The sequence below is a fragment of the Mesoplodon mirus genome, assembly GCF_964341445.2.
Source record: "Mesoplodon mirus genome assembly, chromosome: 1".
NCBI classification, from domain to species: Eukaryota; Metazoa; Chordata; class Mammalia; order Artiodactyla; family Ziphiidae; genus Mesoplodon; species Mesoplodon mirus.
In genome coordinates this window covers 39,133,281-39,205,369 of record NC_138976.1, presented here as the reverse complement: position 1 = coordinate 39,205,369, position 72,089 = coordinate 39,133,281, and the positions used below count along the sequence as shown (strand labels likewise).

General features: G+C 40.5%; 1 protein-coding gene across 1 annotated transcript; it reads left to right on the top strand.

The window, feature by feature from the left end:
* Window positions 1-26,972: 26,972 nt before the first annotated feature.
* Window positions 26,973-69,470, top strand: HABP4 (hyaluronan binding protein 4). The gene is made up of 8 exons (XM_082611158.1): window positions 26,973-27,443; window positions 31,930-32,092; window positions 37,638-37,799; window positions 38,002-38,070; window positions 42,182-42,265; window positions 63,607-63,778; window positions 66,860-67,045; window positions 68,887-69,470. The coding sequence occupies exons 1-8, from the start codon at window positions 27,083-27,085 to the stop codon at window positions 68,941-68,943; spliced, it is 1,254 nt and encodes a 417-aa protein (XP_082467284.1). The 5' UTR covers window positions 26,973-27,082; the 3' UTR covers window positions 68,944-69,470.
* Window positions 69,471-72,089: the final 2,619 nt, after the last annotated feature.

Here is a 72,089-nt window from a genome sequence, read left to right as displayed (position 1 = left end):
TGTCCCCCCTACCTCACTGCAGATGCCAATCCAAAGTCCAGGGTGCCACCTGTTCTTCTGACCAACTGGCTATAAATCAGAGGTTCCCACATCACCCCCCACCTTGGGTTCAGTTAATTAGCCAGAGTGGCTCACAGAACTCAGGAAAATAGTTCACTAACTGTTTACCAGTTTACTGTAAAAAGATATGATAAAAGATACAGACGAACATCCAGATGAAGGGATATGTAGGGCAAGGTATGTGAAAAGGGGCACAGAGCTTCCATGCCCTCTCTGGGCCTGCCACTCTTCCAGTACTTCCACACGTACACAAGCCTGGAAAATTCCTGAACCCCGTATTATTGGAATTTTAATGGAAGCTTCATCATGCACGCATAATCAATTACTAACTCCATTTTCGGCCCTCTGCACTCTTTGAAGAATGGGTGGTGGGGCTGAAAATTCCAAGCTTATAATCATAGTGTGGTCTTGCTGGTGACCAGCCCCCATCCAGGAGCCCACCAAAAGTCACTTCATTAGAACAAATGACACTGCTATTACCCAGGAAATTCCAAGGGATTTGAGAATGCTGTGTAGGTGCAGACAAATACTGTTTTATTCCATTTATACAAGATCCGTAGAATAGTCAAATTCATAGAGTCAGAAAATACATTGGTAGATGCCAGGGGCGGGGGGGGTGGGGGGGTGGGGAGGGGAAATGGGGAGTTAGTGTTTATGGGGACAGGGTTTCAGTTTAGGAAGGTGAAAAATTAGAGAGATGGATGATGGTGAGAGTTGCACAACAATGTGAATGTACTTAGTGCCACTGAACTGTATAGTTAAATATGGTTAAAATAGTATGTTTTATATTATGTGACTTTTACCACAATAAAAAAAAAACATTAAAAAAAAGAACCAGGTGCGCGAGGAGAGGGGATTAAGAGCGCTGCTTAAAGGGGCTCCACAGACGGGCGCGAGTCGCGACTGAAAGCGCGGAGCCCAGTGACGGGCGTGGGACGCTGGGGCTGCTGCTGCTGCCGCCAAGAAGCCTGTGTGCGAGCGCAGGTCACTGCCCACACCGCCCTTCCGGTAGCCTGTGCAGCCCGCCACTGCCGGGGTCCCGGGATCCAGGGGCGGCTTCCCTGGGAGAACGCACGGCGCGCCTCGGGCTGGTGCAACGTCACGCCGAACTCTGCCGCTGCAGGCTCGCCCCGCACTCCATGCCCCTCCCTCCCACCCGGCCTGAGTGAGCCAGAGTCCCCGAAGAGGCTGCTCCTTTAACCCTGTCCTGTCTGAGCGAAGAACAGACGCCCTCCGGCGACCTACACGCAGAGGCGGGGCCAAATCCAAAGCTGAGACCCAGGAGCTGTGAGAACAAAGAAGAGAAAGGGAAACCTCTCCCAGCAGCCTCAGAAGCAGCGGATTAAAGCTCCACAATCAACTTGATGTACCCTGCATCTGTGGAATACATGAATAGACAACACATCATCCCAAATTGAGGAGCCAGGAGTCAGTGCTGTGCCTCTGAGGTGGGAGAGCCAACTTCAGGACACTGGTCCACAAGAGACCTCCCAGCTCCACATAATATCAAACGGCGAAAATCTTCCAGAGATCTCCATCTCAACACCAGCACCCAGCTTCACCCAACAACCAGCAAGCTACAGTGCTGGATACCCTATGCCAAACAACTAGCAAGACAGGAACACAACGCCACCCATTAGCAGAGAGGTGGCCTAAAATCATAAAAATTCCGCAGACACCCCAAAACACACCACCAGACGTGGACCTGCCCACCAGAAAGACAAGATCCAGCCTCATCCACCAGAACACAGGCACTAGTCCCCTCCACCAGGAAGCCTACACAACCCACTAAACCAACCTTAGCCACTGGGGACAGACACCAAAAACAACGGGAACTACGGACCGGCAGCCTGCAAAAAGGAGACCCCAAACACAGTAACATAAGCAAAATGAGAAGACAGAAAAACACACAGCAGGAGAAGGAGCAAGATAAAAACCCACCAGATCTAACAAATGAAGAGGTAATAGGCAGTCTACCTGAAAAAGAATTCAGAATAATGATGGTAAAGATGATCCAAGATTCTATTTCCCAGATCCAAAATCTTGGAAATAGAATAGACAAAATGCAAGAAACAGTTAACAAGGACCTAGAAGAACTAAAGATGAATCAAGCATCGATTAAAAACACAATACATGAAATAAAAAATACTCTAGATGGGATCAATAGCAGAAGAACGGATAAGTGAGGTGGAAGATAAAATAGTGGAAATAACTGATGCAGAGCAAAATAAAGAAAAAAGAATGAAAAGAACAGAGGACAGTCTCAGAGACCTCTGGGACAACATTAAACGCACCAACATTCGAATTATAGGGGTTCCAGAAGAAGAAGACAAAAAGAAAGGGACTGAGAAAATATTTGAAGAGATTATAGTTGAAAACTTCCCTAATATGGGAAAGGAAATAGTTCATCAAGTCCAGGAGGCACAGAGAGTCCCATACAGAATAAATCCAAGGAGAAATACGCCAAGACACATATTAATCAAACTGTCAAAAATTAAACACAAAGAAATCATATTAAAAGCAGCAAGGCAAAAACAACAAATAACACACAAGGGAATCCCCATCAGGATAACAGCTGATCTCTCAGCAGAAACTCTACAAGCCAGAAGGGAGTGGCAGGACATAATTAAAGTGATGAAGGAGAAAAACCTGCAACCAAGATTACTCTACCCAGCAAGGATCTCATTCAGATTTGATGGAGAAATTAAAACGTTTACAGACAAGCAAAAGCTGAGAGAGTTCAGCACCACCAAACCAGCTTTACAACAAATGCTAAAGGAACTTCTCTAGGCAAGAAACACAACAAAAGGAAAAGATCTACAATAACGAACCCAAAACAATTAAGAAAATGGGAATAGGAACATACATATCAATAATTACCTTAAATGTAAATGGACTAAATGCTCCCACCAAAAGACACAGATTGGCTGAATGGATACAAAAACAAGACCCATATATATGCTGTCTACAAGAGACCCACTTCAGACCTAGAGACACTTACAGACTGAAAGTAAGGGGATGGAAAAAGATATTCCATGCAAATGGAAACCAAAAGAAAGCTGGAGTAGCAATTCTCATATCAGACAAAATAGACTTTAAAGTAAAGACTATTACAAGAGACAAAGAAGGACACTACCTAATGATCAAGGGATCGATCCAAGAAGAAGATATAACAATTGTAAATATTTACGCACCCAACATAGGAGCACCTCAGTACACAAGGCAAATACTAACAGCCATAAAAGAGGAAATCGACAGTAACACAATCATAGTAGGGGACTTTAACACCCCACTTTCACCAATGGACAGATCATCCAAAATGAAAATAAATAAGGAAACACAAGCTTTAAATGATACATTAAACAAGATGGACTTAATTGATATTTATAGGCCATTCCATCCAAAAACAACAGAATACACATTTTTCTCAAGTGCTCATGGAACATTCTCCAGGATAGATCATATCTTGGGTCACAAATCAAGCCTTGGTAAATTTAAGAAAATTGAAATTGTATCAAGTATCTTTTCCGACCACAATGCTATGCGACTAGATATCAATTACAGGAAAAGAGCTGTAAAAAATACAAACACATGGAGGCTAAACAATACACTACTTAATAACGAAGTGATCACTGAAGAAATCAAAGAGGAAATTAAAAAATACCTAGAAACAAATGACAATGGAGACACGACGACCCAAAACCTATGGGATGCAGCAAAAGCAGTTCTAAGAGGGAAGTTTATAGCAATACAATCCCACCTTAAGGAACAGGAAACATCTCGAATAAACAACCTAACCTTGCACCTAAAGCAATTAGAGAAAGAAGAACAAAAACATCCCAAAGTTAGCAGAAGGAAAGAAATCATAAAAATCAGATCAGAAATAAATGAAAAAGAAATGAAGGAAACGATAGCAAAGATCAATAAAACTAAAAGCTGGTTCTTTGAGAAGATAAACAAAATTGATAAACCATTAGCCAGACTCATCAAGAAAAAAAGCGAGAAGACTCAAATCAATAGAATTAGAAATGAAAAAGGAGAAGTAACAACTGACACTGCAGAAATACAAAAGATCATGAGAGATTACTATAAGCAACTCTATGCCAATAAAATGGACAACCTGGAAGAAATGGACAAATTCTTAGAAATGCACAACCTGCCGAGACTGAACCAGGAAGAAATAGAAAATATGAACAGACCAATCACAAGCACTGAAATTGAAACTGTGATAAAAAATCTTCCAACAAACAAAAGCCCAGGACCAGATGGCTTCACAGGCGAATTCTATCAAGCATTTAGAGAAGAGCTAACACCTATCCTTCTGAAACTCTTCCAAAATATAGCAGAGGGAGGAACACTCCCAAACTCATTCTACGAGGCCACCATCACCTTGATACCAAAACCAGACAAGGATGTCACAAAGAAAGAAAACTACAGGCCAATATCACTGATGAACATAGATGCAAAAATCCTCAACAAACTACTAGCAAACAGAATCCAACAGCACATTAAAAGGATCATACACCATGATCAAGTGGGGTTTATTCCAGGAATGCAAGGATTCTTCAATATACGCAAATCAATCAACGTGATACACCACATTAACATATTGAAGGAGAAAAACCATATGATCATCTCAATAGATGCAGAGAAAGCTTTCGACAAAATTCAACACCCATTTATGATAAAAACCCTGCAGAAAGTAGGCATAGAGGGAACTTTCCTCAACATAATAAAGGCCATATATGACAAACCCACAGCCAGCATCGTCCTCAATGGTGAAAAACTGAAACCATTTCCTCTAAGATCAGGAACAAGACAAGGTTGCCCACTCTCACCACTCTTATTCAACCTAGTTTTGGAAGTTTTAGCCACAGCAATCAGAGAAGAAAAGGAAATAAAAGGAATCCAAATTGGAAAAGAAGAAGTAAAGCTGTCACTGTTTGCAGATGACATGATACTATACATAGAGAATCCTAAAGATGCTACCAGAAAACTACTAGAGCTAATCAATGAATTTGGTAAAGTTGCAGGATACAAGATTAATGCACAGAAATCTCTGGCATTCCTATATACTAATGATGAAAAATCTGAAAGTGAAATCAAGGAAACACTCCCATTTACCATTGCAACAAAAAGAATAAAATATCTAGGAATAAACCTACCTAAGGAGACAAAAGACCTGTATGCAGAAAATTATAAGACACTGATGAAAGAAATTAAAGATGATACAAATAGATGGAGAGATGTACCATGTTCTTGGATTGGAAGAATCAACATTGTGAAAATGACTCTACTACCCAAAGCAATCTACAGATTCAATGCAATCCCTATCAAACTACCACTGGCATTTTTCACAGAACTAGAACAAAAAATTTCACAATTTGTATGGAAACACAAAAGACCCCGAATAGCCAAAGCAATCTTGAGAACGAAAAATGGAGCTGGAGGAATCAGGCTCCCTGACTTCAGACTCTACTACAAAGCTACAGTAATCAAGACAGTATGGTACTGGCACAAAAACAGAAAGATAGATCAATGGAACAGGATAGAAAGCCCAGAGATAAACCCACGGACATATGGTCACCTTATCTTTGATAAAGGAGGCAGGAATGTACAGTGGAGAAAGGACAGTCTCTTCAATAAGTGGTGCTGGGAAAACTGGATAGGGACATGTAAAAGTATGAGATTAGATCACTCCCTAACACCATACACAAAAATAAGCTCAAAATGGATTAAAGACCTAAATGTAAGGCCAGACACTATCAAACTCTTAGAGGAAAACATAGGCAGAACACTCTATGACATAAATCACAGCAAGATCCTTTTTGACCCACCTCCTAGAGAAATGGAAATAAAGACAAAAATAAACACATGGGACCTAATGAAACTTCAAAGCTTTTGCACAGCAAAGGAAACCATAAACAAGACAAAAAGACAACCCTCAGAATGGGAGAAAATATTTGCAAATGAAGCAACTGACAAAGGATTAGTCTCCAAAACATACAAGCAACTCATGCAGCTCAATAGCAAAAAAACAAGCAACCCAACCCAAAAATGGGCAGAAGACCTAAACAGACATTTCTTCAAGGAAGATATACAGATTGCCAACAAACACATGAAAAAAGTTCAACATCATTAATCATTAGAGAAATGCAAATCAAAACTACAATCAGATATCATCTCACACCAGTCAGAATGGCCATTATCAAAAAATCTTCAAACAGTAAATGCTGGAGAGGGTGTGGAGAAAAGGGAACCCTTTTGTGCTGTTGGTGGGAATGTAAATTGATACAGCCAGTATGGAGAGCAGTATGGAGGTTCCTTAAAAAACTAAAAATAGAACTACCATACAACCCAGCAATCCCACTACTGGGCATATACCCTGAGAAAACCATAATTCAAAAAGAGTCATGTACCAAAATGTTCATTGCAGCTCTTTTTACAATAGCCAGGACATGGAAGCAACCTAAGTGTCCATCAACAGATGAATGGATAAAGAAGATGTGGCACATATATACAATGGAATATTACTCAGCCATAAAAAAGGAACGAAACTGAGTTATTTGTAGTGAGGTGGATGGACCTAGAGACTGTCATACAGAGTGAAGTAAGTCAGAAAGAGAAAAACAAATACTATATGCTAACACATATATGTGGAATCTAAAAAAAGAAAAAAAGGAAAGAAAATGATCAGAAGAACCTAGGGGCAAGATGGGAATAAAGATGCAGTCCTACTAGAGAATGGGCTTGAGGATATGGGGAGGGGGAAGGGTAAGCTGTGACAAAGTGAGAGAGTGGCATGGACATATATACACTACCAAACGTAAAATAGATAGCTAGTGGGAAGCAGCCGCATAGCACAGGGAGATCAGCTCGGTGCTTTGTGACCACCTAGAGGGGTGGGATAGGGAGGGTGTGAGGGAGTGAGATGCAAGAGGGAAGAGATATGGGGCCATATGTATATGTATGACTGATTCACTTTGTTATAAAGCAGAAACTAACACACCATTGTAAAGCAATTATACTCCAATAAAGATGTTAAAAAAAAAAAGTAAAAAGAAAAGACCCCATGCTCCCAATGCAGGGGGCCCTGGTTCAATCTCTGGTCAGGGAACTAGATCCCACATTGCCGCAACTAAGGATCCCATGTGCCACAACTAAGACCCAGCACAGCCAAATAAATAAATATTTTTTAAAAAGATTTCTCTGATTATTGTCCCTTGTTGGTATTCAATTAAAATGTGTCTTAAGAGAAACCTAATATGGTGGGTGAAGAAATGAAAGGAGACTTTCTTGGTATGTTTTTATATTCCTTTTCTTTTTCAGTGGAAATATTCATGTATTCCTTATATAATTTTTTAAAAAGCAATATGGACAAAAGAATGAAGCCTAAAAAGGACATAGACACACATGCATGCATGTATGCACACAGAGGGGTGATCTCTAACTGGTAAGTGTCTACTATGTGGAGTCTATGGCTCCATCATCCTCCTTGATACAAATTAACATGTCAAGATACAATCTGAGACAGCCAATTCTTTTAAAATTATATTTGTATCCAAGGCACATTTTGGAAATGATTGCATTATTAGTTGAGCACATTTTCAATGTGCCTACAGCCCCTCATCTCTCCAACTCAATGGAAAGCCTGTCTGTGAACTTACATGCAGATTTCTCCCATAATATAGGCAGAGTCTCCTGGTTATGTCCAGTGCCAAAAGTTGATGACTGATTATTACTTTGACATAATGATAATACCTTACATTTTCATGATGCTTTTCTGGCATTCAAAGCACTTCTACATATTTTCTTATTTGACCCTCAAATACCTCTCTGAGGTAGACTTGGCAGGGTGTCTTCATTTTACAGTCAAAGAAAAAGTCCCAAAGAGATTAAATGGCTTTGCTAAGGCCATCTGGCTGACAAGGGTAGGGGGTAGGACTGGCACCAATTTCACTCCTCTTCTCTTTATGCTGCAGTACTCATCACAACCTGACTTCTCCTACGCTGTGTTTTAATGGTATGCCCCATCACAGTGCTTGCTAAATGATGTCAAAAACAGCAATGTTATATTGGCAAAACAATTTAGCAATTGTGTGTGCATTTTTAAATGCTCACTCAGACTTAAGAGGGTAATTATATAATGACTTAGGAAACCCAGCCATTTTAAAAGACTTTCTACAATGGCAGCAATAATCTTTGATGTTAAGCAAAGGAATCAAGTACACTGTATTGCTTAGCATTTCTATTTAGCTGAAAGTACGTTTTTAGACATTCCACCCCAATTCATTCAACAAATATTTATTGAGTGCCAATTATGTGCCAATCCCAGTTCTCAGCAATGAGGATATGCAATGGAGAAAACAAAGTCTCTGTTCTCAGAGCTCACACTCTGTTGGAGGGAGAAGGACAACAAGCAAATGAATGTACTGTGGAAGATGCTATGGAGGAATATACAGTGGGAAATGAGGCTTAAAATGGGCTGGTCAGGGAAAGTGTCTCTGATAAGAAGACATCTGAGCAGGGATGTAAAAGAATTTATGGAGTGAGTCTTACTGGAGAAACAGATCCAAACAGAAAGGCCCTAGAGCAGGAGAGGAAACTCTGTCATTCTTTTCTATTTCAATTTTTAATTGAAATATAGTTAATGTACAATATTTCATAAGTTACAGGTGTGTAACATAGTGATTCACTATTTTTAGAGGCTATATTCCATTTATAGTTGTTATAAAATACTGGCTATATTCCTTGTGCTGTACAATACCTCCTTGCAGCTTATTTATTTTATACATAAATTAATCCCCTACCCATATCTTGCCCCTCCCTCCTTTCCTGTCCCCACTGGTAACCACTAGTTTGTTCTCTATATCTGTGAGTCTATTTCTTTTTTCTATATTCACTAATTTGTTTTATTTTTTAGATTCCACATGTAAATGATACCATACAGTATAGGTATTTGTCTGTCTGACATTTCACTTAGCATGGACCCTCCAAGTCCATCCATGTTGTTGCAAATGGCAAAATTTTATCCCTTTTTATGACTGAGTAGTATTCCATCATGTATTTGTATATACCACATCTTCTTTATCCATTCTTCTGTTGATGGATACAGGCTGCTTCTATGTCTTGTCAGTTATAAACAATGCTGCATGAACATTGGGATGTATGTATCTTTTTGAATTAGTGTTTTCTTTTTTTTCAGATATATATATATAGCCAGGAGTGGAATTTGCTGGATTATGTGGTACTTTTATTTTTAGTTTTTTGGGAAACTTCCATACTGTTTTCAATAGTGGCTACACTATTTTACATTCCCACCAACAGTGTACAAAAGTTCCCTTTTCTCCACATCTTCACCAACATTTGTTATTTGTTTTCTTTTTGATGATAGCCATTCTGACAGGTGTAAGGTTCTCTGTCATTCTTAAACATGTAGAAGAGAGAACTAATTCTCTCCTCCCTAAATGATCCATAGAGGGCCTTCAGAGCTCAAATTTTTCCCCATGATTGGAGAATTAGTACAAAGAGTGTTTTGTATTTAAAATAAAAAATTAATAAATAGTAAAACCTAAGCCTCTGTTGCCTAAACAATGTCAAGTATTTTAAAAAAGAAAATACTGATCATTTAATTTATTCATCTATTTTTATCTTCCTCTCTTCACCACATAGACACCATTTTTAGTCTTTGTTTCCTAAAAAATTGCATTTTTACCTAAAGAGTTTATGTAAGCTACACATCATGAGGCGCTTGAAAATTTTAGTTGACCTGGGAAAGCAACCAGAAGAGGTGTCTTTTTACGTGGACATTTGTTGTGCTGAACTGCCCTTTGTGTTACAAAAACCACACTTCTTGCTCAGGATGCTTATGTACCTTCCTCTTATATTTTTCTCTATGCTAGGGAAATATCTAGGATATTTGGTATCTTTGTGTTACTGAACTCACAGTCTAATGATTTCCAAGCTCAAAACTCAATGACTTAAAACAACAACCTTGTTATTATCTTATGATTCTGTGGGTTGACTGAACTCAGTTGGGCAGTTCTGCTGGTCTTGTCTGATGTATCTCAGGCAGTTGCAGTCACATAGTAGGTGGGGTTAAAGTCATCTGGAAGCTTGCTGGTGATGCAGGAATGGCTGAGTTTTCCTCCTTCTCCATCTGGTCTTAGGGCTTCTCCTCTCCATGTGGCTTTTCCACATGGTTGCTTGGGCTTCCTCACACCGTGGCAGCTAGATTCCAAGAAGGAGAGTTCCAAGAAGGAAATGGAAGCTGCCATCCTTCTTAATGGCTAGACCCAGAATTGGCACAGCATTATTTCTACTTTATTCTGTTACCTAATAGTCACAGCAAGTCCAGATTCAATGAGGGAGGTGGCTGTGCAAGTGCGTGAATACTGGCAAGTGATGTTCATTGAGAGCCATCTTTGGAGACCAGTTATAACACCTTCTCATCCTGCATTATCATTCTGTGTGTTTACTTTTGTTAGATAACCAAATAGAAAGGCTATAAGACATGGCAGTACAAAGTGTTATACAATCACAGAAAAAGGAGTGACCAGCACTTTCTGGTAGGGAATAAACAACCTTGAAAGAAAGGAGACTTCAAAGCTAAATGTTGAATGATAAATGGTCTCCTTGGGCAGCTCAGGTAGGGCAGATTAGGCAGAGGAAATAGCACGTGTGAGGTCACTGATGCATGAAGAAGCCAGGGATGTTTGGGGAACAAAATACGTTAAGGAGCATATGAGAAGGTACAGGAAGTGGCAGGAAAAAAATGGAGAGGAAAGCAGGGGTTTGATCAAGAAAGTATAGGTTCTACCTGCAAATGAGTTAGCCAAGTTTTAAGGAGTTTAAGGGCATCTCCAGACTGCCAAGTCTGCCCATCTCTGACACCAACTGCAATGAGTTTGCCAAAGTGCCAAGTCAGAGGAAACAGTCCCCACAAGATTGCCTTCACTTCAGACACCAGCCACAAGTTTGGAGGTCTTCAGGGCCATCCTCCTTTCAGACTACCTGACTACAAATTTGGGGGTTCTCACAACCACAGGCTTGATAACTCACTAGAATGACTCACTGAGCTCAGGAAAATGCCTTATTTATCATTAGAGTTTTATTATAGTGAAAGGATACAAATTAGAACCAGTCAAAGGAAGAGACTCGTAGAACAGAATCTGCGGAGAAGGGGGATCAAAACGTGAAGCTTCCATATCCTCAGGAACATGTTACCCTCCTGGCATCACCGTGTGGCAATACACATGGAATACTGTCAACCCAGGAAGCTCACCTGAGCCTTGGTGTCCAGAGTTTTACAAGGGCTTGATCACGTACTACTTGTGTGGCTGACCTGTAGTCTCCAACTCCTCTGGAGGTCAGAACTGATATGGCCTGTCCAAAACACCTCACCATTTATCACATTATTAGATTGTCTGATGGGCAAAGCTCACAGGCAAACAAAGACACTTATCAGGCAGGACATTCCAGGGAGCACCTCCAAGCAAGTCAGAGGCCAGACCTCTCTTCGGGTAAAGTTAATTCCTCAGCACACACTACACTATCTGTATTTTGGAATACATGTTAGGAGTATAGGCTTCAGAGTTTGCCAAGGTTTGTCTGGCCCATGTGGTTGTCGTTGTCATGCACTATTTATAAATATATTGGTTCTCTTCTCTTTCTGGGCACAATGTGGGATTGTGCTTCCTTACCCCATTTGAAGATAGGTATGGGCTTATGACTTGCCTTAGTTGAAGAAATGCAAGTGGAAGTGATGAGCAGGCAGAAGCTTTAGAAGTCAATGTGAGATTCATCACATACCCCTTCTCCCACCTCAGGAACTGTGGAAACACGTGTTGAGATGGAGGCTCCATCTGCCTGGGCCCCTGAGTACCTATGAAGAACAAGTGCTTTGCCCCCAAACCTTGTTGGACGTGAAGTGTGAGTGAGAAGTAAATCTTTGTTGTGTTACACTGCTGAGATTTGGGGATTATTTGTCACCACAATACATCTTGCTCTCTCCTGATATTATACCATGGGTGATCTTGGGCAATTTATTAACTTCCCTGTGCCTTAGTTTCTTCCTATAAATGAGGATAATAATACCTACCTCTCTGGGTTATGAAGAGAATAAGTGAGCTACACATTGTATTACTTTGCTAGAGCTGCCATAACAAAGTACCACAGTCTGAGTAAACTTACACAACACAAATTTCTTTTCTCACACTTCTGAAGGCTGGAAGTCCAAGATCAAGGTGTGGGCAGGATTAGTTCCTTCCAAGGCCTGTCTCCTTGGCTTGTGATGGCTGTCTGCTCCCTCTGTCTTCACAAGGTCTTCCCTCTATGCATGTCTATGTCCTAATCTCTTCTTCTTACAAGGACAACAGTCATATTGGATTAGGGCCAACCCTAATGACCTCATTTTAACTTAATTATCCCTTAAGGAACCTATCTCCAAATACAGTAACATTCTGAGGTCTTAGGACTTCAAGAAATGAATTTGGGGGGGACACAATTCAGCCCATAATACAGATGGAAACATTTACAGTGGAGCAATACATAGCACATAGTTAATATTCAATAAACAGCTATTATTGTTACTACTATCATTATCTTTTATATACACTGATAATAAAATATATTGAAGGCACAGTGTTACCTGAAGAAAGTTGCTAAATGATAAACAATATGTTATTATCCTTATTTAATTAATTAATAAGTAAGCAAGCAAATAATATTGTGTACTTAGGGAGAACAATCTAAAAAAATATGTCAATTTGAAAAGGCTACATACTGTATGATTCCAACTATCTGACATTCTGAAAAGAAGACAGTAAAAAGATTAGTAGTTGCCATGGGTTGGGGAGAAGGAGGGATGAATAGGTGGAGAACAGAGGATTTTTAGAGCAGTGAAACTATTCAGTATGATGATGTCATTATACATTTGTGTGAATACATAAAATTTACACCATCAAGAGTGAACCTAATGTAAACTATGGACTTTGGGTGATAATGATGTGTCAATGTAGGTTCACTGATTCATAGACTACATTTTGTGCACTGCATTTATAGTGTAACAAATAAAACACTCTAATGGGGGATCTTGACAGTAGTGGAGGTTGTGCTTGGTAGGGGGTGGGAGTATATGGGAAATCTCTGTACCTTCTGCTCAATTTTGCTGTCAATCTAAAATTGCTATAAAAAATTGTCTACTGAGATGGCAGACAGCAGAATCAAGAAGAACTACAATCCTGCAGGCTGTGAAACAAAAACCACATTCACAGAAATATAGACAAGATGAAAAGGCAGAGGGCTATGTACCAGATGAAGTAACAAGATAAAACCCCAGAAAAACAATTAAATGAAGTTGAGATAGGCAACCTTCCAGAAAAAGAATTCAGAATAATGATAGTGAAGATGATCCAGGACCTCGGAAAAAGAATGGAGGCAAAGATCGAGAAGATGCAAGAAATGTTTAACAAAAACCTAGAAGAATTAAAGAACAAACACCCAGAAGAATTAAAGAACAAACAAACAGAGATGAACAATACAATAACTGAAATGAAAAATACACTAGAAGGAATCAATAGCAGAATAACTGAGGCAGAAGAAAGGATAAGTGACCTGGAAGACAGAATGGTGGAATTCAATGCCATGGAAAAGAATAAAGAAAAAGGAATGAAAAGAAATGAAGACAGCCTAAGAGACTTCTGGGACAACATTAAATGCAACAAAATTCGCATTATAGGGGTCCCAGAAGGAGAAGAGAGAGAGAAAGGACCTGAGAAAATATTTGAAGAGATTATAGTCAAAAACTTCCCTAACATGGGAAAGGAAATAGCCACCCAAGTCCAGGAATCACAGAGAGTCCCAGGCAGGATAAACCCAAGGAGAAACATGCCGAGACACATAGTAATCAAACTGACAAAAATTAAAGACAAAGAAAAATTATTGAAAGCAACAAGGGAAAAACGCCAAATAACATATAAGGGAACTCCCATAGGCTAACAGCTGATTTCTCAGCAGAAACTCTACGAGCCAGAAGGGAGTGGCAGAATATATTTAAAGTGATGAAAGGGAAGAACCTACAGCCAAGATTACTTTACCCAGCAAGGATCTCATTCAGATTCGACGGAGAAATCAAAAGCTTTACAGACAAACCAGCTCTACAACAAATGGTAAAGGAACTTCTCTAAGTGGGAAACACAAGAGAAGAAAAGGACCTACAAAAACAAACCTATAACAGTTAAGAAAATGTTAACAGGAACATACATATCGATAATTACCTTAAACGTGAATGAATTAAATGCTCCAACCAAAAGACACAGGCTCGCTGAATGGATACAAAAACAAGACCCATATATATGCTGTCTACAAAAGACCCACTTCAGACCTAGGGACACATACAGAATGAAAGTGAGGGGATGGAAAAAGATATTCCATGCAAATGGAAATCAAAAGGAAGCGGGAGTAGCAATACTCATATCAGATAAAATAGACTTTAAAATAAAGAATGTTACAAGAGACAAGGAAGGACACTACATAATGATCAAGGGATCAATCCAAGAAGAAGATATAACAATTATAAATATATATGCACCCAACGTAGGAGCACCTCAATACATAAGGCAAATGCTAACAGCTCGAAAAGAGGAAATCGACAGTAACACAATAATAGTGGGGGACTTTAACACCTCACTTACACCAATGGACAGATCATCCAAACAGAAAATTAATAAGGAAACACAAGATTTAAATGACACAATAGACCAGATAGATTTAATTGATATTTATAGGACATTCCATCCAAACAGAAGATTACACTTTCTACTCAAGTACACACAGAACATTCTCCAGGATAAATCACATATTGGGTCACAAATCAAGCCTCAGTAAATTTAAGAAAATTGAAATCATATCAAACATCTCTTCTGACCACAACGCTATGAGATTAGAAATCAATTACAGGGGAAAAAAAGGAAAAAAACACAAACACATGGAGGTTAAACAATACGTTACTAAATAACCAAGAGATCCCTGAAGAAATCAAAGAGGAAATCAAAAAATACCTAGAGAGGCTTCCCTGCTGGCGCAGTGGTTAAGGATCCGCCTGCCAATGCAGGGAACGTGGGTTCGAGCCCTGGTCCAGAAAGATCCCACATGCTGCTGAGCAACTAAGCCCGTGCGCCGCAACTACTGAGCCTGCGCTCTAGAGCCCGTGAGCCACAACTACTGAAGCCTGCATGCCTGGAGCCCATGCTCCGCAACAAGAGGAGCCACAGCAGTGAGAAGTCTGCACACTACAACAAAGAGTAGCCCCCACTCACTGCAACTAGAGAAAGCCCACGTGCAGCAACAAAGATCCAACTCAACCAAAAAAAAAAAAAAAAAAAAAAAAAACCTTGAGACAAATTACAATGAAAACACGACATTCCAAAACCTATGGGATGCAACAAAAGCAGTTCTAAGAGGGAAGTTTATAGCAAAACAAGCCTACCTCAAGAAATAAGAAAAATCTCAAATAAACAATCTAATCTTACATCTAAAGGAACTAGAGAAAGATGAACAAACAAAACCCAAAGTTAGTAGAAGGAAAGAAATCATAAAGATCAGAGCAGAAATAAATATAATAGAAACAAAGAAAACAATAGCAAAGATCAATAAAACTAAAAGGTGGTTCTTTGAGAAGATAAACAAAATTGATAAACCATTAGCCAGACTCATCAAGGAAAAGCGTGAGAGGACTCAAATCAATAAAATTAGAAATGAAGGGCTTCCCTGGTGGCGCAGTGGTTGGGAACCTGCCTGCTAATGCAGGGGACACGGGTTTGAGCCCTGGTGTGGGAGGATCCCACATGCTGCAGAGCGACTGGGCCCGTGGGCCACGGCTGCTGAGCCTGCGCGTCTGGAGCCTGTGCTCCGCAACAAGAGAGGCCGCAGTAGTGAGAGGCCCGCGCACCGCGATGAGGAGTGGCCTCCGCTTGCCACAACTAGAGAAAGCCCTCGCACAGAGATGAAGACCCAACACAGACAAGAATAAATAAGTAAAATTTAAAAAAAAAAAAAAAGAAATGTAGATTTAAAAAAAAAAAATTAGAAATGAAAAAGGAGAAGTTACAACAGACACCGCAGAAATACAAAGCATCCTAAGAGACTACTACAAGCAACTCTATGCCAATAAAATGGACAACCTGGAAGAAATGGACAAATTCTTAGAAAGGTATAACCTTGCAACACTGAACCAGGAAGAAATAGAAAATATGAATATACCAATCACAAGTAATGAAATTGAAACTGTGATGAAAAATCTTCCAACAAACAAAAGTCCAGGACCAGATGGCTTCACAGGTGAATTCTATCAAACATTTAGAGAAGAGCTAACACCTATCCTTCTCAAACTCTTCCAAAATATATCAGAGGGAGGAACACACCCAAACTCATTCTATGAGGCCACCATCACCCTGATACCAAAACCAGACAAAGATAAAACAAAAAAAGAAAATTACAGACCAATACCACTCATGAATACAGATGCAAAAATCCTCAACAAAATACTAGCAAACGGAATCCAACAGCACATTAAAAGGATCATACACCATGATCAAGTGGAATTTATCCCAGGGATGCAAGGATTCTTTAATATATGCAAATCAATTGATGTGATACACCATATTAACAAATTGAAGAATAAAAACCATATGAAAAAAAACTGTCTACTAAAATTTTTTAAAATACCAAAAAATGCTGCACTGTTAATAGTGATTTTTTCCACTCATTTTATTTCACTTGTTAAACCATTTTTTGAGGTACGATTGACATAGAAAAAGTTGTACAGATTTAATATAAAAATGTGATGAGTTCAGAGAGAAGTATACACCCATGACTCCATCACCACATTTATGCCATTAACATACCCATCACCTCCAAAAGTTTCTTCCTGCACTCTTTATTTATTACCATTAAAAAAAATTTATTTTTTTGGCTGTGCTGCATGGCACATGGGATCTCAGTTCCCCAGCCAGGCACTAAACCTGGGCCATGACAGTGAAACCCCAGAATCCTAACCATTAGGCCACCAGGGAACTCCCTTTTCATGTTTTTGTTTTTGTTTTTAAATTTTTTTCCAGTTTTATTGAGATATAATTGACATACAGCACTGTATAAGTTTAAGGTGTTCAGCACAATAATTTGACTTACATACATCTAATAACTAATTTTTTTGGAAAAGGGTGGGAGGTTGATGAACAAATTATGAGAATTTTTGTCACATATTTTGGTGATGTTTGAGTTTTATAAATTTTCTGTGTCCATCAATTTATAATCAGAAAAAAAGTATGTATGAAAAACAAAAATAAAGGATGGCCAAAACCTTTGGGATGAATAATCAAAGACAAAGGTGGCAGAATCCACACCCTGCACTTCTGACTCATGGCAGGCCTGACACACAGCTGATGCTCAGTAAAAGCTGGTCAAATCTTCACTGCTTGTTAATAGTCTCAGGCAGCATAAAGTCTCTGGGAAATACTCTACAAGGGAAGTGCCCATCCTCTCAGAAAGAACCACTACCCCTTTGCCAGTAACCTCTGGCTAGGACTGAGAACTCCAAAAGAGAGGACGGTGACTTTGAGAAGCAAAGACCTCTGTGGGTGTATAGAAAGGTGTTCAGATATCCACAGGAAGAGTCCCTGCAGGAGAGCCAGCCACCAGGGCCAGAACAGGCAGGGCAGGGACTTCTGTTAGAGTCTTGGGAAACCATGGGGTAGGGTGAGCCTTTTTGAGCCAATATAGAAGACAGCAAACCTACTGGGCTTTTTCCCTTTGGGGTAATTATATTTTTTCTAAAATATGAAAGCAGCTTGGACTTGCACTTGAGGACTGGTTTCAAATTCCAGCTTTACGACTTGTTACCTCTGTGACATCAGACAGACCTTTTAGTTTTTTCACTATAATTTCCTCATGGTTAAAATAGTGATAATAACACCTATCTTTCAAGATCCTTCTAAGGATTCCCAGTCGTAATATGATTGCTCAGCTGATTAATGTATTGAAGTATGTCTACAAGAAGTGAACACCAATAGGGTGAATTTTAGGGATTTCTAAGTAGGAACTGGGGGGTACAGGGGGTGGGGGAAATTAGGACAAGCCTTCCACGTAGTAGACTGGGTCCTAGAGGGCTTTTAGTTCTATTTATAAACATCTATAAATGTGGAGTCTAATACAACAAATTTAAAAATATTCCCAAGGAGAATAAGCTAATCTCCTAAGAGGGAAAAATGGACTCCTCAGGTGCCAAGTAAAGAAGGAGCTGAGGGCTTCCCTGGTGGTACAGTGGTTAAGAATCCGCCTGACAAAGCAGGGGACACGGGTTCGAGCCCTGGACCAGGAAGATCCTATGTGCAGCGGAGCAACTAAGCCCAAGTGCCACAACTACTGAGCCTGCGCTCTAGAGCCCGGGAGTCACAACTACTGAGCCCACGTGCCACAACTGCTGAAGCACACACGACTAGAGTCCGTGCTCCACAGCAAGAGAAGCCACCGTAGTGAGAAGCCTGCTCACTGCAACAAAGAGTAACACCCGCTCGCCGCAACTAAAGAAAGCCTGCATGCAGCAACGAAGACCCAACACAGCCAAAAATAAATAAATAAATAAATAAACAAACAAAAAATCACTTCTTCAAAAAAAAATTAAAGAAAAAGAAGGAGCTGAAAGAGCTCTGGTGGTCCTAGGGGTGGCAGGACAGAGGTCTGTTACACTGGGAGAGGCCTGAATGGCTCAGAGCTTGGGCTTGGATGACAGTTTACAGATGAGAGATGAGGCTTCGGTGTATGAAGCCTTCTTAAATAGTTCTCTGTGGTAGCTATAGTGATTCTTAGAAAAGTAGCTGTGCCAACTCTAGAGGAAGCCCCTCATCACCTCTGAGTGATCCAGGCAGCAGCTGATTTCCACAGCATTTCTATAAGCCAACTGTAGCTTTGATTGACTAATCCAAGAACGGGATGTAAAGCTCATGTCCTCAGTTTAAAACTCTCTTCTAATAATTACTTGAGTGTGAGAATATGTGTATCTAGAGTCTTACATGCCAGCATTATTGAAAATGGTGAAGCATGGGAAACACCAAAATACCCATTAATAGAAAACTGGTTCAGTACACTGTAGTATGCTAGTTATTGACTTATTATCTCACATCTGCAAATTCATCCTTCATTGCCTGCTCCTCAAAAATGGATCTAGGTCCTTTAAATCATTTTCCTTTGCCAGTGGAAGGTGTCAGACTCTGGTAGTAGCAGGTGCTGAAAGGACACTGGAAGAGAAAGAGCTTTTCTTTTCCTTGTTCTGGGGTACATTGTCACCAGGCTCCTACAGAGCATGCTTTTTTCTCCACTAACTCCAAGTGTTTTTTTCCTGTACTGTTTGCAGGGCTTCTGCTCTTTCCAGCTGTCAACATGGACAGTTAGCCAGGAGCCTCAGAGTGCATGGGACACAGTTAGCCTGTGTCTCAGCCCAGGTGACTGCTCCTGGCGCCCTCTTCTCTGCCTCCTGTGTGTACACACTAGAGCCCCATAAGGCTAGCCATCTAATGGGCCAGTCAATCAAACTTTGTTCCATGCAGTGTCCAGAGTCTCCTCAGCCCAAGCGATACACAGGAGTGTGCTGGGTTCCTACAGAGTGTGATTGCCCCAGCTTCTGGTTCCAGCAGTGTCAACAGTGGCACTTGACTCCCTTTATGCACCCCCCTACCCCATAAGCCTTTAGTCACCTAGGCCCTGGGGTGCTGCTCCTGCTTTCCCAGTGATTGTGGACCATCTATGACCCAGAAAACTTCTCAACCATCCAATGGGCTATAACCAACACCTTCCTCAGTGACGTCTGAACTCCCTTCCAACTTTGTCCTTCCTTGGATACCCTTCCTCAGTCCTAGGGTACCTTTTAGAATTCTTTTTCTAACCTTATAGTTACTCTCTTATCATAAGTTAATAATTCTTTATGTTAAGCTTCCCTGTTTAAATTACTGCGTGTTTCTGTCTTTTGATTGGACCCAGATCACATACAGTGTAATATCTTATGGCCATTAAAATGATGACATTGATGTATTTATTGACACAGAACTATGTCTATGACATTGTTGAGTGAAAAAAGCAGATATGTAAAATTATATGTATGTTTACATGAAGAAGACTAGAAGGATGCTTAGAAAATGTGAGCAGTGATAATTTGTGGGTGGTGCTATTTCAGATGAGTTTTACTTTCTTTGTGCTTTTCATATCATAGTTTTAATTTCTTTCAGTGAGCATGTATAATTTCATGCAGGCAATAAAGTTTATTTCTCCCAACCCTCAGAAAACTCTGGTGATACACCCTAAATTTAAAAGATGAAGTCCAAACTCCTTACCACGGCACATAAAGTAATTCAAGGTATGGCCCCTTCTTGTTGGTATAGCCCCATATTTTACCATTCTACACAGAAATTCTAGTTAATCCAAAGCTCCCAATTTTATACCTATGGGTCTTTGCACATGTAATTCTCCCTGGAATGGCTTAATCATTCATCAAAGCCCTCCTTTCTAGAGACTTTCCCAATTCATTCCCCTTAACCTTGTGTTAAGGCATTAAGTTTATCAAAGGACATGTAGCTAGAGGACTTTGCAGTGGAAGAGGTGGTCCAAGCCTCTGCTGGTGCAGGATCTCTGTCCTTCCTTGGTGGTCAGACTCTTTTTCATTGTGTGCCTGGGTCCCAGGCTGAGCACCTCAAACTCACCAGCTGCCAGATAAGACTAAACTAGTCAACAACAAATGATGACAAGGCTTCCATCAGGTGGTACTAACAGATCCCATTGCTGACTTTGTATTTTTACTTTAGCTTAGTGCTTCCCAAATTCTACTGTGCACAGACATTTCTTAGGGATACTGTAAAATGCAGATTCAGATTCAGTAGCTCTGTGGTGGGCCTGAGATTGTGCATTTCTAAAAAGCTCCTGGGTGATTTGCAGTTTCTGGCCCACAGATCATCCTTAGAGAGTTAGATGTGAGCTTATTTTTAATACATTTCTGAAATATAATCTAAGCAGAAGAGCAGCCCTATTTCAACAGCATGAACACACTATAGCTTTCATTCCGCAAATTATATTTTTAGGGATCTAAGTATACCACTTCCCCCACTAGGGTCTCAGTGAGCACTCCCTAACATAATTCTATTGGTGATATAATTACAGACCCTTAGGTCTCTTCTGAGAACTGTGCCTTATGTGCACAATGTCTGCCCCCACCTTGCATAGCTCTTTAAGGAGAGAAGCCATGTCCTGCTCACACCAAAGCTGTTAGCTCAATACTTAGCAGGAAAGCATTATGGTTAGGAGTGTAGACTCAAGTTCATGATCCCAGCTCTACCACTTACTGAGGCACTCATCTCATGGTACTGTAACACGGGGACAGTAGAAGCATCTACCTCTTCAGGTTGTTGTAAGGACTAAACAAACAGAAAATGCTTAGAATGATGGCTAGCAGCTAGTAAGCCCTATATAAAATTCAGCTATGATTATTAGCAAATGTGTAGAATAATGAATCTTTCAGAAAAAAGAAACAGTATCACATCCATTTAATCATGTAAATGTATTAATTAACTTACACACATTAATTCGTTTGTTGCATTTTTTTTTTTTCCTGCAGTACGCGGGCCCCTCACTGCTTCGGCCCCTCCCGCCGCGGAGCACAGGCTCCGGACGCGCAGGCTCAGTGGCCATGGCTCACGGACCCAGCCGCTCCGCAGCACGTGGGATCCTCCCGGGCCGGGGCAAGAACCCGCGCCCCCTGCATCGGCAGGCGGACTCCCAACCACTGCGCCACCAGGGAATCCCCGTTTGTTGCATTTTTACTTTGTTTGTAACGCATGCAAAATTGTCAGGAGCACATGCATACAAAGAAGAAACTCATTTATTCACACAACAGATACCTCCTGGATGAAAAGCACTTTTGCAGGCAGTGAAGATGAAGCCAAAAAGAAGGGAAGGAGGGGACAGAAAAACGAATTAGATATGATTTCTGGTCTTAGGGAGGAGAAGTAAGGAGAAAGAATTATAATGCAGGGCACAGCAATCCAATACTACAAGAGGGGTGCCAATAACATGTTCATGCTAATCATCACCTGTGGGGAATTCTGTTTGTTACCTACCCGGCCATCCATTCCTATCTGCTGGTATTGGAAACCTTATTTTCCTTGGGGACTTACTCTCTCCACTCAGCCCCGGTTGAAGGGGCTGACTCCAGCTTGACCTGGTGAACTAGGCCGGCTGATCAGAGAATCAAATGCCCTTCGCTATAGCAACTGGTTCAAAGGTGTACTCATGACCCAAGAAAGGCCAGTGATTCAATTCTGTGATTCCTATGCTAACGTTGCCAGAAAGGTCCTTTCTTTTCCTGCTGGGCTTACAACTATAAGGGCTTAAATATGGTACTACTGGAACCATCTACAAAGTGAAACTCATAAAAGGGAAGCCAATACAGAAGAAAATATAGCAAAGAGATGGCAAGGGGCAGAGAGAGAGATGAGGTCCTGGTATGGTTTATCCCTGACCCAGCTATGCCTGATTCAATCATGGACTTTTTTCTTGAGGCAACAAATCCTTTGTTTTAATTATAGGTTTTCTGTTGCTCACAACTGGAAGGATCCAGAATAAATGTAGAATTTAAAAGTTCTAAAATAAATTATTTTATTCAGGCATGATTAAAGTTACAACCAAGACCAACATTTTAATAGTAGGAATTTTGAGAGAATAAAAAACTCTTCTATTGGCATGAATGCCTTGAGGATATAAAGCACTGTGGTAGCCAGTAACATCTTGACATAAGAAAGCTGGAAAGAGGACTTCCCTGGTGGCGCAGTGGATAAGAATCCTCCTGCCAATGCAGGGGACATGGGTTCGATCCCTGGTCTGGGAAGATCCCACATGCTGCGGAGCAACTAAGCCTGCGCGCCACAACTGCTGAAGCCCGTGTGCCCTAGAGCCCATGCTCCAGAACAGGAGAAGCCACTGCAAGGAGAAGCCACCACAAGGAGAAGCCCGTGCACTGCAACAAAGAGTAGTCCCCTCTGGCTACAACTAGAGAAAGCCCGCGCGCAGAAACAAAGACTCAACGCAGCCAAAAATAAATAAATTAAAAAAAAAAAAAAGCTGAAAAGAACCTCAGTGACAACAAGAATACAAATATTAGTAGGCTGGGTGCAGGTCCTTTCCTGGTTTAAATATTCTGTTTCTGGTCGTCATAAATGGAATTTGGCTTGCTGGAAGTTCTCCTGCAGCATCCTGATTGTTAATGATTTATGGTTCTATAAACCCTAACTTTGAGACTGTGGACTTGCTTTATTCATTTGCTGTGGGAAACTGAATTTAAATTCACTTCCACCTGGTAACAACTAAACCAGGACCTATAATTTCACTGATCTTATCACAATTGACTCAACTGGCACAAAAGACAGACGAGATCCTCTTAGAGTTAGGAAAAATATTTTTGTTCTTGCATATATTATTCAAGTACAAACAACTGTAAAATAATGTAAAATTTTTTAACCTTTTAAAATTTACTTCTTTCGTTTTATCTTCCCATCAACAATATGTGGAACACAGGACCAATTTTAATCATCCTAGCTTTATAGAGGAGAAAGGTAAGCAAAGAGGGAGTAATAATCCAGTGGCAAAACAGAGTATATGGAATGATGATTCACAAAAACTCACACCCTTTATAGCCTGACTGGTCCCTCTGCCTTGGCCCTCACCCAGGTGTTGCTCTTTGCATGTAATCAAAGGTAACAAAGCTACATGCTTGTAAATTCTCTAACTTTCTGTGAATTTTAAGTCAATCTGGAAGATTTTAGTATATTTTATTTTATTATTCCTAGTGGAATTTGCCTATTAATTAACTCAAGGCAATTTACATTTTGTATGTAGTTAAACTTCACTGCATTTCCACTGGTGCCAATAAGTAACTGCTATGGAAGGGCTGGTGGTATCGTTCAACATCCACACTTCACTGCTTTTTTGGTATGCTTTATTTTCTGGGTTGTATGGTTGTGTGCATGTATTGGTTTTTTTCTCTTTGGTATCATAATTACTATCAGATAACTTTTACTGAGGATCTACTCTGTGCCAGGTATGGTGATGAACACTTCATATGCATTATTGGACCCAGTTCTCACAATAACCCTCTGAAGTAGGTACCATTATTTTCTCTGTTTTACAGATGAGAAAACTGAGGCACAAGAATAAGGAATATGTACAAGGTTACAAAGTCAGTTAGTGGCATAGCCAGGATTCAAATCATGGTCTAACTCCAAAATATAAGCTTTAAAAAAATTGTGGCAAAATACACATAAAATTTACTATTTTAGCCATTTTACAATGCAGTGGTATTTAACCATCACCACTATTTAGTTCCAGAAAAATTTCATCACTCTAAAAGGCAACCTCATGCCCTTTAAGCAGTCAATCCCCATTCTTTTTCCCCTGAGCCCCTGGCAACCACTAATCTGCTTTCTATCTCTATGGATTTGCCAATTCTGGACATTTCATATAAATGAAATCATACAATTTGTGACCTTTTGTGTCTGGTTTATTCCACTTTGCATAATGTTTTCAAGGTTCATCCATGTTGTAGCAGGTATTAGTACTTCATTTCCTTTTCTGACCAAATATTAATCCATTGCACCACATTTTGTTTATCCATTCATCAGCTGATGTGCATTTGGTGGTTTCTACCTTTTGGCTATTGCGAGTAGTGCTGCTATGAACACTCAGGTACAAGTTTTTGTCTGAACACCTGCTCTCAATTCTTTTGGATAAAAAGTATAGGCTTTTGATCATAAGCCTCTGTTGACTCCAAGAAGGAAAAGACCAGATATCTTAAAATCTTCATTCAACAAATACTTACTGAGAACCTATGGTACAGCTACCTAGAATGCTAAGCACTGGTAATATGTTGTAATAATGAATAAGATAGACATCATCCCTGTTCTCTTCCTCGGGAATGACAGAAAGTTGAATAAGTGAGTAAAACACAGACCTGGCAGCAGTTAAGATTAAGGGTTCCTTTTCCATTTGCTATTAAAGGAAAGTAAAAGCTGGTACTGATGTATCTGAGCAAGATGCTGTAACAGAATGCTTTTGATGCAAGAAACAAGCACAACTAAGACTAGTTTAAGCAATAATGACATTTATTGTCTTACATAATAATAAGTCTGAGGCAGGAAGTTTCCCGATTGTGGCAAGTCAGCAGCTCCACATCATCAAGGAACTAGGTTTTCTCCATCCTTCTTCTCTGCCGCCCTCATAGTCACAATAAGGGCCAGCACTCTAGGCATCATGTCCTCCTCACATAACAAGGACCAAAGTACAGAAGTGGAAAGTTAGCAGATCCTGTTGCAATCCCTTTTTAGGTACAAGAAGAATGATCCCTCCAAGAAATCCTGCAGAATACTCTCCCTCAGGTCTATTCTGCCAGATTTGCACCAGAAGCCTATTCCTACACCAATCATTGGTAGGGGAATGAAATTACAATGTGTGATTTAAGGTTAATCAAGTTTGAGGCTGGAAAAGGGCCCAGTTCCCCCCTGGGGCAAACAGCTCCCTGATGCCCTAACAAAATACAGATTTTGGGAAAGTGTAAGAGGGAAAGAAAGGGCTGTAGTATAGGCAGCCAAGAGTGTCTCTACCAGTGCCTAGGCAAGAATTCCTGGAGAAAGTCCAATTCACAGTTCTTCTCTGAACTTCAAGGTCTCAGCTGAATAAAACAACCAAAGAACCAAACAAACAAACAAAACAAACACCCAAACCCTAAACTTCAACATGTCCAAGACTGAACTTAACGATTCTCATCAAAGTGGTCTATAAATGCTCTGTTTCTTTGTGAATAGCATCACCATTCCAGTTGCAAGAGCCAGAAAAATAGGAGTCATCATACTCTCCTCCTTTTTCCTCACCACCCATATCTAGTGCATCACTGAGTCCTGTTGATATAACCTCCAAAATAGCTCTTGGATCTACTACTCTCTTCACCTCCACCGACAGTATCCACTATCCAAGGATAGTGATCACCACCTTTTCCCTGGAGCTCTGCAGCAATCTTCAGCTTGGTCTCCCTGCATCCATTTTGACCTCCCTCCAACCTAGTCCTTCACATTACAGCTAGAGTGGGCTTTTCAAACACATGCTCATGCTTAAAATTTGTTTGCCGCTGCTCCCAGAATAAAGACCAAAATAAGGCCTTCCTCCAACTCTTAGCAATCCATTTCCTTGAGCTTGAATGGGCTGTGCTCCACCCCAACTCAAGACTTGTGCACTTGCCGTTACTCATGGCCCTTGTCATCCTTCAGATCTCAGCTTAACCGTCATTCCCTGGGAAAGCCTCTCCAAACTTCCTAATTAGGTCAAGTCCCTCTGCTATAGGATCATAGAGAAGTCTGTGCCTTTTCTTCAGGGCACTTTTCTGCCTATAGGCTGTAAGATCTACTAAAACAGAGAGCTAGTGACTCCTACAACATAACGCCAGGCACATAATAAGTGTACACTATACAGTTGTTGAATGGCTCAATCAATGTATAAACTTCAAAGAAGTATGGCCAATGATGAATGTGGGCCCAGTCCCAGAGAGAACATAAATTATGGCCGTGACCCACCTGCATGGCCCAGCAGCCTGGACCGCAAGGCTCCTTGCTCCTCCCAGTAGCTCCGCCCCTTGGGTCCAGCCCCTCCCTGCTGAATCGTGGGGCGGGGCATAGAGGTCGCATGACGTGACAGCAGCCGGTCGCTGATTGGGTTTCCAGGCGTGCTGGCTAGGAAAGAGGCCGAGTCCGCGTGCGCTGATTGGCTGGCGGGAAGCGGCTGGACGGGCGGCGGCGGCGGCGCGGGGGCGGGCGCTGGTAGGGATGGGACTGGGCTGGGGCGGGAGGGCGGTAGCTGCGGGTAGGATGGGTCCTCGCTGCCGGCTTCGCTGAGACTCGCTCGCGTGGACTGCCTGCGGCGGGCCCGCAGTGGCCGCGGCGGCATGAAGGGCGCTCTGGGGAGTCCTGTGGCCGCGGCCGCTGCAGGCGCCGCGATGCAGGAGAGTTTCGGCTGCGTCGTGGCCAACCGCTTCCACCAGCTGCTAGACGACGAGTCAGACCCGTTCGACATCCTGCGCGAGGCCGAGCGCCGACGCCAGCAGCAGCTGCAGCGCAAGCGGCGCGACGAAGCGGCGGGGGCGGCGGCTGGGGCCGGCAACCGCGTCGGCAGGAGCCCGGCTGGGGCCTCGGGCCACAGACCCGGCGCGGGCGGCGGCCGGAGGGAGTCTCAGAAGGAGCGCAAGAGCCTCCCGGCCCCCGGCGCGCAGCAGCCAGACAGCCCAGGGGGCGGCCCTCAGCCGCCTGGTACGCGCGCTCCGCCCGGCACCTAGATGCCCCAGGGTGGGCGCGGTGGGCGGGAGGGGAAGGAGAATGGGGTCATGGAGGTCACCTCTCCTCAGCAGCCCCACGACCTCCTACTACGGGACTGGGATCACTGGAATCTGTTCCAGAAAGGGGAGGGGGCTCTGGGAAGAGTTGGCTGGAGTTGAGGGTCCCTGTGGCCGAGGAGGGTGGGAAAAGAGGACGGGGCGTGGGGTGTCACGCCCCTTCTGGCCTTTCCCAGTCCCTTCTGGGGGCGAAGGAGAGTGCAGGCTTGGAGTAGGGGGTTTCAGAACGCTGAAACTGAGCCTTTACAAGTTGGGCAAAGTTGAGAGAGATTTCTGGGTTGGTGTGTGGGGGCGAACACTGAGGTCGCTGACCCGGGGCTCTCAGATCTAGAACTAGCAGGGACCTTCTCCATCCTCCAGCCCAACCTCCGCAAGATTCGCGTCGGGGGGCAAAAAGTATTGTGGTGGGAAGGAGGGAGGGGAGCGCCTTTTAGGGAGAATGGAGGAGGGTGCACCCGGACCCTGGGGATGGCGGCGGGAGCCCGGGGTGTGTGAAGGATCGCCGGGGTGAGGGGCTGGGGCATCTGTGATGGAGGGAAGTCCTGGGTGACCTCGGGGGCGGGCTGTGACGTCAGGGCCGCGAGCAGAATGCGGCGGGGGTGGACGCGGGGTCCCCGGCGCCTTCCAAGCTCTGGTGCCTTCACCCATCCATCCGCCTTACGGAGCTTCCAGCAGTCATCCCGCACGGGTTTTCAATATAGCAGGCAGCATTGATGGGTTGTGTAACTTGTCATTAACTCAATCTGCTTTAAGAAAAGCGTTTTAAATTAACCTTTTCAACAAGAATATTCAAAGTTCCCCACTCCCTGCTTAGCCAGAACGGCAAGTGCAAAGCTTGTTGTACTACTGTCCGCATCTAGGGACGGAGGGTGCTTAAGAGTCGTTTCTCACCTGAACTGCATCAGTGGCAAAGCCTCCAAGTTTCCACCTGTGTTTCCTCTGTTTTTCAAAGATAAGACAGTGATCCTAAGGTTTCCGTAAAAAATGTTAAGATGTATAATTTGACCACTCCAGCCAATGTTTGGCAGTGTATTCAACTTGGCTTTACTGGCTTGGTCCTTGCTTGATAAAAATTGTGCAGCCCAGCCCTGAGAGAATAACACCTGATTTGAGTGTTGGGGCTTTGACTCCTGCAACTAGGTAATGTTTACCTTTATCTGTGGAAAGTTCAATCCAGCATTATCTCTTGAAAATCAGAAAATTAAGTCACTATAATAAAAATATTGAAAATTATTTTAAATGCTATTGGATATCCCAAGACTCCTTGGTAGGCCAGTACAGTTATAAGCCTATTTAAACAGTGAGTGAGACTTGAGATATTTTGTACATTTTTCATTATGTTCTATCTTTTCTTTTAAATTTAGATAAATATAGTAATAATAGAATTGGGAAAGGCTAAGCTTTGTTTTTTAACAAGTGAAAATATGTACTTTAGTGTGAAACAATTTAGTTTTCTATGTCAATGTATTGCTTTTTAACCTTTTTACTATTAAAAATGTGCATTTTTGTTATAAAAATTTTAAACAATTCAAAAGTGTATGAAGTATAGTGAAAATCCTGTATTTTTCTTACTTTTAACACCTTGCATTTACATACATAAATGCACAGAGCTACTTCTTTTTTTCTAAATTTACATGATATAAACTGGGTTGCAACCTGCATTTAGCGTTATGATCTAGTACAGTTATAACTTGCTAAACTAATAAACTTAGCACTGTAGTCTAGTACATTTATAACTTTTTTTCTGTCAATTGTTTATGATCCAAGTGATCTGGCTTTTGAGATCTATATTAAAGAATTTAGTTAGTTTTGTAGTTAAAATGGAAATTTTATAATTCTAGTTCTTTTTCAAGTATGTTATTTCAGGAGCAAACAGCTCATTAATTTCCGTTTATGTAGTTACTGTGCTAAATTTATCTGTAATGGGTGTTAGAGAACTACTCTCTCAAGGTTTTGTAGCCCTAATTGATATGGACTGTACTTTTCTAACACTCAAAAATTTTAATTTAGTTAGAATATTATAAATGAATGCTTAGTGTAGACAAGAATCAAAGTCAAAACAAGTTTGACATATAACGGAAACATTAATCTCAAAAGGATGTGGAAATCATAAGATTTTCCCATAGAAATAGGGTTTTAATGGCCTTCACTATTTAACAATATACATAGACCCTTGGATGAGCCTTGCTCAAAAAAATTCGTTCTTGAAGTCTTCAGAGGCTGTTTCAGCTTTGCTTTTCCTGGCCTTTCAGAACTAATCTCTGAGTCAAAGCTCAAATTTATTTGGGGGAAATCTCACTGTAAATTTTATTGTATTCTGTCCTTTCATGTGGGCTTGGGGTTACATCAGTGATGAGACTGCATATGCCAGCCTTTTATTGGAAAGGGCTAGTAAAATTCAGTGTTTGCATATCCACTTGGAGCCGCTGATCTAGCACAGAAAAACTAGGTTCAGTTGCATTCTTGATCCCTTAGTAGTAAATTGTGGGAAAAACTGGACCCGTATTATCTTTGTTTTTTGGATTTTGGGAGGAAAAGGAAATGTTTGCAGGGTATTGATAATTATTCTAATAAGTTGCCAGTTATATTTAATGGTTTTCAACTTATACACAGAAGCTTTGGAAGAAGCTTTAGTATAAAGTATGCAGCAAATGTCATTTAAAATTTTGAATGATGAATTCCAAATTTAATTGATACAATTTTAAAAATAACCTTGAAAGCAGAAAGAAGGTGGGAATAAGCTAAGTAATTCTGTAGTTGAGTGGAGATATTTAGTTTTTTTTTTAATTACAGGTTATGAATAGGAAATTTGAAACTATTAAAATAACTTTTTACGTTGAGGGAAAAGTATTGAAAAGTATTGTTACTGTTGATGTTCTTGCTGTTATGTCATGGTCTATTATAGTTTTCAACTTGTTAGATAGTTAACTTTCACAATAACATTTTCTACCTTACATATTAAATGCCTCTTCCAAATTTGATCTCTCTTAATAACGTGTGTGTGCTCGGATCTGGCATTGCATACTCCTGGGCAATTGGGCACCAGTGTCAGTCTCTGTTTCTGCAATAAAAGCATAATGCTCTGTTTATGATAACATCTTTCCTATATCCTAAACATGTCACAAGCTCAGACTGTGGCTTCAGGAAGCAAATCAGACTTAAGCATTTCCTAGGTTATGGGACATTAACTTAAGATTGAACTTAGATCTGTTGTGCAATATTTCACATTTCAAAAAAATACTTTGTTAGCTAACAAGTAATAAATTGCACAGTTTTGTGTTAGTGGTGTCACGACATGATTTTTGCTTTAAAATGATATTAGTAATGTATTGGAACTATGTTAATATTTACATGTGCCTAGTTTATAAATATTAGATAGAAAATATTAAGTGGGAAAATAGGAGAATACATGTAAACATATTTCTTAAGAGTCACAAGTATCTGCCTAAGTAGAAGAGGAACCCAGTAGTTTAAAAAAATACCCATTAATTCAAGTACATTTAACATTTTTATAGCCATACAATAAATGTGGAGGGTGACATACCAAGAAAAATCTAAAATTTTCTACTAAAATGAAAATTGTACATAATGTTTGAGATGGAGACCTATTAAATGTATACAAAGAAAAGATAAACACATTTTGGAAGATAATTTAAGAAGTAACAAAGTTCTTCACAATATATTCACCAAATATTAGTTGCCTTAAGACATAGACCCTGCTGAAAATTTTTAAAGCTTAAAAACCGAGAGGAGTAAAAAGAGAACAGAGAAGGCTCCTCAGTGCTGGCCTCTCCATGGACGGGAGATGCCCCTTCAAGTGCTGGCCAGCCCTTGCATGAGTTGGCAAATACCAGCTTGGCCTCATATTTGAGAAGTGTGATCATAAATGTATAAATCCCATCAAAGAGCAGGAAAATCTGTTTTCAAATGAGAAAGATACGATGGTACAAGCTATTTAAAAATGAAAACTTTATTAGCCAATGAATGATAAACTATAGATGGGATTCTAAAAATATGTTCTGAAATACAGGGTATTTATCTTTTAACTTTCTGGAAGGAACTTAGCTACCATGTTTTGATGAAGCTGCTCTTGTGAAATGTAGTTGATAATATATCTCAGTGGCTATCACAGAGTCATTGTAAAATATCTGTAAGTTAGTTGGTATAGTTTATCTTATCATACTTTCTAGGACATAAGGGATTCAATGGTAATGTCAAAGTTTTATTAAAAGACTCTGGGCAGTAGTAGTATCAGCAACCTTTTTTCTTCTCTGAACTTTTCCAAACTTCCCAAATTTTCCTATGACATTGATTTCTAGAAAAGTAAAATTTAAAAGTACCTGTAATAACGTGCTGCTGCAGACCTTGTGTTCTAGCTCTCCCCTTTGATTTCTCCCTGTCAGGCCAGAAACGAACTTCCAGAAGAGGGGAGCAGCAAGGATGGAGTGAGAGCCGGGGGACGGAGGTGACGCTTGATAGAGCAGAGCGGAGATCCTACAGGGAATATCGACCCTATGAGACGGAGAGGCAGGCAGACTTTACACCTGAGAAGTTTACAGATGAAAAGTAAGTACTGCAGACCTCGGCCTGAAGGGTTGGGGAACCAGAAGGATTTTCAGAGGACTACTAGCCTTTGCAACCTTTTTGTGGTGCCAGTCCTGGGAATATTTTGCCAATTTCAGTACCAAATTTCAGTACCAAATCATACTACCTTAGGTAACACGTGAAGCACCTTCCATTTATCTCATAGATGGCCTTAAGTCTTGGTTCAGGAAATCATTACACAATGAAAAATGGATTACTTATTGGTAACTATGAAAAGCATTCTTACAACAAACTATCTAGGAGTATGCTAAACTGATTAAATTTTCCTTTGAAATTTAGGCCAGAGATATAATTATGTTCTTGATTTAGCAGTACTAATTTGGGCTACTAATGAATTTAAACAAATTCCTAGCCCCATGTCAGGTCAATAGGTTATCATGATGAAATTGGACAAAAAAACTGATAAAATATGTGACACCAGTTTAAGGCTCCCATGCCTTCTCTAGAAAGTGCTCTGACCTGGAAGATGATCTCAGGCTGGTGCAGCCTGACACCCTTCTGAGTAATGTGGCAGCATGTGGGCTATCATGCCCACCTATACACAGGAAGCAGTTCTTAGTGTCTTATGCTTGGCACTAACAAGATGGATGCTTGCTGCCTCAAGTTTTTAATTATTAAACCTACATAGCACTGGGTTTAGATTAAAACAAAATAACTTGTGAATCACATTTAAAGGAAAAGAAAGTTAAAAAGGCTAAAAGAGACTAGAATAGTGTACAGTTTAATGTCAAGGGAGCCATTATTCCCAAAGTCTTTCAACTTCTTGACTACCTATTCCACTACACATTCAAAACAGAGATGGTATATCTGCCACCATGTTAGAGGATGAGGGCTAGAGAAAGGCTTGATTCTGCTTTTTTGGGTGATTAGTTCAAATTTGCTATGTAACAGTCGCAGTCTGCTTGCTTACAGAAAGCCTTCTGGATCAGAGCTGCTTATTTTGGGAAGCATTTGTGTATTTTTTTCCTTCACTGCAGGGATTTATTCTGTAGAAATACGGAAATTATAACTCATGTTTCCAGCTTTTTTAGTAGCAAAATTATGAGTTTTTTTAAAAAGGATAAGTCTTTATATGTTACCATGAAAAAAACTGCCTATTAAGGGATGCCTATTTTGGATACAGGAAGTTTTAAGAATTATATAAGGAATTCTCATATACCCTCATCCAGATTCTCCAATAACATTTTACCATATTTGCTTTATCATACCCCTCCCTCACTCTCTCCTTCTCTTTCTCCTCTCTCTCTCTCTCTCTCTCTCACACACACACACACACACCTCTTTTTTCCTTGGCATTTGAGAGTAAGGTGCAGGAATGTCTCTTTATCCCTAAATACTTTAAATATATTTCCTAAAAACATGGTACAATTATCAAACTCATTAACATTGATAAAATACTATTATCTAATTCTCTAAATTATGTAATCTACAGACTACTCAAATTGCACCAATTGTCCTAATAGTATCCTTCTAGCAGAAGAAAAACAATTTTGGTTCAGGATCCAGTCCAGGAATGTGCATTGCATTTAGTCTTCTTTAATTTAAAACAGCTCTTTAGGGCTTCCCTGGTGGCGCAGTGGTTGAGAGTCCGCCTGCCAATGCAGGGGACACGGGTTCGTGCCCCGGTCAGGGAAGATCCCACATGCCGCGGGGCGGCTGGGCCCGTGAGCCATGGCCGCTGAGCCTGCGTGTCCGGAGCCTGCGCTCCGCAATGGGAGAGGCCACAGCAGTGAGAAGTCCGCATATCGCAAAAGTAAAATACAATAAAAAAAATAATAATAATAAAATAAAACAGCTCTTTAGTCTTTTATTTATGGATTTGACCTTTTTTAAGAGAGTATGGACCAGTTATTTTGTAGAACAGCCCAGAATTTGAGTTTGCCTGCTCAAATTCTTAATGTTCACCAACCTGTTAAAAAAGAGGGTAAGCTACATGTAAAAGAATGAAATTAGAACACTACCTAACACCATACACAAAAATAAACTCCAAATGGATTAAAGACCTAAATGTAAGACTAGACGCTATAAAACTCTTAGAGGAAAACAGAGGAAAAACACTCTTTGACATAAACCACAGCAAGGAAAACAGAGGAAAAACACTCTTTGACATAAACCACAGCAAGATCTTTTTTGACCCACCTCCTAGAGTAATGGAAATAAAAACAAAAATAAACAAATGGGACTTAGTTAAACTTCAAAGCTTTTGCACAGCCAAGGAAACCATAAACAAGATGAAAAGACAACCCTCAGAATGGGAGAAAATATTTGCAAATGAAACAACAAAGGATTAATCTCCAAAATATACAAACAGTTCATGGAGCTCAATATCAAAAAAACAAACAATCCAATTAAAAAATGGCCGGAAGACCTAAATAGACATTTCATCAAGGAAGACATACAGATGGCCAAGAGGCACATGAAAAGATGCTCAACATAACTAATTACTAGAGAAATGCAGATCAAAACTACAATGAAGTATCACCTCATGTGGTCAGAATGGCTATTATCAAAAAATCTAGAAACAATAAATACTGCAAAATGTGTGGTGAAAAGGGAACCCTCCTGCACTGTTGGCGGGAATGTAAATTGATACCACCACTATGGAAAACAGTATGGAGGATCCTTAAAAAACTAAAAATAGAACTACCGTATGACCCAGCAATCCCACTACTCGGCATATACCCTGAGAAAACCATAATTCAAAAAGAGACATGGGGCTTCCCTGGTGGCGCAGTGGTTGAGAGTCCGCCTGCCAATGCAGGGGACGTGGGTTCGTGCCCCGGTCCGGGAAGATCCCACATGCCGCGGAGCGGCTGGGCCCGTGAGCCATGGCCACTGAGCCTGTGCATCTGGAGCCTGTGCTCCACAACGGGAGAGACCACAACAGTGAGAGGCCCACGTACCGCAAAAAAAAAAAAAGGAGACGTACCACAATGTTCATTGCAGCACTATTTACAATAGCCAGGACATAGAGGCAACCTTCGACAGATGAATGGATAAAGATATGGCACACATATAAATGGAATATTACTCAGCCATACAAAGAAACGAAATTGAGTTATTTGTAGTGAGGTGGATGGACCTAGAGTCTGTCATACAGAGTGAAGTAAGTCAGAAAGAGAAAAACAAATACCATATTCTAACGCATATGTATGGAATCTAAAAAAAAAAAATGGTACTGACAAACCTAGTTGCAGGTCAGGAATAAAGATATAGACATAGAGAACAGACTTGAGGACATGGGGTGGGAGGGGGAAGCTGGGCAAAGTGAGAGTAGCATCGACATATGTACACTACCGAATGTGAAATAGTTAACTAGTGGGAAGCAGCAGCATAGCACAGGGAGATCAGCTCAGTGCTTTGTGATGACCTAGAGGGGTGAGATAGGGAGGGTGGGAGGGAGGCCCAAGCGGGAGGGGATACGGGGCCATATGTATACATATGGCTGATTCACTTTGTTGTACAACAGAAACTAACACAGTACTGTGAAGCAATTATACTCCAATAAAGATCTATTAAAAAATAATATATTTTATAAGAAGGGGATTATAAAGAAGCAATTGAGCATATATTTAATTGGGGGTGGGGTAAACCTGTGGGATAAAGAAAAATGATTTAAGGGATTAAAATAGACTAGAACACACAGGGTTATTTTTAGGGTCATTTTCAGTTACTATTATATTATTAATGAATTTGTTATTTTATCAGTATCTGATCTAGATTTCATGTAAATTTAGACCCGATTTTGACTATTGGCATTATTTTCCATACAGAGTTTTATGCTTCATTTCTTCTCAGTTTTTAGGTAGACTTCTTTTATGGCCCTGTCCAACTTCCTGGTTAAGAACTTACTGTTACTTTTCATTTGTCATTGTTTTAGAACTCTGCTTTAGATATTTACTGTAATGTGGAATCAGATTCTATAACAGTCTCTATTTAAAATTTTGGTTTTGGTCCGGGGAGGTGGGAGACAGAAAAGCCAGCTTGGAGAACTGATTTAGGATGATGTTTCTTGAAAGACACTGGCATAAAGTTAATGACTGGCGCTTCTGTATTTCTTTATCTTTTTGAGTAAGGAGAATTGTGATTTTTGTATCTTTTTATCGGTGATTGTATAGTAGCTTTTTTTTTTTTTTTTTTTTTTTTTGCTGTTCGCGGGCCTCTCACTCTTGTGGCCTCTCCTGTTGCGGAGAGCAGGCTCCGGACACGCAGGCTCAGCGGCCATGGCTCACGGGCCCAGCCACTCCGCGGCATGTGAGATCTTCCCGGATGGGGGCACGAACCTGCGTCCCCTGCATCGGCAGGTGGACTCCCAACCACTGCGCCACCAGGGAAGCCCTGTATAGTAGCTTTTTAATGTAACATTTTAAGCCTGTTTCAGTAGACTGGAACACACCTCTAGTTCTGGTGTTTGAGCCACTAATGTCACTAGATTTCAATAAGTAATTTGTTGCTTTAAATGTTTTTAAAAGCCTTGACAAATTAAAAAGTATAATTTCTTATTAAACTAGGATTTAACAATGAAAAAGATGAGGCCCTTCCTGCAGAAGCTTTGAGTCTGGTGGAGGAGAGACAAGTCCTCATAAAAAGTGACAGTGACCAGATGTTAGCAGAGAATGGATGTGAGGAGAAGTGGGCGGTCAGACCCTGGATCCAGTGGGTGTGGCAGGGGAAGAGTGAGAAAAGGTAGATTCTTGGCTTGGACACTTCCATGTTGTGAGTTAGGGACTGTAGTAGGAGCAAGGGGTCAGTGTTGGTCATGTATCTTCAGGGCCATGGGGTAACATAGGGGGATGTCCAGGAAGTAACTGGCTTTGTGGCCTGAAATCAGAGAGACCCCCAAATGAGAGACACAGGGTCACATGAAGGGGCCATGTAGCATTAGCATAGGGACGAGGACGATGTGTACAGGAGGTAGGGAGTCAGAAATGTTGGTGCTCTTAAGGACAAATGGGTAGGTATCCAGAAGATGGGATATCCAAGACATGTTCCATGAAAAAGGCAAGGTGTAGAACCTTTCCCTATATGTGACTCTGCAGTGTCTGCCTCTGAGAAGTGGAATTGTGTGGCCAAGAAGCAAGAGGAGTACCTTGTGAATGTTTGGGTATTACCTATTTCAAAAATCATTTTATAAGGATGAGCAGGGAAAGAGAAGCCAGAAAGGGCAGAGGAAAATTAGTGGTTGGTAGTGTCAAATGATGCATAAGGGTCAGATGACCTAGAGACAAAAGTTGCTATTGGATTTAACAACAAAGACGTCATCTTCAGCTATCTTCCTCATCTGTGGGCACTAGTTGTAATTAAATGACTGTACGTTAAGGGCTCAGAACAGTGTTAGAGATAGTATGTGCTCAGTAAATTTAACTATTATTTTTTTTATTCAAGATACACGATTCTTTCCAATATACTGTAGCCATAATGTCCTTCTAGAATTTTTTTTTAATCAAAAAAAGCCTTAGCTCTTTAATCCAATTCACCGCTTTTTATTATACTCATCTCTTCCAAGACCGGTTGACAGGTTTGATCGAGAAAGACCACTGAGAGGACGTGGATGCCCAAGAGGGGGCATGCGAAGCAGAGGCAGAGGTGGTCCTGGGAACAGAGCTTTTGACGGTTTTGACCAGAGAGGGAAACGAGAATTTGAGAGATACAGTGGGAATGATAAAATGTAAGTTTCATTGTAAATGCTATTTTCCCTTTAAGATCTTGGTGTGAATCTGTTGTGTGTTAATATTTAGTTGACTTTATATTAGTATGCAGTTATTCCTAAGGGAGCTGATCCTGGGACAGTTTTTATAATCAGCTTTTCTGATTTGGAGATTGACTGGACACCAGCTTCCAGTTTAAGGGAATATTCTTTCTTTTTCTAGAGCAATCAGAACTGAAGACAACATGGGTGGATATGGAGTTCGCACCTGGGGATCAGGTAAAGATACCAGGTATGGTGCAAATGTGTACCTTCTGTGAACCTACAATTAAGTGGAAATATCTGGATCTTTATTTGCCTGTCTTGAAAATTATGTCCTCTATGTTATGCTTGCCATGTCTTTATAGTTGTGTGCTTTACATAGCGATTGTTTTGTTCACTTTGTTTCATGAGATAACTTTTTAAAACAGTTTTGCTATGTTGCAGTTAGATTTGAAACTGCTTTCAAAATTCTTTTATTTTATCTTATTTTAGCCAAGCAAATTGTATATTTGCTGACACCCCAAGCACATGGCACTGTATATTTGCATATGCCTCAGAATGCTTTTTAAATTCCTAGATATTCTGTACTTTATTTTTCTGTGACCTTCCAAAGTTTTTGTATACATTGCATCTTTTTTTTTTTTAATAAGTTTATTTATTTATTTTTGGCTGCTTTGGGTCTTTGTTGCTGCGCGCAGGCTTTTTCCTAGTTGTGGTGAGCGGGGGCTACTCTTTGTTGCAGTGCACGGGCTTTTCATTGTGGCTTCTCTTGTTGCGAAGCATGGGCTCTAGACGCACGGGCTTCAGTAGTTGTGGCACACAGGCTCAGTAGTTATGGCTCGCGGGCTCTAGAGCACAGGCTCAGTCGTTGTGGCACACGGGCTTTGTTGCTTCGCAGCATGTGGGATCTTCCTGGACCAGGGATCGAACCCGTGTCCCCTGCATTGGCAGGCGGATTCTTAACCACTGCACCACCAAGGAAGTCCCTGCATCTTGATTTTATAAAATCATTTGCAGATCAAAACTCAATGACAAGTTTCACCTGAGGTTCAAATTTGACATTTCTCAGGCTTTATGATATCTCAGATCTGTGCCAGTTTTGCTACTTAGGGGAGGTACTTGGTTCTGCTATTTCTGTCATTTCAGGGCTGCAGGGAAGTACGAGGAATGGGTTGCTCCAGGATGTGTTGCAGGGAAGGCTTTACACAAGTTTGAAGGCTTGAGGGGATCCAGACTTCCACTTTTTTTCTTTTGAAGAATATAAGCTCTTTACATAAACTTATTTTTCTTTTTATCCTTTAAAACAAATGTACAAAATAAGGTCAAATGTAAGATTAAATTTACTACCATTGCACATCTGTGTTGTCCTTGAAAAGAAACTTGTTGAATGTTCGTCAATCTAGGGTTCTATAGAATCTCAAATACAGACCTTTTCATTTTGTTTTATTTTACTGTAATAGTATATTTTTAAAAAGTAATATAGGCACTTTCTGCATCATCTGATTTACTAGCTTATTTAATACTACCACCCCATTTCAGTTTGCATTTGAGTTTAAAATCATTTTGGCTCCAAGTGATTACTTACTCTAAGAGGTAATTATTGACCTTGGAACATGAAGAAGTGACCACATGTGCTCCTGGCAGATGGTATGTCCCAATGTTAAAATGAAACGTGCCCTATGGCACTCATTTTGGATTGGTTTGTGAGTTATAAAGTCAAAGCTCTTAGGTGGTAATAATGTGTAATTGAAAGTTTTTTTGTAGAATAAGACTTTAATTTCTTATTTAATACATTGAGATTTTGATTTGCCACCATGGTGTAGTGCAGCTGAGTTATGATTAATGAGAAAACAGCAGAGGTGAGCCTAACAATAAATGATGTGTTCGTGGCTGACAAGGGCAAGTGCTGCACCGTGCATTGGAGGTGTGAGGGTTTTGCTGTAGTTTGGTATTCCTGTTTGAAGACATTGACAGTATAATTAGATCTAAGGACAAAATACTTTCAAAATGGTGTGACTGAGCCATTTCCATTGTTACTGGTTTTCTTCAAGAGTTTGACTGTTAGTACCTGTGCTGAAAGTAGAATTTTCTCCATTTGAAATAATTTTAAAAGTGTAATATCAGGTATTATTTTCTTGTTACTAACTGGAATAGACACCCACAAATGCAGTTTTTAATAATACTGCCTTCCAACTTTTATTGTGAAGAGCCAAGACAGTTTTATGTAGTAATCAAGCAACACTGGGTTAAATCTGTTCACTGTCATAAATTTGGTTAAGATGAAGTCTGATTGAATTTGAACTAGTTTAAACACCTTGAGGTGTTTAAAATTTTTTGTAACCATACCTGTGCAAACAGGCATTTTCTACATTAGTATAACTGAAGTCAAAATGTAGACATGGGCCCTGGAGCTTTATCTTTCTTCTAATAAATCCAACATTTGTGATTTACTTTCAACAAAATAATAAAATTTGCCAAAATAAATTGTTGCTAATCTTGAGACTTACTTGTTTTGTAGTTTTCATCATATGGTTCTATAAGCTATGGTTCTATTGAGCTATAAGCACAAAATTAGTTTTATGTTTATTCATAAAATAACTTAGGTCAATACAGGAGGGAGGTCTGTGATTTTTCTTCTAAGTTGATTGACAGGTTTAAGAATTGCTGGGGGCCTCCCTGGTGGCGCAGTGGTTGAGAGTCCGCCTGCCGATGCAGGGGATACGGGTTCGTGCCCCGGTCTGGGAGGATCCCATATGCCGCGGAGCGGCTGGGCCCGTGAGCCATGGCCGCTGAGCCTGTGCGTCCGGAGCCTGTGCTCCGCAACGGGAGAGGCCACAACAGTGAGAGGCCCGCGTACAGCAAAAAAAAAAAAAAAAAAAAAGAATTGCTGGTCTCTGTTTTGTGTTCTGCTTCTTTTTTCTTCCCCTATATCGTTATAGCCCTTTTATGATTTTTAATTGTTGAAAGCTATGAACTGTCAGTGAATCCATGTCTTTATCCCCTTGGTTTATGACATGGCCAAGGGAATAAAGAGAAAGTTGGAGTAATACAGCACTGCCACTGCTGCGAGACTCCTGGATGCTAAAAACTCCCATGACCCACGAGGGTCACACTGATGTGTAGAGGCTGCTTTTGTTAAAGGACTTCTGCCAGGCAGAGCAGCAGGGATGTCCTTCCAAACAGGGAGAACATTTGATTTAGGACCTTTTTTTTTTTTTTTGCGGTACGCGGGCCTCTCACTGTTGTGGCCTCCCCCGTTGCGGAGCACAGGCTCCGGATGCGCAGGCCCAGCGGCCATGGCTCACGGGCCCAGCTGCTCCGCGGCATATGGGATCCTCCCAGACCGGGGCACGAAGCCGTATCCCCTGCATCGGCAGGCGGACTCTCAACCACTGCGCCACCAGGGAGGCCCTGATTTAGGACCTTTTTAAAAGTAAAAATTATTTATTCAAATTTTGTGTTGGAAAACTGAGTTTTTTTTAAAGTTGATAACAATGGCTTTGAGTTGAGAATTAAAATACTTTTAATGTAAAAACTCTGTCCTTTTATTATAGTTCAATTTATGTTTATTAAAAAAAACACCTGATTTTATGAAGATTTTTCCTGAACTGGGAATGAAAAAGTGCTGGGTTCTGAACGTACAATGTAAAATATTTCTATTATATTGACCAATCTTAGCATTTTCCTGAGAATGAAATTTCTTTTGCTGGTACTTTTTTAAAAGTAATGTTCAGATAGGATTAATATCAACATAAAAAAATTAAGCTTATGTATTTAAAATTCAAAGTGTTTTTCACTGTGCTGTAATTTCTAATCTGTAGATTATGTATTTAGATGTGATGGTATGTAAATTGATGTTTCAAAGCCTTATTTTTCTGATATGGTTATCACCAGCTTGTTTGTAATCCTACACATTCCTTTTTGTGGAATGTTTCCACTTTCTTGCCATTTTCTAAAGTTTGAAATGGCATATTCTTATCTATTTTAAGTCATTTAACACTTACAGGTTGAAAATGTTTATGGCCCCTGTTAATATTTGGAATTTCCTAGGATAATAAGAGTTTTGAATAATTGTTCTTGTGCTTTACAATCTGTTTTTAATTTTAGGCCATTCATGGAAACTTGTATTTCTCAAAGTACTTTTCACACTTTTGGAAATAATTTATATGGATTAGCAATTAAGAGCATTTTTCTTCCTCTTTTTTATTTTGATGTGGATTACCTGTATGTACATATTAATTCCTTGAGGGATGTTTACTTAAGAAAAAGGGCATTGGAATGTGTTTTTTTCTGTCTTGAATATGTAAGGGCATTGATGTAAACAGATTTGTGTGACTAGAGTGGTTCTTGCTGCTTTGCAGTGACATGGACCCAACTGCCCCCATGGAAGAGACCACAGTGGTGGAGGAGTCCCTGGGCCCCCTGGAGGAGGAATCTCCAGCCAAGTGGGTATTTCATTCATTTTCCCCATTGGGTTGTTGGTCTTTTTCTTAAAGATTTATAAGAGGTCTTCATAGAATAGGAAGCTCAGCCTTTCGTCATATCACAGAGGGTTATCTTCTTAATGTGTTAATGAATAATCAAACTAATTAATAGTTCAGATCATCTAATGCATGATTATTAATGATAATTAATGGGTTGAATTCAAGTATTCTGTCCTGTGCCTACAACTTATTTTCTATAAGCAGCCTGTACTGTGACTAGTCTCTCTCTCCTCAGGACCCCTATCTTTTGTCCCTTCATTCTCTCCCGGTCCCTCCTTCCTCTTTTCTTCATGGAGCTTAGTTCCCTGGTCCATCTGTAGCACCCTTGCCAAGGCTTTAAACTCCCTTGCCCCTTGGGTCTATGAGTACCTTGCTAGCAAATGCACCCACCTCCTGGACAACCAGTAGCCATCTGCCTTCTTTCTGCCTGCATCCACAGGCTGAGCACTGCAAGATACTCAACAGGGCTGATGGGAACCCCTGTAAATTCCCGATCACCACATTCTGAAATGAGCCCTCAACACTGCCCAGCAATGCCCATTTCTTGGATTTGCTCTTTTCCCCACCCACTACAATGACTGGTTCAGTCCTTCTTGTCCCCTCAAGAGCCCTGACATTGCCCCCCACTTTCCCCTTCTTCCATCCTTCTGACACCCATACCTCCTCTTTCATTTTCTGGGTACAACTTGGCCTCCTTTGTCACAGAGAAATTACACCACTCTCAAAGGTGCAAACCTGCCTGCACCTGCCTCCTGTGCTTCCCTTGTGGTAAAATAGAGGCACCATCCCTCCACCAGCCTCTCCAGCGTTTGGATCCCATTTCCTACTGACTTCAGAGAAATCTCACTATCAGTTAGCTCCTTCATTTTTAGGCATACTCACTTCCTTCCTCCCAACTCTGGTCTTCTTATCAACATTTTATCTGCACTCAGTCCCTCCTGTTTTAAGCCTCTAGTTGCCCCTACATTCACATTCAGCTGCCTTTTTCGGGGTTATGTGCATTCTTTCTTCATTTCCTCCCCTTCACTTCATCCTCACTTCACTCCAGGTCTGGTTTTGACCTCATTGCCCTTCTGAAACAGTCACCACATGTCTCCAGACCTAACAGATGTTTCGGTCTGCATCTTTCTTGACCTCTCAGGACATTTGACTTTACAGGCATACCTCAGAGATATTGTGGGTTTGATTCCAGACCACCTCAATAAAGCGAATATCACAATAAAGTGAGTCACATGATTTTTTTGGTTTCCCAGTGCATATAAAAGTTATGTTTAGACTATACTGTAGTCTATTAAGTGTGCAATAGCATTATGTCTAAAAAAAACAGTATACATACCTTAATTTAAAAATACTTTATGGCTAAAAGATACTAACCTTTTTAACATATTTATCATCTCAGCCTTCAATGAGTCATAATCTTTTTGCTGGTGGTGGATCTTGCCTTGATGATGGCTGCTGACTGATGAGGGTGGTGGTTGCTAAAGGTTGGGGTGACTGTGCAGTTTCTTAAAATAAGACAGCAATGAAGTTTGCCATATTGACTGACTCTTCCTTTCATTTGAACACTTAGAGGCCATTATAGGGTTATTAATTGGCCTAATGTCAATACTGTTGTGTCTCAGGGAATAGGGAGGCCCCAGAAGAGGGACAGAGATGGGAAGGCCAGTTAGTGGAGCAGTCAGAACACATACAACACTTATTGATTATGTTCACTGTCTTATGTGGGTGCAGTTTGTGGCACCCCAAAACAATTACAATAGTAACATCTTTGTATCATTGGTCACAGATCACCATGACAAATATAATAATAATGAAAAAGTTTGAAATATTTTGAGAATTACCAAAATGTGACACAGAGACGTCAAGTGAGCAAATGCTGTTGGGAAAATGGTGCTGCTAGACTTGCCCAACACAGGGCTGCCACAGATATTCAATATGTTAAAAAGGCAGAATCTGTGAAGTGCAATACAACAAGGTATGCCTGTGTTGATTTCCTCTTAACCACAACCTCCCATTGGTTTCTGCATTCTTCTGGCTTGCTTTCTGCTGCTCAGTTCCTCCTTTACAGACTCATCCTTGTCTTTCCGCTCTTTTAAAATGTTAAGCTCTTCAGGGCTCTGCCTTAGGCCCTCTTCTCTGTGTCTAGTGTCTCTTTATAGGGTCTCACGCACTCCTGCAGCTTGAATTGTCACTTATCCCCTGACTCCAGAATATATACCTCTGGCTCCAACCTTCAACATGGACTCCATGCCCATGTGTCCATCTGCCTCCTAGACACCTCCCCGTGGGCATCCCAAATGCACCTCATGCTCAGTGTGGCCAGGACTGAGGTCCACAAGCCCCCAACCTCATTAGGTGTTCCTGTTTTGCGGAATGGCATTGCCATTCATCCAGTTGCACAAACCAGAAACCTAGGAGTCATTCTTGAGATTTCCTTCTTCTTGACCCACTGTCTCCCCAAAATCCAATCTGTCACCATGCCCTGAGAATTTATACCCGTTTATATATACCATCTCCACTCACCATCATAGTCTCTGCTACTGCTATCTGCTCTCTCACCAGAGCTCCTAATGGGGCTCCTTGCATTCTCACATTCTACCAACACACCCGTTTCACACCAAAGTGGCTTTCACGCTGCCATTCTGATCATCATGCCCCCACCCCTCGAGTAAGACCCTCCCCCTGGTGGCGTCCTGTCCTTTTTCTGTCCCTTGCCCTGACCTGCACAGTCCTGCATGGTCTGGCCCATGAAGAGCCCTCAAGTTCAACCACTCCTGTGCCTTCTCCAGGTTCACCATGTGGCCCTTATTTCATGTTCCCAAGCTCCTTTCTCCAGCTCCTATGCCACACCTGCCAAAGAGCTTTTGCAAGTGCTGTTTTCTTGTTTTTCTGTACCTCTCCTCCACACTCCCTTCACCCTTCACCTATTTATTTAACTCTTACTCATCCTTCAGCTGCGAAGAGGCAATGCTTAAGAGCAGAGACTCTGAGCCAGTGTTCTGGGTTCAAATCCCAGCTCTGCCATTTACTAGTTTGGCTAAGTTATTTAATCTTTCTGTGCCTCAGTTCTCTTCATCTGTAAAATGGGAATAATAATAACACCTACGTCAGAAGGCTGTTATAAGGATTGGTTGGGTGTGCATGTGTTTCATGTAGAGTGGGGCCTGGCATGTAGTCAGTGCTGTATAAATACCTACTATTATTATTGTTACTTATTACAAGAGTAAAGTGCTATGACTGATGATTGTGAAAGCTGTTACTTTACTATTCAAAACAACTAAGTAATGTATTTAATTAAAGAAATAGATTAATAGTTAATATGAATATTTAGACAGTAAGTTAACTAAGAAAATAGATCAACAGTGTATATGAATGTTAAGAAGTGAGTTAACTAGATACCTTCAGGAAAAATTGGACCCTTTTTGAGCCAGTAAACCACTTATACAAATTCAGGTAATATAAAGCAGAATAATAGGGGGCAAATTATAGCATAATTGTAACCTTTATAATTGATTGAGGTACTCTAGCATTCATAATATTAGACAAAATAATTCTTTCAATTAATCAGTTATTTTGAAAGACAAAATAATACTTAATGATTTTGTTGGCAGTCTCATTGTCTGCAGTATCCTAGTGGAGCTAGTCAGCAAATCTCTCTCCCTTTGCTGAACATGCTGGACAGTGAGCATCCAGTTAAAATTGCAGGAGCTGCAGTGCACCGCAGTCTAGTGACCGACCACACTGAGAAATTCTTGTTTCTGCACTGCCTTGTCAAATTTTAAAATTATTACTAACATTTCTAGTAATACAATTATAGTTTTTTATAATTTCAAAATTAGGCTTGTATATGCATTCTAGGATGGAGATGCTCTCTGATCTTGGCTTTGTCGGGATATTGATCTAACACCCAAGCTTTCAGCATTCAGCCAGAATGTATATTTAGTGCAACTCTTGGTTTAGAACTTCTTGGTAGGTGAATTTAATGTACCCTTGCTTATTTTCAAACCTGCAACCCAAAGTACATACATTTTCCTCAAATTGGACACATTTTGTCGACAGTTATATGTGCTATGCCCTTCCTTCCTTCTTCGTTTCATTACAGAAGTATTACATGTTTCTTGTCATGTGGTATTCTAATGTCCAAGAATACCTGTTTTGCTTTAAGAGTAAGTCTAACATTTACTGAGCATTTCTTGTGTGCCAGGAACTGTTCTAAATGAGTCTATGGCTTAACTCATTTAACACTTTGCTGCCTGTGAAGGAGAAGGTACTGTTCCTATACTAATGCTGAGACATACAGGTTAAACAACTTGTAGTAAGTGTCAGAGCCAGAATTTGAACCAGGTATTGTGGCACAAACATTCATGTTCTTAACTGTACTGAGTGGTAGGAATGGTTAAAAGTGCCATTTAGACTAACTTGCTATTAAGAACTGCAAATGGGAGAAGGTGGTTCTGTAAGCAGGGGAAGAGCTGCCAGGATCACTGAGGATTTCCCTATTAAGTAACATGGATCAACAACTCCCTTGCATCCTTAAAAATTTAAAACTCTATGAAAAGAGAATGGTGAGGAAACATTATTAAAAAATATCTGCAATGAATTATTTTGTACTTTGTTTCCAAGGGTATTTGCTTAGATAATGAAGATTGTTATGTACTGAGTCTTCTTAAAGCAGGACCACAGCTCTTTAAAATTCTTATTGCAAATTTATGAGGAGCTCAAAGTTTATCATGAAATTCACTTCCCTTTCAGTACTTTATTTTTATCTTTTATTACTTTTTTGGCTGCGTAGGGTCTTAGTTGTGGCACGCGGGATCTTTCATTGCGGCACGTGGTCTCTTCGTTGCAGCGCTCAGACTTCTCTCTGAGGCACTCGGGTTTTCTCTCTAGTTGTGGCACACGGGCTTCAGGGCGCATGGGCTCTGTAGTTGTGGCGCACGGGTTCCAGAGTGTGTGGGCTCTGTAGTTTGTGGCACACAGGCTCTCTCCTTGAGGTGCACGAGCTTAGTAGTTGTGGTGCACGGGCTTAGTTGCCCTGTGGCATGTGGGATCTTAGTTCCCTGACCAGGGATCAAACCCACATCCCCTGCATTGGAAGGCGGATTCTTTACCACTGGACCACCAGGGAAGTCACCCTTTCAGTACTTTGGAAGGAAGTAGGAGATATTATTTACATGTTAGGTTAGATCCACTTGCCACAGTTAAGTATTCAGTGAGTAAAGTTTTATTTCTAGAACCCACTTTCCTTGATTCACTGCATATTTTCATTCAGGTGAAAAAGTATTGCCTGAATGGAAGTTTGGACATTTGAATTGATGATTTGTATGCTTCCTCTGTCCATATCTTAACTATCTTCCATCTAAGCATTTTTTCTGCCATCTTATTCCCTAAATAGCACAGAGGTTAAATGCGGGCTTTGGAGGTAGAATGAATGGATATGAAATTTGGCTCTTTCATTTATTTGTTAGTTGTATAACCTGTCTCCTTGATTTTCTTACCTGTAAAATGGAGCTGTTAATTTTAACTAACTTGTGGCATTAATTATCATGAGCAAATTAATGTAAAGCACTTTGAATAGCATCTGGCACCTAGTAAACATACAGTAAATATTAGCATTATTATCCCGTTTATTTCTACATAAGGATAACTGTTGTTAAAACAGTTCTATTTCGGGCCTCCCTGGTGGCGCAGTGGTTGAGAGTCCGCCTGCCGATGCAGGGGATACGGGTTCGTGCCCCGGTCTGGGAGGATCCCATATGCCGCGGAGCGGCTGGGCCCGTGAGCCATGGCCGCTGAGCCTGTGCGTCCGGAGCCTGTGCTCCGCAACGGGAGAGGCCACAACAGTGAGAGGCCCGCGTACAGCAAAAAAAAAAAAAAAAAAAAAAAAAAAAAAAACAGTTCTATTTCTTCTGTAATTTTACCCATTTAGAAACAAAATGTATAATTATCAAATCTGCATACAGCATTGTTCACATTACAAGTCATAGATTTGATGACTTATACCTATAAGCAGTTTTGATGGAAAATTCTCTCCAAAAGTTTTTTTATCATATTGGGTGGGCCAAAAGTTCCATTTGGGTTCTTCTGTAAGGTGGCTCTAGTAGCACTTAGTTGTCTTTAACTTCATTGGAAACAATTTGGTTACATTGTATGTGACAGCTGTCATATCAGCATGCATTTAAAAAAGACATAAAAATTGGTAAATTTTTGTGTAGCCATTTTAATATTGAAGATGGAAGAAAAAAAGCAACATTTTCGGCATATTATGCTTTATTATTTCAAGAAAGGTAAAAATGGAACTGAAATGCACAAAAAGGTTTGTGCAGTGTATGGAGAAGGTGCTGTGACTGATCAAATGTGTCAAAAGTGGTTTGCAAAGTTTCGTGCTGGAGATTTCTCACTGGACGAAGCTCCACAGTTCGGTAGACCAGTTGAAGTTGATAACGATCAAATCAAAACAATAATTGAGAGCAATCAATGTTATGCCACGTGGGAGATAGCCGACATACTTAAAGTATCCAAATCAAACGTTGAAAATCATTTGCACCAGCTTGGTTATGTGAATCACTTTGATGTTTGGATTCCACATAAGTGAGAAAAACCTTCTTGACCCTATTTCTGCATGCGATTCTCTACTGAAATGTAATGAAAACACTGTTTTTAAAACAAATTGTTGGGGACTTCCCTGGTGGCACAGTGGTTAAGAACCCACCTGCCAATGTAGGGGACGTGGGTTCAAGCCCTGGTCTGGGAAGATCCCACATGCCGTGGAGCAACCAAGCCAGTGTGCCACAACTACTGAGCCTGTGCTCTAGAGCCCGCAAGCCACAACTACTGCAGCCCGCGTGCCTAGAGCCTGTGCTCCGCAGCAAGAGAAGCCACCGTAATGAGAAGCCCGCACACTGCAATGAAGAGTAGCCCCCGCTCGCTGCAACTAGAGAAAGCCTGCACCCAGCAGCAACGAAGACCCAACGCAGCCAAAAATAAATTAATTAATTTAAAAAAAATTGTGACAGGCGATGAAAAATGAATACTGTACAGCAATGTGGAATGGAAGAGATCATGGGGCATGCAAAATGAACTACCACCAACCACCAATGGCCGGTCTTCATCGAAAGAAGGTGATGTTGTGTATATGGTGGGGTCGGGAGTCCTCTATTATGAACTCCTTCCAGAAAACCAAACGATTAATTCCAACAAATACTGCTCCCAATTAGACCAACTGAAAGCTGCACTCAGTGAAAAGCATCCAGAATTAGTCAACAGAAAATGCATAATCTTCCCATCAGGATAACGCAAGACCACATGTTTCTTTGATGACCAGGCAAAAACTGTTGCAGCTTGTCTGGGAAATTCTGATTCATCTGCTGTATTCACCAGACATTGCACCTTCGCATTTCCATTTATTTTGGTCTTTACAAAATTCTCTTAATGGAAAAAAATTCAATTCCCTGGAAGACTATAAAAGGCACCTGAACAGTTCTTTGTGCAAAAAGATAAAAAGTTTTGGAATTATGAAGTTGCCTGGAAAATGGCAGAAAGTAGTGGAACAAAAGCATGAATACGTTGTTCAATAAAGTTCTTGGGGAAAATGAAAAATGTGTCTTATTTTTACTTAAAATACCAAAGGCACTCTTTGGCCCACCTGATAAACTAAGAACTGTAAAGGTCTTTGAATTACTCAAAAGGGAATTGTTAAATTTAGAGTGATAGCAGTTATGTTGCTTTTATAACTGTTAGAAATATACTTGCATTAGTCCTTCCTGGAACTGAGAATTAGCTATATCTCTTCCTGTTGAATATCCAGTCTTTGCTAAAACGGCAGTAAAAACTACATTCAGAGCTGATTCAAATGGGAAATGGAATCTGCCTTACAGAACTGTCATAGAATGTGTTTTGTTTGTTTAGAGTGTGTTTTTTATAATTATTTTTGGTCAATAGGCAATGAAGTTAAGGAGCCTGTCCTTGGTGATTTTATACTGCTCCCAAAATGGCTTGTTGAAATGGCGGGTGATAAAGGAGAATGCATGGGGGCATCTGTAAGAACACCTTCGAATGAAGCGCATCTGAGTGAAGGGTGTCAGGCTGATCACTTTCATGGATGGAATCACTTGTGGCAGATGCTCTATTCTGAACTGCACTATTTGCTTTATTTTGGGTGTCTGTGTCACTTCAGGGCTGCATTTCTCACACGCCTTCTACTTTTTCTAGTTGTTTATGTTTAGATGTATTTTTTAGACAAGCAAACAAAAAGTACTTCTTTTGTGGTCTTAACACAAAATCTGTTCTTATTGAACTTTTTGGAATTTATTAACTTCTATTAGGTTATCTTAGTTATGAAAGAATCCTCAAATTCATAGCATCCAGTTCCACAGATTTCTTAATTCTATCACAAGTAGGCTACAGAAACCCTCATGATTCCTTAATATTTCTTTATTTTTAGCTCTTTTTGTTAAAAGATAGAAAAAATGTATATAAAATAAGAATAGTATATTGAAACTCCAAGTAAGTTATTCAGCTAAACTGTTAGCAAATCATGGTCATTCTTGTTTCATATATTTCTCTACCCATTTCCTCTACCTCCAGGATATATATTATCCAAAAATGTTTCAGAATGTTATATCTAAAAGACTTCCTTTAAAAAAACCATAACTGGGGGCTTCCCTGGTGGCGCAGTTGTTGAGAGTCCACCTGCCAATGCAGGGAACACGGGTTCGTGCCCCGGTCCAGGAAGATCCCACATGCTGCGGAGCGGCTGGGCATGTGAACCATGGCCGCTGAGCCTGCGCGTCCAGAGCCTGTGCTTTGCAACGGGAGAGCCCACAACAGTGAGAGGCCCGTGTACCGAAAAAAAAAAACAAAAAACCATAACTGGAATATCATTATCCCATCTAAAATTTTTTAACAATTCCTTAATATCATTAAATATCTAGGCAGTTTGTCAGTTTCCCTGATTATCTCAAAATCTTTTTTTAAAACAACTTATTTGTTTGAATTAATATTGAAATATACATTTTAATTTTTATGTTTCTTACATCTCTTTTAAAAACAGCTTTATTGAGATACAATACAAATCCAATAAACAGCACATATTTAGAATGTACAGTTTTACAAGTTGGAAATCCATAAACAATCAAAATAATGAGCACATCTATCAACCCAAAAAGTTGCCTTGTGTCCCTTTGTAATCCCTCCATCCCGCCCCTTTCCCCCAGGCAACCAGTGATCTACATTTTTGTCATTAAAGATTAGTTTGCAATTGCTATAATTTTATATAAATGGAAGCATACAGCATGTATTCTTTTTGTATTCTTTTTTTGTCTATATTCTTTCACTGAGCATGCATATTTTAAGATTCATTCAGGTTGTTGAATGTATCAGTAGTTCCTTCCTATTTATTGTTGAGCAATATTCCATTTTAGATAGACCACTTTTTTTTATCCATCTGCCTGATGATGATCATTTGGGTTGTTTCTAGTTTTTGCTATTATACATAAAGCTACTATGAACATTTCTGTGTGTGCCTTTCTGTGGATATACATTTTCATTTCTCCTGAGTGAAATGGCAGGTGTTTATGTAACTTTTTTAGAAACTGCCAAACTCATTTTCAAAGTGGTTGTTCCAGTTTTTATAATTTTTAGGCCTTATAATAGGTGTATACCTCATTGTGGTTTTAATTTGCATTTCCCTAATGACTAATGATGTTGAGCCTGTCTTCACGGGTTATTTGCCATCTGTATGTCTTCTTTAATAGTCTGTTGAAATCATTTGCTCATTTTATAATTGGTTTGTTTTCTTATTATTGAGTTTTGAGAGTTCTTCATATATTCTGGATTCAAGTCCTCTATCAGATACAAGATTTGCAAATATTTTCTCCAAATCCGTGGCCTGATTTTTTATTCTCTTGACAGTGTCATTTTTTAAAAAATGATGACCACACATTTTCTATTTATTTTTTTTTAAATATTTATTTATTTATTTTGGCTGTGCCAGGTCTTAGTTGCGGCACATGGGATCTTCGTTGCAGCATGTGGGATCTTTAGTTGCGACCTGCAGGCTTCTTAATTGTAGCTTGCATGCTGGATCTAGTTCCCCGACCAGGGATCAAACCTGTGCCCTCTCCATTGGGAGCATGGAGTCTTACCCTCTGGACCACCCAGGAAGTCCCCTCTTGACAGTGTCTTTTGAAGAGCAGAAGTTTTTAATTTTGAGAAAGTTCAATTTATCAATTCTTTCATTGATCATGATTTTGGTATGAAATCGTTTCCTAACTTAATACCACAAATGTTTTCTCCTATAAGTTTTATAATTTTGGGTTTTATATTTAGGTCTATGATCCATTTTTAAAAATTAACATTTGGTCCATTTTGAGTTGACTTTTATATACAATGTGAGGTATGGTTCCCTCCTTTTTTTTTGCATGTGCATATCTAGTTATTCCAGCATACTGAAAACCATTATTTGAAAATCAATCGCCCATGTATGTGTGGGCCTATTTCTTTATAGTCTGTTCCATTAGTATGCCAGTATCAAACTATCTTGATTACCCTTAAGTTGCTTTTAATCTATGTGTCTTCTCTTTTTTTTTCCCTTGCAATTTATTTGTTGAAAAAGCTGGCTCATTTGTCCAAATAGTTTCTCAGAGTCAGAATTGTATTGATTGCATCCCTGTAATCAGTGATGTGCTGGTAAATATTTAACATCTGGTTCTCTGGGATGAAAAAGCCTGGATCTATTGCACTTGCTAGTTTCTGTGGTGTAAATATTCCTACCATGGCTGATTTAAAACTACCAAGGCAACATCACTGAACACAGAGTGGGGAAAAGATGTGCGGTAGTACATCGTTGTGTAGTATATCCACTCTACACGTAAAATGGAGACAAATGTCTTCCAGTGCATAGGAAAAGGCAAAATGTAGTGAAATAATTAGGGAACAATGAGTTGTGAGGATTTATTACCTTTGTTTTAACATTGTTAATTATGCATTTCTATAATTTAATTTTTAATGACTGTATTTCACAGCCAACTCGCAAAATTCCTGAAAGTTTAAGTTGGCTGTTATGACTTGGTGAAAGCCAGTCCCAGCATGGCATTGTAGAGTAGTCCAACATGTTTCTCTGTTCTTCATATTTTAAAAAAAATGTCCTGAATATTAATAATGAGAGGCAGAGGTTTGATTAAATTCAGGTTCAACTTTTTGGCAAGATTGTTTCATAGGTTATGGAAGGCTGCTGATTATCATTGCCTTTATCCATTAATTCATTAGGGCTGCAAATTAGTGATAGTCTAATTCTATCATTCTTTCTTCAGTTAAGTAGCTGGGATGATCTGTAAAGAAAAGCTTACCTAAAACTAGTTGATTACACTGAGTGTAAGTTTGTTTAGGAAATGAAGGATGCATAAAAGGCATGTTTTACTTTTAATTTACTCATTTTCAGAATAATGAGTTGGTTCCCTCATATCCATCAAAGGTGCCAGTGACTTTTTTTAAGTGTCATTGTGAACTTAGAGATTTAAACATATGTGATGTGTTTCAATCCACTGAGTTTTTATGCTTATTGGTGCTTAAACTGGTCCATTTTTTGACTGAAGGGAGCCTCTTCAAGTTGATTCTTGATCCTTTTGACACACATTCAGTGGTCTTTGATAGCTTCCTTGCTTTCTGGTAAGACATGTTTCAGACTCATCATCTATACTTCACACCTCATGCTGAGTCATTTTTCCAGGGAGCCAGAGTCCTTTAATAGAATATGGTATTTAGAACCATATGATATCACTTATATGTGGAATCTAAAATATGACATAAATAAACTTATCTACGAAACAGAAACAGACTCACAGACATAGAGAACAGACTTGTGTTTGCCAAGGTGGAGTGGATGTCAGGGAAGGATGGATTGGGAGTTTGGGATTACCAGGTGCAAACTATTACATATAGAATGGATAAACAACAAGGTCCTACTGTTGTATAGCACAGGGAACTCTACTCAATATCCTGTAATAAACCATAATGGAAAAGAATATGAAAAAGAATGTATATCTATGTATAACTGAATCACTTTGCTGTACAGTATAAATCAACTGTACTTCAGTAAAATAAATTAAAAAAAAATAGAATATGGTATTTAGAGACCATAGTCTAGGCACTAGGGTTACTTACTGCTACTAAGTTCTTAACTGTTTCTAGGACATTTAAGTGGACAGAGCTGAGGAATACACACACACACACACACACACACACATTTTTAAGCTAAAATATATTATGAGTTCATTCATTATTTCCATTTGAAATTTAGGAGTACAAAATTTTTAGCTAAACTTTCTTAAGTTTGTTTCTCTTTTTCTTCCATGCTGAAAATCCCAGTTGTCAATAATGTCATACTATTACTCATTTGCTGCACACACGACAGTAACAAATAACATTACCAACACTACCTCCAATAATATGATTATTAAAAAGTTATATACAGAGAGATGAATAATTATAAATTTATATTTAAAGGCACTTTAAATAGCTTTTTTCTGATGCTTTTATCACCAACTTGATAAACAATTAGGCTAATTTGATTAATTTTGCTTCTAAATTTTAGAGGTTGAATTTTAATTTAAATCTGTTTTATAGATTTATTTATTTATGTAAAATATTTAAATGTTTCCAAAGTACAATCTGTTAAAACATATTTTCCAAATAGCTGCTATCCCTGTTCTTTCCCTGGTTTATAGTATGATTTTTTTTAAAAAAACCTATATGTATATATATTTGTATGTCTCCTTATTTCTTAGGTGAATGGTAACAGACATTCCACCTTGCTTTTTCATCAGTATATCCAGGAGGTGCTCCGTAGCAATTTATGTATTTCTCATTCCTTTTTAGCTGCTTAATATTCATGTTTGATATCCATAATTTTTCCACCAAATTCTTCTCCAGATGATTTCAGGTTGTTTCCAGTATTTGGCATTACAAAATTTGCTGTCTTTTTATATTTTTGCCAATGTATGTTTGGGATATGTTTTAATATTAGTATTTTTCCAACATTTTATTATGAAAAATTTCAAACACAGCAAAGTTTAAAGAATTTTACAATGAACACCTATACCCACCACCTAAACTGATATAAAATTTATTTATTGTGAAATGTACAAAAATAAGTGTACATTCATTGTTTTGACAAAGGCACATTTTTTAGTTGCATCATTTATTTTTTTGAGTTATGAGTCCTTTATGTATTCTAGAGCTAAGTCTCTTATTAGATATATATATGATTTGCAAATATTTTCTCCCATTCTATGAGTTGTCTTTTCACTTTCTTGATGATGTCCTTGTGCAGCACAAAAATTTTCAATTTAGGTGATGTCCAGTTTATTTACTTTTTCTTTTGTTGCTTGTGCTTTTGATGTCATATGTAAGATACCATTGCTTAATCCAAGGTTTATGCCTCTGTTTTCGTCTAAGAGTTTTATACTTTTAGCTCTTATATTTATGGTGTGAGAAGTCCAACTTAATTCAAAGGAGGAAGAACAGTCTTTTCAACAAACGGGGCTGGGAAAACTAAATATCCAAGTGCATAAGAATGGTCTTTGGCACCCTGATCAAAAAATAATTAATTGCTCATAAATGTGATGGCTTATTTCTGGACTTTGAATTCTATTCCATTGTTCTATATGTCTGTCTTATGTTTTAAGAATTCATGAATTTAAGGAGGATATTTACAAAAGTATGTATTTGTGACCCATTCTTTATAACCTCTATTCATGGTTTCCTTATATGTGTTTTGTCTCAGTTACTTCTCCCATTTGTTTCTACAATTGCCTATCTCATTTTGTGTGTAATGTCATAGGGGAAGGGAGTGCCTGGTGGTGAAGTGTAATATTAATATCATTGGGATGGTTATGCTCCCATTTTTCTTTTTCTTTTTCTTTTCTATTTTTTTTCTTTTACATCTTTACAGGAGTATAATTCCTTTAAAATGGTGTGTTAATTTCTGCTTTATAACAAAGTGAATCAGTTATACATATACATATGTTCCCATATCTCTTCCCTCTTGCGTCTCCCTCCCTCCCACCCTCCCTATCCCACCCCTCTAGGTGGTCACAAAGCACCGAGCTGATCTCCCTGTGCTATGCGGCTGCTTCCCACTAGCTATCTATTTTACGTTTGGTAGTGTATATATGTCCATGCCACTCTCTCACTTTGTCCCAGCTTACCCTTCCCCCTCCCCATATCCTAAAGTCCATTCTCTAGTAGGTCTGTGTCTTTATTTCTGTCTTACCCCTAGGTTCTTCATGACATTTTTTTTCTTAAATTCCATATATATGTGTCAGCATACGGTATTTGTCTTTCTCTTTCTGACTTACTTCACTCTGTATGACAGACTCTAGGTCCATCCACCTCATTACAAATAGCTCAATTTCATTTCTTTTTATGGCTGAGTAATATTCCATTGTATATATGTGCCACATTTTCTACATCCATTCATCCGATGATGGACACTTAGGTTGTTTCCATCTCCTGGCTACTGTAAATAGAACTGCAATGAACGTTTTGGTGCATGACTCCTTTTGAATTATGGTTTTCTTAGGGTATATGCCCAGTAGTGGGATTGCAGGGTCATATGGTAGTTCTATTTGTAGTTTTTTAAGGAACCTCCATACTGTTCTCCATAGTGGCTGTACCAATTCACATTCCCACCAGCAGTGCAAGAGTGTTCCCTTTTCTCCACACCCTCTCCAGCATTTATTGTTTCTAGATTTTTTGATGATGGCCATTCTGACTGGTGTGAGATGATATCTGATTGTAGTTTTGATTTGCATTTCTCTAATGATTAACGATGTTGAGCATTCTTTCATGTGTTTGTTGGCAGTCTGTATATCTTCTTTGGAGAAATGTCTATTTAGGTGTTCTGCCCATTTTTCGATTGGGTTATTTGTTTTTTTGTTATTGAGCTGCATGAGCTGCTTGTAAATTTCAGAGATTAATCCTTTGTCAGTTGCTTCATTTGCAAATATTTTCTCCCATTCGGAGGGTTGTCTTTTGGTCTTGCTTATGGTTTCCTTTGCTGTGCAAAACTTTGAAGTTTCATTAGGTCCCATTTGTTTATCTTTGTTTTTATTTCCATTTCTCTAGGAGGTGGGTCAAAATGGATCTTGCTGTGATTTATGTCATAGAGTGTTCTGCCTATGTTTTCCTCTAAGAGTTTGATAGTTTCTGGTCTTACATTTAGGTCTTTAATCCATTTTGAGCTTATTTTTGTGTATGGTGTTAGGGAGTGATCTAATCTCATACTTTTACATGTCCCTGTCCAGTTTTCCCAGCACCACTTATTGAAGAGGCTGTCCTTTCTCCACTGTACATTCCTGCCTCCTTTATCAAAGATAAGGTGACCATATGTGCATGGGTTTATCTCTGGGCTTTCTGTCCTGTTCCATTGATCTATCTTTCTGTTTTTGTGCCAGTACCACACTGTCTTGATTACTGTAGCTTTGTAGTATAGTCTGAAGTCAGGGAGCCTGATTCCTCCAGCTCCGTTTTTCGTTCTCAAGATTGCTTTGGCTATTCGGGGTCTTTTGTTTCTCCAAACAAATTTTGAAATTTTTTGTTCTAGTTCTGTGAAAAATGCCAGTGGTAGTTTGATAGGGATTGCATTGAATCTGTAGATTGCTTTGGGTAGTAGAGTCATTTTCACAATATTGATTCTTCCAATCCAGGAGCATGGTATATCTCTCCATCTATTTGTATCATCTTTAATTTCTTTCATCAGTGTCTTATAATTTTCTGCATACAGGTCTTTTGTCTCCTTAGGTAGGTTTATTCCTAGATATTTTATTCTTTTTGTTGCAATGGTAAATGGGAGTGTTTTCTTGATTTCATTTTCAGATTTTTCATCATTAGTGTACAGGAATGCCAGAGATTTCTGTGCATTAATTTTGTATCCTGCTACTTTACCAAATTCATTGATTAGCTCTAGTAGTTTTCTGGTGGCATCTTTAGGATTCTCTATGTATAGTATCATGTCATCTGCAAACAGTGGCAGCTTTACTTCTTCTTTTCTGCTTTGGATTCCTTTTTTTTCCTTTTCTTCTCTGATTGCTGTGGCTAAAACTTCCAAAACTAGGTTGAATAAGAGTGGTGAGAGTGGGCAACCTTGTCTTGTTCCTGATCCTAGTGGAAATGTTTTCAGTTTTTCACCATTGAGGACGATGTTGGTTGTGGGTTTGTCATATATGGCGTTTATTATGTTGAGGTAAGTTCCCTCTATGCCTACTTTCTGCAGGGTTTTTATCATAAATGGGTGTTGAATTTTGTTGAAAGCTTTGTCTACATTTATTGAGATGACCATATGGTTTTTCTCCTTCAATTTGTTAATATGGTATATCACATTGATTGATATGTGTATATTGAAGAATCCTTGCATTCCTGGAATAAACCCCACTTGATCATGGTGTATGATCCTTTAAATGTGCTGTTGGATTCTGTTTGCTAGTAGTTTGTTGAGGATTTTTGCATCTATGTTCATCAGTGATATTGGCCTGTAGTTTTCTTTCTTTGTGACATCCTTGTCTGGTTTTGGTATGAGTGTGATGGTGGCCTCGTAGAATGAGTTTGGGAGTGTTCCTTCCTCTGGTATATTTTGGAAGAGTTTGAGAAAGATAGGTGTTAGCTCTTCTCTAAATGTTTGATAGAATTCGCCTGTGAAGCCATCTGTCCTGGGCTTTTGTTTGTTGGAAGATTTTTAATCACAGTTTCAGTTTCAGTGCTTGTGATTGGTCTGTTTATATTTTCTATTTCTTCCTGATTCAGACTTGGCAGGTTGTGCATTTCTAAAAATTTGTCTATTTCTTCCAGGTTTTCCATTTTATTGGCATAGAGTTGCTTGTAGTAATTTCTCATGATCTTTTTGTATTTCTGCAGTGTCAGTTTTTACTTCTCCTTTTTCATTTCTAATTCTATTGATTTGAGTCTTCTCCCTTTTTTTCTTGATGAGTCTGGCTAATGGTTTATCGATTTTGTTTGTCTTCTCAAAGAACCAACTTTTAGTTTTATTGATCTTTGCTATCGTTTCCTTCATTTCTTTTTCATTTATTTCTGATCTGATCTTTATGATTTCTTTCCTTTTGCTAACTTTGGGGTTTTTTTGTTCTTGTTTCTCTAATTGCTTTAGGTGCAAGGTTAGGTTGTTTATTCGAGATGTTTCCTGTTTCTTAAGGTGGGATTGTATTGCTATAAACTTCCCTCTTAGAACTGCTTTTGCTGCATCCCATAGGTTTTGGGTTGTCGTGTCTCCATTGTCATTTGTTTCTAGGTATATTTTGATTTCCTCTTTGATTTCTTCAGTGATCACTTCATTATTAAGTAGTGTATTTTTCAGCTTCCATGTGTTTGTATTTTTTACAGATCTTTTCCTGTAATCTATATCTTGTCTCATAGAGTTGTGGTCAGAAAAGATAATTGATACAATTTCAATTTTCTTAAATTTATCAAGGCTTGATTTGTGACCCAAGGTATGATCTATCCTGGAGAATGTTCCATGAGCATTTGAGAAGAATGTGTATTCTGTTATTTTTGGATGGAATATCCTATAAATATCAATTAAGTCCATCTTGTTTAATGTATCATTTAAAGCTTGTGTTTCCTTATTTATTTTCACTTTGGATGATCTGTCCATTTGTGAAAGTGGGGTGTTAAAGTCCCCTACCTAAATGTGTTACTGTCGATTTCCCCTTTTATGGCTGTTAGTATTTGCCTTATGTATTGAGGTGCTCCTATGTTGGGTGCATAAATATTTACAATTGTTATACCTTCTTCTTGGATCGATCCCTTGATCATTATGTAGTGTCCTTCTTTGTCTCTTCTAATAGTCTTTATTTTAAAGTCTATTTTGTCTAATATAAGAATTGCTACTCCAGCTTTCTTTTGATTTGCATTTGCATAGAATATCTTTTTCCATCCCCTCACTTTCAGTCTATATGTGTCTCTACGTCTGAAGTGGGTCTCTTGTAGACAGCATATATATGGGTCTTGTTTTTGTATCCATTCAGCTGGTCTTTGTCTTTTGGTGGGAGCATTTAATCCATTTACATTTAAGGTAATTATCGATATGTATGTCCCTATTCCCATTTTCTTAATTGTTTTGGGTTTGTTATTATAGGTCTTTTCCTTCTCTTGTGTTTCTTGCCTAGAGAAGTTCCTTTAGCATTTGTTGTAAAGCTGGTTTGGTGGTGCTGAACTCCCTCAGCTTTTGCTTGTCTGTAAAGGTTTTAATTTCTCCATCAAATCTGAATGAGATCCTTGCTGGGTAGAGTAATCTTGGTTGTAGGTTTTTCTCCTTCATCACTTTAAATATGTCCTGCCACTCCCTTCTCGCTTGCAGAGTTTCTGCTGAAAGTTCAGCGGTTAACCTTCTAGGGATTCCCTTGTGTGTTATTTGTTGTTTTTCCCTTGCTGCTTTTAATATGTTTTCTTTGTATTTATTTTTTGATAGTTTGATTAATACTTGTCTTGGCATGTCTCTCCTTGGATTTATCCTGTATGGGACTCTCTGTGCTTCCTGGACTTGATTAACTATTTCCTTTCCCATATTAGGGAAGTTTTCAACTATAATCTCTTCAAATATTTTCTCAGTCCCTTTCTTTTTCTCTTCTTCTTCCGGAACCCCTATAATTCGAATGTTGGTGCGTTTAATGTTTTCCCAGAGGTCTCTGAGTCTGTCCTCAGTTCTTTTCATTCTTTTTTCTTTATTCTGCTCTGCAGTAGTTTTTTCCACTATTTTATCTTCCAGGTCACTTATCCGTTCTTCTGCCTCAGTTATTCTGCTATTGATCCCTTCTAGAATATTTTTAATTTCATTTATTGTGTTGTTCATCGTTGCTTGTTTCATCTTTAGTTCTTCTAGGTCCTTGTTAAATATTTCTTGCATTTTCTGTATTCTATTTCCAAGATTTTGGATCAACTTTACTATCATTCTGAATTCTTTTTCAGGTAGACTGCATGTTTTGTCTTCATTTGTTAGGTCTCATGGGTTTTTACCTTACTCCTTCGTCTGCTGTGTGTTTTTCTGTCTTCTCATTTTGCTTATCTTACTGTGTTTGGAGTCTCCTTTTTGCAGGCTGCAGGTTCGTAGTTCCTGTTGTTTTTGGTGTCTGTCCCCAGTGGCTAAGGTTGGTTCAGTGGGTTGTGTAGGCTTCCTGGTGGAGGGGACTAGTGCTTGTGTTCTGGTGGATGAGGCTGGATGTTGTCATTCTGGTGGGCAGGTCCATGTCTGGTGGTGTGTTTTGGGGTGTCTGTGGACTTATTATGATTTTAGGCAGCCTCTCTGCTAATGGGTCTTGCGAGTTGTTTGGCATAGGGTGTCCAGCAATGTAGCTTGCTGGTCGTTGAGTGAAGCTGGGTGTTGGTGTTGAGATGGAGATCTGTGGGACATTTTCGCCGTTTGATATTACGTGGAGTTGGAAGTTCCCTTGTGGACCAGTGTCCTGAAGTTGGCTCTCCCACCTCAGAGGCACAGCACTGACTCCTGGCTGCAGCACCAAGAGCCTTTCATCCACACGGCTCAGAATAAAAGGGAGAAAAAGGAGAAAGAAAGAAAGAAGATAAAGAAAGAAAGAAAAGAAAGAAAGGGAAAGAAGATAAAATAAAATAAAATAACGTAAGGTAAAATAAAATCAAGTTATTAAAATAAAAAAATTATTAAGAAAAAAAATTTTTTTAAGTAAAACAAACAAAAGGGACAGATAGAACCCTAGGACAAATGGTGAAAGCAAAGCTATGCAGACAAAATCTCACACAGAAGCATACACATACACACTCACGAAAAGAGGAAAATGGGAAAAAATAATAAATCTTGCTCTCAAAGTCCACCTCCTCAATTTGGGATGATTCGTTGTCTATTCAGGTATTCCACAGATGCAGGGTACATCAAGTTGATTTTGGAGATTTAATCCACTGCTCCTGAGGCTGCTGGGAGAGATTTCCCTTTCTCTTCTTTGTTCGCACAGCTCCTGGGGTTCAGCTTTGGATTTGGCCCCGCCTCTGCGTGTAGGTCGGCGGAGGGCGTCTATTGTTCGCTCAGACAGGACGGGGTTAAAGGAGCCGCTGACTCGGAGTCTCTGGGTCACTCAGGCCTGGGGGAGGGAGGGGTACGGAGTGCGGGGAGATCCTGCGGCGGTAGAGGCCGCTGTGACGGTGCATCAGCCTGAGGCGCACCGTGCGTTCTCCCCGGGAAGTTGTCCCTGGATCCCGGAACCCTGGCAGTGGCGGGCTGCACAGGCTCCTGGGAGGGGAGGTGTGTATAGTGACCTGTGCTTGCACACAGGCTTCTTGGTGGCTGCAGCAGCAGCCTTAGCGTCTCATGCCCGTCTCTGCGGTCCATGCTTTTAGCCACGGCTCGCGCCCGTCTCTGGAGCTCCTTTAAGCAGCGCTCTTAATCCCCTCTCCTCGAGCACCAGGCAACAAAGAGGGAAGAAAAAGTCTCTTGTGTCTTCGACAGCTGCAGACTTTTCCCGGACTCCCTCTCGGCTAGCCGTGGTGCACTAACCCCTTCAGGCTGTGTTCACGCCGCCAACCCCAGTCCTCTCCCTGCGATCCGACCGAAGCCCGAGCCTCAGCTCTCAGCCCCCGCCCACCCCGTCGGGTGAGCACACAAGCCTCTCAGGCTGGTGAGTGCCTGTCGGTACCGACCCTCTGTGCAGGAATCTCTCCGCTTTGCCCTCCGCACCCCTGTGGCTGCGCTCTCCTCTGTGGCTCCGAAACTCCTCCTCTCCGCCACCTGCAGTCTCTGCCCGCGAAGGGGCTTCCTAGTGTGTGGAAAACTTTCCTCCTTCACGGCTCCCTCCCACTGGTACAAGTCCCATCCCTATCCTTTTGTCTCTGTTTATTCTTTTTTCTTTTGCCCTACCCAGGTACATGGGGAGTTTCTTGCCTTTTGGGAGGTCTGAGGTCTTCTGCCAGCGTTCAGTAGGTGTTCTGTAGGAGTCGTTCCACGTGTAGATGTATTTCTGATGTATCTGTGGGGAGGAAGGTGATCTCCGCATCTTACTCTTCCGCCATCTTCCCCCTCTCCTATGCTCCCATTTTTCAAAGACTGCTTTGAACACAGACAGGAAGTACCTTCAGTTGGCAATGGTGCCATAAAATGATGAAAATAAAATAAGGAAACTTATGGTTCAAAGTTTTCCTTACGTTATTTAAATTTAAGATACAGAACCATGAAAGTACGTTAAACTAGTGGTTATGACTTTCTCTTTGAGACAGTAGACATTTCAGACCTATCAGAAATTATTCTTTATGATTATACTTCTTTACAGAGTTCCTGAGTTGGAGGTAGAAGAAGAAACTCAAGTTCAAGAGATGACCCTAGATGAGTGGAAAAATCTTCAAGAACAGACCAGACCAAAGCCTGAATTTAACATCCGGAAACCTGAGTCCACTGTCCCTTCCAAAGCAGTGGTGATACACAAGTCTAAATATAGAGATGATGTAAGCATGATGTTTTGTATCTAGAGGTAATCTTCACTGTTACCTTGTTGGAAACGAAATGGGCTTTTCCACTTCTCTTTTAAAAATGGAACATTAGTAGTTGACATTCTAGTTTCAACCTAAGAGTAATCAGAGATTATGTGTGCCTAATTTTACTGTATTTTTATTGTTTATTAAGAAAAAAATTGAAAACGAATTGACCCACTGGTACTTAATCCAAAGCAGTTATAGTGGCAGTGCACTTTCTGCTCCCTCCAGAACTGTGCAAAAACTGTGCACATGCTGTATGTTTTCGTTGCATGTCAATTTTGTGTCAGAAGAGAGGTACAGAATGTTTCCTGAATCCATTTCAGAGGATAACTACTCTGCATTTTCGTGATTAGATTACCTTCAGTTCTAATTCCTTTTTTTTTAAGTTTAAGTATAGTTGATTTACAATATTTTGTTAGTTTCAGGTGTATAGCAAAGTGATTCAGTGGTTTTTTTTTTCCACAGTTCTAATTCTTAATAAGAAGAGCATTTAGTTGGAACTAATTGATCATTTTTAACTGGTCAGGGTTGGGTGAAGCCTTTTTTGTGTTATTATAGCAGCTTTGCTCCCTCTGCAGAAACTCAGCAGAGGAGCCCTGAAGCACCTGGCAGCACCGTCAGGCACTGCTGCTGTGGCCAGCTATCCTGTTGGAACTGCTTGTGTGTTCCTCTGTCTTTTGTGGTCCTGATTTTACAAGGTTTATGTTCAGCTCTTCATTGGCGGCTTTAGCTTTGAAAATATCTTCCAGCAGATATTGATAAGGCTCGTCAGAGAGTTATTTAATCATATTCTATTTAAGCTGCTGAACTTAAGGAAGGGTACACTGAAGCATTCTAATTTTAAAATTTAGAGTTTGTATCATTCAGTCACAGCTATTTATCTTGATACCAGTCTCTGTGTCGATGACGGTAGTGAGCAACCCTTCCTCTCTGCTGGATATTCATTGATTTTCCATTTGAAACTCAGGAGTTTTGTACTATGTAGATTTGTCTATGTTCCCATTTACACTTTGGTTAGTTATATTCTTTGAATGAATAGTTTCCCTAGGGGGTCATTTATGATACAGGATCCCCTCCTAACTCCTGTTTCAGTCAGTCCAAGCTCTTGGAGTCTAATAAGTTTTTAGCTGTTCCACTAGAAATGGCTTTTTGTACACATACGAGTGAGGCCTTTTTACAAGTCCATCAGCTAGTTGGGTTGTTTTTTTTTTCCTATCCATTTTCTTCTTTTTTGTTCTGGGGCACTGTAAATAAAGCTTTGCCTAAAACAATTGTGTTGTCAGGATTTGAAATGTGCAGCTGACATGTTAGGTAAAAATAGAAGCTGCTCTTCCTTAATCCACACCAGATTCATCCTCCCTGGCTCCAGAGAGAGGTCTCCTGGAATCTTTGAAGCAACTGTCTTAGCTGCTGAGTCATCGAGCTTGGTCTCAGTAAAGCACACATCTTTGGTACTTATTAATCTTATGGCATTGACAGTTTTAGCCAGGAATCTTTCTTAAAGCAACAGAAGCCAAATCACTAGTCCCGGAAGTGATTGGTGTCACTTATTTCGTTCTGAGTACCCTAAGAGACAAAAGCAGTAGATTAACACCTCTTGTTTGCATGGAGCTCTGTTCTTTGCAAAGTTCAGATCAAACAGTAGCCTATGAAGAGAGTTGGGACCTTAAAGCACCTTGGCCTGACTATTCGCTCACTTTGCTTCCATTGCAAGTTGTCCCTTCTTACTTGGAAGGCCGCCGTGTCTCTGCTGAGGCACACTGACAGCCAATTGTTTTCTAAACCAGGCCATAGTTATCATTTTGCCTCTTATATTTTTTGTGTTTATCTTGGTGCCAGAGTGCCATTGTTCCTGAATTGTTCTTTCCTTCATCTTTTTAGCTTTGAGAGCCCATCTGTCTAAGACCTTTGCTTTATTTTAATCTGAAGCTTTGAAGGGGACACAAGTGTTAAATGTGAAACCTGAAATGAACATATGGCCAAAAGGGATTGATGTGCTCAGGGAAATTTGATTCCATTTGCTGGACAAGCTGTAGGGACGTTTAACCTTACAGCACTTGGGAGATTCTCATCTACGATCACTGGCATATTTTCTGTAGGTTTATATTTTACTTAAAAGTGAGAGTTCTTCTTTGTTTCATTCATGGTTAGGAATTGAAGCCAAATCAAATTTGAAGGAGATTTATTTAATACAGTGTTCTTATAACAAGAGGTAGAACTTATTTGACCTCTTACGATAAAATGTACTTTCTCAAAGAATTTGAACTAGAGCAGTTCTTCAAAAGCAGCTTGAGTTCTTTATGCAGCCTTGGTAGCAACCCTCAGTAAATCATACTGTGGTTCTATCCTTTCCATATATTTTGAGTCAGAGTTGTTTATTGTATATCATCCAGTTTTTAACATATGGTATTTGTACAGTCAGCACCCATGTTGAAAGAAGTTTCTCCATCAAGCTCTATTCTAGGAAGGTGATTTTCCTTATTTATCAAAGTAGCATTTGTGAAGAAATAAAACAAAAGGCAGAAACTAAAACTTTTCAATCTCAGCAAAATACACTTAGATATAAAACATTTAAATGATTACTGTTAGTCATTTCAAATCTTACATCTTAACCTACTAAACTGATAGAAATTTGGTCTCACTGGAAGTAACGGTAAGTTCAAAAATGTTTGAATTAAGACTGTGAGACACTACTATATATAAAATGGACAACTAATAAGAACCTACCTTGTAGCACAGGGAGCTCTGTTTGATACTCTGTGGTGACCCATATGGGAATAGAGTCTAAAAAATAGTGGATATATGTATATGTATAGCTGACTGACTTTGCTGTTACAGCAGAAACTAACACAGCATTGTAAATCAACTATACTCCAATTCAAAAAAAAGGACTGTGAGTATGAGAACGTGTGCCTACAAAAATGTGCAGATCCCACCTGGCTGGAAGCAGAGCAGCAGCATCTTCCCCTGCCCAGAGAAGCCCAGCCCAGTGAGTGTCCATGGAGATGGCCGTGTGTATGTTCTGTGTTTGATGCTGTACCTGTGTTTCAGTTGGTAAAGGATGACTATGAGGATGATGCCCACGTTTTCCGGAAAGCAGCCAATGACATCACATCCCAGCTGGAGATTAATTTTGGTAACCTCCCTCGTCCCGGGCGCGGAGCCAGAGGTGGCACACGGGGAGGCCGGGGAAGGATCAGAAGGGCAGAAAACTATGGACCCAGAGCAGAAGTGGTGGTAAGTGTTTATATTCTAAACCCTGGATGGTTTTCTGAAGTGAGAGGATGAAGATGCCCTGGGCCTACATAGTTTAATTTTGGAAGATCATCAGGTTGTGCCTCATCTAGATAGAGGAGGTTCTTCCTCCTTTGTCTAGTGTGGGTCTGATGTTGGAGTGTCTGGAACGGTCATGTCAGCATGATGGACGTCAGTTGGATACAGACCATTATGTAGCCCTGGCCTCCAGGGTCTCCAGGGAAGTCCGATGTCTGCCATGAATGCACGTTCAGAGCTGGAGAAAAATTCACACATCTGCATCAGATAAGATCCCCAGGCTTGGGATTGAATTAGATCAACTGACAGTTGCTTACCATGGTCTGATCGTCTGCCCTGTGCCCTGATGCTTTCAGGGTAGACAAAATCCTTCCTACAGCTTCAAGGCCACCTTTTCGCTTCAAACCATTCTTTCCCACTCTTCAGCCAACACTGCTCTACTTCTAGAACAGACAAGCATGTTCCTTACCCCACGGGGCCTTTGCACCTGCTGGCCCTTCTCCCACCCCTTTGCCTGTTTACCTAGAATAGATCCTCCAACCTCCTTTCCTCAGAGGAGTCTTCCAGCCTAGGTCAGAGTCCTTATTTTCTTTGAAGTACCGTCTGCATTTGTAATTGTATTCTCGCTGGTGCAGTTGTTGATCAGTGTCTGCTGTCTCCAGGGGACATGATGGTTTCCCCAGTGCCTAGCGCAATGTAAGCTGTAGTAGGTGCTTCGTAAATGTTTTTTGAACAAACACCTGTTTAGTGGGAGTTGGGCACAAGGCCTGGTGGCCAGCACAGGCCGCCGTGCCGCCCTTGTGACGATGGAACAGGAGCAGCCCCTTCTCTGTGGCTGGTCTTGGAAATGTTCCTTTTGCTGCTTGATCCCTTACTCCAGGGAGCAGCCCCTGGGAGGAGAAACTAGTCTGTTATACTTAAACAAGAGCAAAAACACAACAGTGTTTTTTCTGGGTACATTTGAGGCCATGTTGGAAAAAGGAACTATTCTGGGGATAGAAAATATACATCCACTCCTTTCCCATAGCAGAGCTCTGCCGCCGCGGTACTTCGTGTGCAGTGTGGTGATCCGGTCCTTGAACCTGCCGCCCACCCGGGCTCTTCCGGCTTCTAACAGCCTTCACACTCGCATTGTTTCAGGATTCTGTTCTTTTTGCTCGTTCATTGAGGCTTATCTCTGGGAGAACCTTCTCTTCTAGAAAACATTACTTGACTGTGATGTGTACTTGGCCAGCAAATTGCATTGGATTCCCTGACTGTGGGCCCCCATTCCCAGGCCATCTGTTACTGAACTTATCAGTATGTTTCTCCCCCAACTTTGTGAGCTCCCCGAGGGCAGGACTGTCTTTAATCATCCTTATATCTCCATGTAGCAAACATTTTTGCTACATGGAGCAAATTTATCCAATAAATATCCTCCATATTTATTGGATGAAGGAAGTGCCAGATACAAAAAGGTCACTCAGTAAGGATCTGTGGGAGGGAGGGCCGGGGGTGGCCAGTAGGCACTGCCAGCCATTCTGCAACAGGGACGGGAGCGGGTCAGAGGAGGGAGAGGCACCCTTCCATGTCCCCTCTTCGGGGTCTGTGCAGCACTTGGCCGCAGCTCAGAGCAGGGCCTCACTTAGAGTGACCCTGCCACTTTTCTCTTCCCACTGGGACCCTCTCTCCCTCAATGTTTGGGCTGCTACCCCTACCCCATTAGCCCCTCCCCTGAGGGAGAGTGGGCACCGTGTTTCACACAGCTCTGCACCCAAGTGGGAATGGGTGAAGTGACAGTTGGTTTCAAAACTTTTCTTTTTCAGACACAAGATGTTGCTCCAAACCCAGATGACCCTGAAGATTTTCCTGCTCTGGCTTGAGAGAGCCCTATTTCCCTGGCAACTTAAAACAGCACTGGCATACCTATAAAGAGACTTTTCTTGCTGTGGGGAAGAGAGTCAGACTCTAAGAACAATAGATGTTGCTTTTTCCCATGTAGTTTGAATTCATTGCACTTTTTTGGCCTGGGGGTGGTGTGGGAATAAGGATTTCTCCAGATGCTAGAGAGCAGTAGTTCTGGTCAGGGGTTAGTCTGGCACTTTCCCAAGAAGGTAGAGAATGGTGATTATTTTTTTACTTAAGGAATTCCAAATGTAGTTCAGAAATAATGTTTAAAATATGTACATAGAGATTGTATTGAATCTTCCACAAAAGCATGGAGAGTAAAGCAAGTTGTAAAATAGAATCTATTGAGACTACTTAGTAAGTTGTACAGATACCGGAAGGCTATGTCCTTCGGTATTAAAGGAAATACATATAACTTGGACCATTAATTTAAAGTGGTCACAGCCTAGTTTTCCGAGACCAAGAAATTAAAATACAGTTGTATTTACTATTTACTTGTAAATGTTATATTCTCCTGGAATTTTTTGGTTTTCATTTAACGAATAATTTTAAGTAGCTATCATGCAGTTACTGGTTACCACTCTGTGGCAGAGAATTAGGGAAAGTATTGATTTTTTCATGGTGATCTAAACTACCTCGTGGTTTCTGCGTGTATGTACACACACATACACACACACGCTTAGTATAAATGTGCATATTTAGTGTTTGGGTGGGTTTTAGGATGAGTATTAAGTAAATGATTTTTTAAATAATGTTGTTTAACCCACCAATCAAATGAAAAGGGGTCCAGGCAAAGAGTATTGCAACTTAACACCACATGCTTTTCTCCCTCAGAGCTAGTGTCAGAATTCAACACCTGTGACAAAGGCCCTCCGTCCCTGTCCTGGGCAAGACTTATAAATAACTAATATTTATTGAACACCTATGTTTAGTTTTTCTCACTTAGCCCTTGCACCAGTTCGAGTACCTATTTCTTGCCTTTGGAGAATTTTGGGGTTAGGGGCTTCCTCAGAGGTTCAGTAACTCCCTGAGTCCCACCCTAACCAGCAGGGCTGAGACCTGGAGGCCCGTGTTCTCTCAGCCCAGCTGCCTGCAGGGTGGTGCCCAGGGTGGCAGCTGGCGCAGAGGCAGCTGTAACAGCCGCTGGAAGCTGGGGTGACAATCTTCCCACTTTACTGAAGAAACTGGGTAACATTTGCTGGTTGTCACACAGTTAATATGCTTATGTGGGGATCTGAACCTTGGTCTCAGGATCTGTGCTTTTTTTTGCCTTGCTATGCTAAGATGGCAGTTCTGAACTTGAACCCACGTGTAAATAAAGGTTGGTATTCCCTCCTTTGTGTATAGAGAGCTGAATCCTTTTGGTGACACCCAGGTCAAGAGAGAAGAATGTGGGAAAAGGCCACAGTGGAAAGAGTCATTTCATACTTTGTTGAATAATCAGCACTGAACCCTTGGCCACGTTAAGCCAGTTAAGGACCTTCCCTGTGGTTGACAGTCTACTTTTGGATTCTTGTTATTAATCTGAGTACTAAGGTAGTCCTTTTATTCCCTCTCCCCGGAAAAGACACAGTGAACGTGAGTACCTGACCTGAGAAGTCTTGTGAGAGTGAATGTCGTGTTCAGCCATGATAATCAGCTGGTGCAGCGTGAAGATGTGTCACGACTCATCAGGCTTGAGCTGTCACATTAAGTCATTTTGCCTTGCCCTGGCTTTGAAGATTGGCGAAACAGAGATCCTTCTCAAGAAAATTCCCTTTAGTGTTGTGAATAACAATTGAAAAACCCATTGCGCTGGATTTAATGTATTTGCAAACACTGCATCCTTCCCAAACACATTGAGGATTCCTGTACCACGGAGCAGTCTCTGGTCTTGTGGTCAGAAAAAGTTTGGGGGAATAGGGGACCGTTTCTGACCCTGCTAGAGGTCTTGCTTTGCTCACCAGGACTACCTCTTGCCAATTTGGTGGGGCAGATGACTGTCAGGCGTTTGTCATGTGGTTGTCCACAGTCCGGCCCCAGAGAAGACAGAGCAGAAGCAAAGGGCAGGGGAAATCCATGATGTGCTGTAGGGAAACTCAGGAGGCAGGATTGTGTATTCGGACCTATATACAAGGCAGAGCCTTCCACATGACGACAGTGCCTTGCGAGACTCCTTTGAGGTGCTTGGGTGTAGACGTGTTGTCGTGAGGCAGGACACGTTTCTGGCTGGTAACCTTAATACTAAGCAAATTAACCCCACTAAAGAAAACTTGTGAGCCTAACACACTCTCTTGGAAAGTGGGAGGTCAAGCATGTTTGAATTCCAAGGGCAGGTGTGCCAGCCCCAAGCCTGACTTGGATCCCTTCTGATACAGGTGCTCACTGCCAGGGCTCCTGAAGATGAGCTGGTCCCAGGACCTGCAGAGGGGGCAGCCTCATCAATAGGAGGAGGTATGACCCCTGACAGGTTTTGGTACCCTGCTTCGACTGGATGAAAACCTAAGTCACACAGCTGACAGGGTCTGGGAAGAGACGGACTCACTGCAGAAGCTGCTCCTGGCTGGGAACCTTGCACTGGATGGTTTGAATGTCTGGCCAGGCTACTTTGAAAAGTACATCCTTAGCCTAATGTTACTGATAAGCATTTGACATTTTCATCCCATGCAAGGCAGGCTCCTCAGAACCAGAGAAGCCGCAGCAAGCACCCCGTTTTCTAGTGCTGGTTTCTAGTTGAGGTCCTTTCCTTCTCTGTTGCCTCGCTCCTCCATGCCAGCCTAGGGCATAGGTGTTTCATAGGTGAAGGCATTGTTTCTCCTTTGGAACTACACCGTGTGTGGCGTTGGCAAGGCCTACGGAGCAGCAGGACCCGGGTCTCAGAAGCTGGGAAAGGGCAGCCCTCAAAGTAAAAACAACTGCCATCTTCTAAGCTAGTCGGGAGACAGCCACACTGCCCTCCCTCTCAGCAGAGCATGACCCAGCAGGACAAGCAGAGTTTCACTTTGAGACAAAATCTGCCCACTTTCCTTTCACTGCGGCTGCTGCCGCCACCCTCAGCCTCCATGGGGATCACACTCTGTGGACACCTTCCAGGGTCCTGCCCTCCTCACCTCACATCCTCCCGACATCGGCTTGAAGTCAG

Bases quoted from the DNA above. Each gene is read 5' to 3' on its own strand.
- HABP4 (XM_082611158.1), top strand. From the start codon at position 27,083: ATGAAGGGCGCTCTGGGGAGTCCTGTGGCCGCGGCCGCTGCAGGCGCC. The intron at 32,093-37,637 runs GTAAGTACTGCA...ATCTCTTCCAAG, and splicing joins GAGAAGTTTACAGATGAAAA to ACCGGTTGACAGGTTTGATC. The intron at 38,071-42,181 runs GTATGGTGCAAA...GCTGCTTTGCAG, and splicing joins GGATCAGGTAAAGATACCAG to TGACATGGACCCAACTGCCC.